The 72,089-nt window shown below is 47.5% G+C and overlaps 1 pseudogene; it reads right to left on the bottom strand.

Annotated features, from left to right (window-relative positions):
* Positions 1-40,801: 40,801 nt before the first annotated feature.
* On the bottom strand, positions 40,802-42,668 carry LOC100660523 (armadillo repeat-containing X-linked protein 1-like; annotated as a pseudogene).
* Positions 42,669-72,089: the final 29,421 nt, after the last annotated feature.

The following is a 72,089-nucleotide window of genomic DNA, read 5'->3' as shown; positions in this document are numbered from 1 at the left end:
AAGTCTTGGAGGTAAGCCACTCCACCTCTCAGAAGTAGGAAGATCCTTAACAGATTGTGACCAAGTTCTTCCTGATCTGTCTCTGTGAAAAGTGTCAAGTGTCCCCAAAAGAATTACCCATGACCCTTCCATGAGGCCAGACCTCCTGCCTGTGAAGGTCTTTCTGAGACCAGGTCTCCATTCCACCCTCTTAGATTGCTCTCTTGGAGGAAAAATAAAAAATTAATGGCACCCTCTTTGGGTGGGATCAAATCATCAGATTAGTTAGTGGAAAGGCTGTATTTCCCACAGGTTGCCTTTCCAATATGACAACTCCTATATGCTCTTCTTACAACTTGACCTTGCCACTTACCCATCAAGACGGGGAGCCTTTTTCCATCTTCCAGTGCCCGCCCCCCGCCTCCCCGCCCGCCAAAAAACCTGGGCAGATGTTTGTGACTACCTCCATCAATAGAGTTGAGCGGACAGTACGTTATATGACTTTCAAAAGCTTTAGCTGGGCTCACTCTTTCTCAACACGCTTGCTCTTGGAGTCTACCTGCTGCGGTGAAGGAAGCCCAGGACACCTGAAAATGCACATATGGAGAGGAATCTTGGGCCTCAAATGGCATGTTGAAAAGCAAAGATGTTACTTTGAGGATGAAGGTCTGCCCAAACCAAGCCATGATATTTTCAGTCCCCTCATATGCATGCAAAAGCTGTACAATGAATAAGGAAGACCAAAACAGAATTGATACATTTGAATTATGGCATTGGCAAACCATGCACTGCCAGAAGAATAAACAAATCTGTTTTGGAAGAAGTACAGCTAGAATACTCATTGGAAGCAAGGATAGTGAGACTTCCTCCCATGTACTTTGGACATGTTATCAGGAGGGATCAGTCCCTGGAGAAGGATGTTATGCTTGGTAAGGCAGAAAGGGTCAGTGAAAAAGAGGAAGACCCTCAATGAAATGGATTGACACGGTGACTGCAACAATGGGCTCAAATATAGCAAGGATTATGAGGATGGCGCAGGACCTGGCAGTGTTTCATTTTGTCATGCGTAGGGTCACTATGAGTCGGAACTGACTAGACAGCACCTAACAACAACAACAAGAGGCAGAAGACTTGTCTCTTTCATTTTTCAAGTCTGCAGGTCAGGAGCTGCTATACTCGAGGAGCTGCACTTAAGCCTCACCCACACCTGGACCTAATTTTGATGACAAGATTCTGGACTTTGAGCTGATGCTGTAATGTGACAAGACTTTCATGGGCCTTGTAGAAGATTAGAGTCACTGGGGACCTGAGGGCAGACTGTGGTAGGCAGCTTCTAGAATGGCTCCCAATGATCCCCGGCTCCTGGTATTCACACGCTTTTATAATCTTCTCCCCACGTTTGGGGGGCTGGACCTGGTGAGTTTCTTCTAACAAACTATATAGCAAAGGTAACAGGATATCACTTCCGTAATTCGGTATAAAAGACTGTGACTTCTATCCTGCTTGACCTCTCTCTTCTTGGCTTGCTCACTTCAGTGAAACATGCTGTAATGTTGGAGAGATCTGCATGGCAAAAAACAAAGGACGATTTCAGGCCAACAGCCAATGAGGGACTGAATCCGGCCTGCTGGGAAACAGATCCTTCCCCTGTCAATCCTTCAAATGAGACTACAGCCTGGGCCAACACTTGTCTGCAGTCTGTTAGAGGCCCTGAAGCAGAGGACTCCATTAAACCATGTCAGATTCCTGACCCACAGAAACTGTGCACAACAATAAACATTGTTTTAAGCCATTAAGTCTGAGGTAAGTAAACAGCAATAGATGACTATGCATTCCCCTCCCCAAGGGGGCAGGAAATCACCTGCGTGTGGGGAAACACAAGCACCAGTGCCAACTATGGCCCTCAGGAATCAGCATCACTGGGAATGCTTGCCCTCATCTGCCTGGAACTAGGGTGAACACCCAGGAGCTGAGCACCGTGTGACTTCTGTTTGCATAGGGGGTAGTTCAGATGGGGGGTGAAGGGTTTTCCAGGGGCTTTACGAAACTGTTGTTTTAACACTGTTAACTTCCTTTAAAGAACAGCACTCCCCACTGTTGTTAGGTGCCATCAAGTCCGTTCTGACTCATAGTGATACTGTGTACAACAGAACGAAACACTGCCTGGTCCTGTGCCGTCCTCGTAACTGTTGTTATGCTTGAGCCACTCTGTCAATCCATCTCACTGACAGTTTTCCTCTTTTTTGCTGACCCTCTACTTTACCAACCATGATGTCCTTCTCCAGGGACTGGTCCCTCCTAAGAACATGTTCAAAGTACTTGAGACAAAATCTCCCCATCCTTACTTCTAAGGAGGATTCTGGCTGTACTTCTTCCAAGACAGATTTCTTTGTTCTTCTGGAAGTCCGTGGTATATTCAGTATCCTTAGTCAACAGAATAATTCAAAGGCATCCATTCTTCTTCAGTCTTCCCTATCCCGCACTGAACAAACAAAAAACCAAACCCTTTGCTGTCAAGTCAGTTCCAACTCATAGCAACCCTGTAGGATAGAGTAGAATTGCCCCATAGGGTTTCCAAGTAGCAGCTGGTGGAATTGAACTGCTGACTTTTTGGTTGACAGCTGAGCTGTTGATCACTGTGCCACCAGGACTCCCCACTAGCCACCACTAATTGAGCCTTTCTATATGCAAGCACCCGTCTACATGGATGGATGGATGGATGGATGGATGGATGGATGGATGGATGGATGGATGGATGGATGGATGGATGGATGGATGGATGGGTGGATGGGTGGATGGGTGGATGGGTGGATGGGTGGATGGGTGGATGGGTGGATGGGTGGTTGGGTGGATGGGTGGATGGGTGGATGGGTGGATGGGTGGATGGGTGGATGGGTGGATGGGTGGATGGGTGGATGGGTGGATGGGTGGGTGGGTGGGTGGATGTATAGACTGATAGATTTCACTTAGTCCTCATCAATATGCTGAGGAATTACTATATGCCAGGTATTCACTGGGCTATGTGCTGTGTGTGTATTTTATAATTCAATATTCACAAATAACACTCCCAATTTACAAATGAGAAATCAAAGGCACAGGGTGCGGGGTGGGGGGGTAAGTTCCTCACTGAAGGCCATGGGAATGAGCAGCTGTGCAGGTTTTGGTCTGAAGTCCCTGGTCTGCCATTGACTGTGTGGCCTTGAAGAGGTCATTTGACCATTGGCCTGCTTCCTCTGCCTGCCTTTGACAAGGTAGGATAGACTGCTTATCTTGCTTGCAGGGCCAGTAAGCTGTCACATGGAAGAACTTGCCTGGGTGCCAGCACATAATGAGTGTACAAGGCAAGGATGACTCTTCCTCCTTGCTCATTCAGCAGGCATTTCATCCATACCTGACCTGTGTCTAGCACTGTGCTAGCATCTTAAGACTGGTTCCAGAAGCAGACTTGAAGTGTGGGTTTATGTGCAGATGATTGATGAAGGACATGCTCCCAGGGATGCAGCAATGGAGTAGGGGGTGCAGGAGAGAGAAGGGGAAAAGGCCAACAAGATACAAATCCAGGCATAGCCACAGCCTCAGCCTGACCCCACAGGAACTCTGGAGCATGAATCATGCCTCAGAGGTTTTCCCCTTTGCAGCAAGGAAGCTGGGCTTTCTTCCTCCTGCTCTAGCCAGTCGTTGGTCACCAGCCACCCTGGGGGAATATAAACCCACAGTTCTTCCTGATCTGTATGGATGCAAGCAAAACTAGCTATAGTGTGCTGAAGGCAGTTCCTGATGGTGGTCATGGGGAGGTGGGAGGACATCTGCTAGCAGCAAAGCCCCAAAGCTGGAGAACTGACATGCAGCTCTGTGAAAAAGGCCCTAGGGTACCAGGGCACAGCCCTGGAAGGGGCCCTTGCTAGGCCCTGAGGTGAGGTGGGGATCAGACAAACAGAACATCACTGTCCTTGCCGAGCTGCATTAGCGCTGTGTCTCGCTCTTTGCTGACATTTACAGCAACAGAAAAAAAAAACAGCTGTGAAGGGCCAGGAAAGAAAGTGCTGGACCACTGTCTCCCAGACGCCCTGTGCATCAGAGTAGAACTGTGCGCCATAGTGTTTTCAGTGGCTGGTTTTTCAGAAGTAGATTGCCAGGCCTTTCTTCCAAGTTGCCTCTGGGTGGACTTGGACCAGTAACTTTTGGTTGACAGCAGAGTGTGTTAATCATTTGGGCCTCCAGGAACTCTAGAACCACAAACTCCAGCTGCCAGCAGAGAGGCATGGATGTGACTGCCTGGTATGAAGCCCTGAGGGTGGGCCCAGAGTTTGAATCAGCCCTCCAGGGGACACTAGTGCAGGCTCCAGTTTGAGAACAAAGTTTTTAGGGGACAACAGATAAACACCAAAGGGATCTGGGCTCCCAGATGACCTCTTGGAACAAACTGCCGTGCTGGACCTGCACTGCTTGCCTCTGCCCTGCTACATGTGAGAGAGATAAGTTCTACCTAATTTAAGCCACTGCTCTTGGGTTCTTTTTGTCTTAACAGCTGAGCCTGTATCCTAACTCATATACGTTCTTTGCTAGCCAGTAGGTGGGCAGACGAGAAGAACCTGGTAGACAGGACCACCTTCCAAACAATTACCAAGTAAAGAATATTTTTCAAGAAGAAGCAACAAAAGCCCTCAGACCTGGGCCCACACCCAAGTCCCCAAGCACAGAGGTAAAGCAGTTGCTTTCCCACCAAAATGCCCTCCATGCCTGCCTGTGACCTCACTCCACAGGAAGTGGTGTGAGGAGGCAGCCCTTTCTACACTGGGCCAAACCACTTCCAAAACGCATCCTGTTTAAATGCTTTGACTCTGGATTTTTAACCCCTGGAGTATCTCACAGGAAATGCAATTCACACGACCATGAGTCACCACGGGGCCTGGGCTCATCAAGATGCTGTTTTATAAGAAGTGTTTCAGGTCCAATGTGGACCTCTTTTCTTAGAAACAGGAAGTCATTTCCAGCCAAGAATAAACAAACTTGGCACCAAGTTAGTTCTTCACACAGATCTCTTGACAGCCTTAGCCGTTTTTTAACTCTTTTCCATTCCTTCTTGCCTGCTGAGAGAAGAAGAGATAGTGGTGTGCCTACCTGAAAGAAGAACCCCACTAGGCTGCCTCTGTGACTCCGCTCATATCTTCCCGCTCACCCTTTATGATTTGCTGGGTGTGACCCTGAGCAGTACCACAGAATGTGTTCTACGTGGAAGTCTCAATAGCACAGACAGCTAATGCTGATTGAGGGATGCTCTGAAGGCGGCATATCGCAATGCAGAGCCCGAACTGTAGAATCATGGACATGTCACTCAACCTCTGTAAACCTCAGAGTCTTCACTTATAAAGTGGGATGCCGTTAACAAACTGATAAGGTTGTAGTGAGAATTAATAAGTCAATGTGTGCCTAGGCCTTGGCACAATGACCTCGTAAAGTTCATGTTCAATAAAACGTAATTAATATCACTATCGGGGGCAGTGGTGGTTCAGTGGTAGAATTCTCACCTTCCAGGCAGGAAACGGGGTTCTATTCCCAGCCAACGCACCTCATGCACAGCCACCACTCACCTAAGTCAGCGTAGGCTTATGCGTTGCTATGACGTTAAACAAGTTCGAGCAGAGCTTCCAAGCTAAGACCAACTATAAAGAAAGCCTGGCCATCTACTTCTAAAATCAGCCAATGAAAACCGTATGGCTCCCAAGGTACGACTGGCCTCTATTCGCCCAAAACAATAGAGGTAGAAGGGGAGTCAGGAATAGGAGGAGGATATGGAATATGTGGTTAATTGTCTCCATGAACAACTACCTCCTTTGCCATGAGACCAGAAGAACTGGATGGTGCCCAGCTACCATTACTGAACTTTTGATTGAAGGTGCTATAGAAGAATCCTGACTGAAAGGGGGAAAATATAGAACGGAATTTCAAATTCTTATGGACTCCAGACTTTCTGGAGCCTAGGGAGCTGGATGAGCCCCTAAAACTGTTGCCCTGAGATAATCTTTAAAACTTAAACCAAAAATAACCCCTGAAGTTTTCTTAAAACCAAACAATAGTCCAGCTTAACTAGTAAAAAGAAAAAAAGTCTGCGTTGAGCATTATGCTCTTTTAAGGGCTATCTACCATATTTTTACACAAAAAATGAGCACCTTCAATGATTGTTTGCCAACTACTCCCACCCCCACAAGATATTTTCATAAGCACACTGCTAATATTTTTATGACAACATGTAAGATAAAAATTGGCATAGTGGAGCTTATGAAAGTATCTCCAAGTGTGAGGGTACAGCTGGCAAACAAATGTAGAAGGTGTTTGTTATTTGTGTGAAAATATGGTATATGGGATAAAAGTGACAACAGCAACTTGAAAGATTAGATAGGAACCTTAAGAAGCAGTGAGTTTATGTTAATGGGGGAGAAACAATTCAGAAAAGGAAGGTGAGAATGTTTGCAGAACTCGAAGAATGTAATCAATGTCACTGAATTGCTCACGTAGAAATGGCTGAATTGGTATATGTTTTGCTGTGTATATTCCCAGCAACAACAAAGTAAAAAAAAAGAAAAAACTCTAAGAATCACAGTTGATCCTCCTGATGGCACAGGACCAGGAGTGTTCCACTTCATTGTGCCTAGGGTCACCCTGAATTGGGGTCTACTGGGCAGCAGCTAACGACAACAGCAACATGTATTATTCCCGTGTGGTCATGTGGAAATTCACCAACTGAGAACACAGGGACGTGCCATTTAACTTTCTTGATCCCTGGAATCTAGTGCTACTTCTGGCACATGATAGGAATATCATTGAATACTTGTTGAGTGGGGAAAGAAATGAATGAATGAACAAATAAATGAAGGACAGTAAAGGAGATGTCTGCTCCTAAATATTGAATAGCAATCCCAAATCATTCCCCTTCACTTCTGCTCACTTCCACTACTAAAGTGTCTTTCCTCTGATGTTAATCGCATGGGGTTGGACTCCCTATCAAAATGCAACAAGGTAATGTTCTCATTTTTCTCACTTTGTGGATGGGGGAGCTTTACTTTTTTTTTTTTTTTTTTAGAGAGAGACAACTAAAGCCCCTGCTCTCATGGATCTTACAATCTAGATATATCCAATATATTCAAGAAAATTATTAAAGTAATAATTTCAGGTGCATTTAAAGTGATATATTGGATATTCCAAAGACAGCCACAGAAATTTGTCCCACTCCATATGCTTACCTGCAGGGTAGCCCTGCCAAGCCCCCATCAAGGAGTCTAATTCCCCTCTTTTGAGTCTGAGCTGGCCTTGGTGGCTTGCTCAATCAATAGAAGTTCTGGTTCTTCCAAGGTCAAGGTCACAAGAGACCTTGCAGATTCTCCTCAAACTCATGAAACACTTTGGATGCTCTTTCTTGGAACCCAGCCAATACGTTGTGAGAAGCCCAGGTCACTGCCAGAGGCCACATATGGGGCATCCCTGTTGAGAGCCCCGACTGAGCTTCCAGGGATAGGCAGTATCTGCTGCAGACACAAAGTGAGCACACCGCCCAGAATATGGAGCTTGGTGGAGTCTTCAGATGATTCCAGACCTGGTCACTGCCTCAGAAACCCCAGGGGAGGACTACTCAGCCAGGTCCAGTCAACCCACAGCACCACGGCAAGGAATAATGAATTGCTGCTGTAAGCCCTGAGCTTTTGGCTGTTCTTTCATGCAGCACTGAACAACCAGGAAAGTTAAAAAGGCATTTAACAGATGATGAAGAGCCGGGGAGCAGGCAGCAGGACTTCAGCTCTGGGGCGAGGAGGGAAGGTTTCTCTAAAACGGTGACATTTGAGCCGAGATGCAGGTGATGAGAAGTCCGCATGCAAAGGTCGGGGAAGAGCGTGGGAATAGTTAGTACAAAGGTGATAAGGTGGAAGAAGCTTGGCATGGCATGGCATGGCATGGGTGGCTGAGGTAGAGAGCGGTGCAGACCAGAAGGGGCCAGAAGGTGCTGAACCTTGCCGGCCAGGGTAAAGAGTGTATGGGGAATTTATTCTCCATGCCATGGTAGCCTTCAGAAGGTTATGGGTAGGGAGTGGCACAGCCTGACTTGCGTGTCCACTCTGGCTGCTGGTGGAGAAAGGATTGGGCATGGCAGGTGGGGGAAGGAAACATGGAAGCAGTGAGGCCACATGGGGTAGACAGCGACAAGTATTCCCAGAACCAGGTGCTGACAAGCTCATCTCTTTTGGGAACAGCATCTGTCCAAGCTGGGGACAGGACCTGCTCTGTCAGTGCCACATGGCTAACTTCATCAGGCCTGTTATGGATTGAATTGTGTCCCCCAAAATAAGTATTGTCATTCTAACCTTTGTATGTATGAATGTGATCCTGTTTGTAAACGGGGTTTTCTTTGCTGTGTTAATGAGGCCATATCAGAGTAGAGTGTGTTCTAAACGTAATCACTTCTGAGTTATAAGGAGCAGTATAGACAAGCAAGCCCATTCAGCAGGAAGACAGACACTATCTGAAGATGATGGAGACAGATGATGAGCCTACAAGCCCAGGAACTCCAAGGATTGCCAGCAACTGGAAGCTGAGCTAGACAAGGAAGGACCTCTCCCTAGAGCCACACACTGGGTTTGGACTTCTGGCCTCCTGAACTGTGAGGAAATGAATTCCTGTTGTTTAAAGCCAAATACTGCAGCACTAGGAGACGAAGACAAATCTGTCTGAGATTCTGAGAACAACATTTCCCCGGGCACACTCCGTGCCCAAAGTAAAGGCGGAACTCGTAGTAAATACCCATGGTCTACTGCTTCCCGCTCGTTTGAAGAGAAATCAGACCTCTCACTGGTGATGCACTTCAATGATGGAAGAAAAAGTACAAACATTTCAGGAGATTGTAGTTTAAATTCTTGGTCCAGACCTGAAAAAACCAAAAGAACATCACAGCACTGCTACTGCTGACTTTAAACACTCAGCAAGGTGAGGAAGGTTCGTTTAAACACTCAGCAAGGTGAGGAAGGTTCGTGCAGGTTCCCCAACGAAGAGCTTATCTATAAGTAAAACGTTCAGGAGGCCTTTCTAGAATAGTGGCTTTCAAACTCCTCAGACCACAACCTTAGAAAGAAAAACAATTTACATGGCAACCCAGCACACACAAACGCGTGTAGACCTACCTCTACCACGTTTCACAAAGTGGACCTTACTAATGGAATGCGCTCGGATAGCCGCTCGGTTCTGTACACTAAATAAGGGTGGGGGGATGCTGGTCATGACCCACTGATGTCTCTCCACCTGAAGTTCAAACACCCCTGCTTTAACCAGCCCAGGTCTTGGCCTCTGTGACAGAGATTGGGAGTTCAGGCCTGCTCATCCCTTTGTGGGCACAAGGATCCATTGGATTTTAGCTGCCGTGGGAAGATGAAGGAGATGGAGCTTTTCTTCCTCTGGTGAACAAGCTAGTGTGGTCAACCCCAAAAAGAAGAAGTATGAGTGAGGGGTTTACTGAGATCGCCTCCATCTCATACTCTTGACTCAGCTTAGAACCTGGGTCAGCTTCATTGCTGAAAATAAGCCACCCTCTCCCAATTCTGCCACTGATGGTTTAATCTATCACTGAGGAATTTTTCAATGTGAACGTGAGCGTTTTACCTAACACATCCGCTTACAAATTGTAAGGGGATGTTAAAGAAAATTTTCCATTTTGGCAATTAGGGCTAAATTTTTCAAGCCATGTCTTCCCACTAAATCTTCCCTAGGAACGATTTGGCAAATGCATGTCAACTGGCTATTTTCTGGATATTCTGTAATATTTAATGTTCTGTAACACCCCAAATATCATTTTTTAAAAACCATCAAAATGCGATGCAAATTCTTGCAACCAGAACACATACAAGAATGATTTTTTAATAAAAAAATATTTTATACCTCTAAAATTTTTGTTTCGTTTTACAAAAGGGGAAATCATTTTAACCATATAACACACATATATACTGAATTCCTCAAATACTTCTTTCTCAATTGTCTTATACATCTCCATTCATAGAACAGGCCCATTTTCACAATTACTGACATGAAAGGGTTTTCAATCCACTAAAGTGTATAGACTTCCATTTCACTCAAATTTACAGAAGACTTGAAAGAAATATGGGCCCAGAGAACTAAGTTTTTTGAGAGTATAGGAAATCTATCAGAAAGCATGTGCGCTGATCCCAGTTGCTCCCCACAGGTAGGGGCAAAATAAAGAACTGTCGAGTGAAGAAGCCATGCTCATAGGGTTTTCGATGGCTGACTTTTTGGAAGTAGATCACCAGGCCTTTCTTCCAAGGCACCTCTGGGTAGATTCAAACTGCCAGCTTTTCAGTTAGCAGTGATGCACTTGACCATTTGCATCACCCAAGGACTCTTTAATCTTAAAAGAGTCCTATTTGTCACTTTTCCTCTTCATGGTTATCACCATTTGCAGTCTTGTTTAAGAAAGCCCTGCCTGCACCAAGGTCATGAAGATGTGTAATGTAGCGTCAGGACTCCTCTGGATTCCTCAGGGATAAGAACCGGATTAGCACAAAGCTGGTTCCTATGACATGGAACCAGCTTTCCAGCTTCTCCACCATTTCTGACACCAGCTGTCCCTCCGTGGCACTCTACTTCTCTGCTGGGTTTGATAAGTCATTGCAATAGCCACATAGAACTCACAGGCCGTACTCACGGTTATGTGGTCAATAAGGGGAGTAACAGGCTACAACTCGGGATCAGGATCAACTTGGAAGTAAGAGGAACAACTCAGGATCAGTGTCAGGAAGCACAGACAGGTAGTTTGGAGCGCATCCCTCCCCACTTCAGTGCAGGACAGCTTCCAACCAGAACAGCTCTCTCAGCTCTTCTCTACCAGGCAAGCAAGCTGGCCCTTCTCAGCAATGCACATCCCCTCAAGACAGGCCTCCTCTTGGCCTGTTCTTGGCCTTCAGGCCTGGCCCCCTCTCGGCCTTAGGGTTACAGGTCTCAGCACAGCCAGGGTATCTGCTGCTGCCAAAGGCAGTTCAGCTCAGACTCCACACTGCCGCTTGCTCTGCTTGGGTGTCTGCCTGCATGAGCCCAGATTGCAGCTGCTTTCCGTTTATGGGGCATCCAGCTCTGTTGATGACTTCCTGCCTGGAGGTGCCCAGCTTGCTCACCCCCATCATCTGCCAGTCTCATAGTTCACATCATGTAAACTGCTGCCTCCATTTCTCTGATGCTCAGCTCTGCTGTGCTTGCCACCATTTCTCCGTCCTGGGCTCCCTTCTGAGCCTCTTGCCATCTTCAGTGTTACAGCTCTTAACCCATATTACAGCTCTTTTAGGAGTTTCCCTCCCCCTCTCTCTTCTCATTTAAAAAACTTCTCTGGGGTTGGCTGCTCATATAAGCAAATTCCTTGCCAATTTCAAGGCATGGCCCTCCCAGCAGGATCACAAGCTTCTCAGTGAACTCCAAGTCACTGAATCCTATTGGGTAGATTTTCAAACCACTATTTGAACAGCAAATAGACCAATTCCTGCAAGATTCACAAACAGACCAATTACAGGGAAGGATGGGGCCCAACCAATCATTTTTGGCAGGATTACAATCCCAAAGCCGAAAAGGCCAAATACAAGAAAAACCCATTGCACTGAAAGATGTTCTCCTATTTTTTTTTAATGCTTTATAATTTTGCCTTTCACATTTAGAACTGCAATTCATTTGCAATTAATTCTTGAATATAAAGTGAGGTGGGATTTCAGATAAATTTTTCCTTACGGATATCCAATTGAGCAAGTATCATTTAATGGAAAAAAAATCTTTCCCCCGTACTGCAGTGTCTCTTTTTTGCGTAGTTCAAGTGACCATACTTATGTGGGTCTATCTTTTTCACTCTCTCACACTGATCTGCCTATCTTTGTGCAAATACCACGCTGTCTTCATCACCATAGTATCGTCATGGTCTATCTGTCTGGTAACATTAAAAAAAAAAAAAAAATTAGTCCCTCAGTTTTACTCTTTTTTTCTCAAGATCACCTTGGCTTTTCTTGGCCTTTTGAATTTCCTAAATTTTAGAATCAGTTGGTCAACTTCTACCAAAAAAAAAAAAAAATTTTTTTTAATTTGGATTATTTCTAATTTGTACATCTTTTATTTTGAGTGAGATAGAGCCTCATTCGTGTGCTTAAAAACTATTTGTATTCTCTTCTCTGAGAACTATTTATTAATACCTTTTCTTCTTTTTCCTTTTGAATTTTTTGTTATTTAATGGGAAAAATCCATTGTAGTACTTTTTTATATATTAGGAAATTAAATCCTTAGTCTACAACAACTGTTGCAATTTTTTTTCCCAGTTTTTCGTTTCTCTTTTGACCTTGCTTATGCTGTGTATTGTCCACGCTATTTTATTTTAGGTGCATCAATCTTATATGAATTCTAGACTTTGTGTCTTCTTAGAAAGGCCTTCCTTATCCCAAGATTATTATTACAACTATTTAAAAACATGAAGTTATACTGACAGGAAGAGAATAGGTGTTATGCTAGACTTGATGCAATTATGTGTGAGTATTTTTTATTATGAGTTTCTTTAGTTCTGACTCAACAGCACTGGGTTTTTTTGGTTTTGGGTTAGTATTGTTACATATCACCACATACTATCACATTTATTTTATAATCAATGTCATGGCCAGAGCATTGTATTAGTGCTTCTGAAATGTTCTAGAACCATGTCACTAGTATCGAAGCAGAGTGCATTTCCCACAGCATAAATGAAGACCAACCCTCAGGACACTCCACCTGCACAGCCCACCTGTGGGTCTGAGACTGGCTCAAGTGAGGGATCCTCATGTTTCTTCCTAAATTTGATAAAGTCGGACATTTTAACTGCAATAGTAAAGACCAAGAGCCTGGTTGGGGGGGCAATGGCTAAGCACTAGGCTGCTAGCTGAAAGGCTGGCGGTTTGAACCCACCAGGCGGCTCCGTGGAATAAAGACAGGGCAATCTGCTCCCATAAAGATTACAGCCAAGAAGGCCCTATGGGACAGCTCTACTCTGTCACATGGGGTCACTATGAGTCAAAATCACCTCAAAGTCATTCAACAACAACAGGTAAAGACTGTCTACGTCTGTCATGGATTGAATTGTGTCCTCCAAATATATGTGTCAATTTGGTTAGGCTGTGATTCCCAGTATTGTGTGTTTGTCTTCCATTTTCTGATTGTTGTCATTTTCCTACATTATAAATCCTAATCTCTGCCCGTGGTTAATGAGGCAAGATTACGTTATGTTAAAGAGCATCAGGGTGGGATGTAACACGTTTACCCTGGTCACATCCCCGATCCAATGTAAAGGAAGTTTTCCTGGGGGTGGCCTGCACCGCCTTTTATCTCTCAAGAGATAAAAGGAAAGGGAAGTGAGCAGAGACATGGGGGGACCTCATACTATCAAGAAAGCGTGCTGGAAGCAGGGGGCATCCTTTGGACCCTGGGTTCCTGCACGGAGAAGCTTTCAGTTCAGGGGAAGATTGATGACAAGGTCCTTCCTCCAGAGCCAACAGAGAAAGGTTTCCCCTGGAGCTGATGCCCTGGATTTGGACTTCTAGCCCACTAGACTGTGAGAAAATAAATATCTCTTTGTTAAAGACATCTACTTGTGGTATTCTGTTATAGCAGCACTAGATAACTAAGGCAACATCCCACCTTCCCCTCACAGCAAGTTCCATATGCAGTTTGTATTATAATTTTTTTTTTTTTTTTTTTTTGGTAGTTGTTGTTGTTAGTTGCCATCAAGTTGGTTCCAACTAATGGTGACCGTATGTATAACAGAACAAAACGTTGCCTGGTCCTGCGCCATCTTCTTCCAGCTCTACATCAGGCAATATCCTGTGGTCCATAGGGTTTTCATTGGCTAATTATCAGAAGTAGATTGTCAGACCTTTCTCCCTAGTCTGTTTTGGTCTGGAAGCTCCAATGAAACCTGGTGACCCTTCTGGTATTTTAAATACTAGTGGAATAGCTTCCAGCATCACAGCAACATGCAAGCCACCATAAAACAACAAACTGACAGATAAGTGGTGATTTTGGTAGTGGGGCCCCAAAATCATAAAAGCTTCCAGCCTGCAAAACCTGGATTTACCCACGTTGTTTATCCCTTTCAAGACCAGTGGGACAAACAGTATCTCACTAATTTGTTATGCCTCTAGGGTTCTTTGGAAAGGGGGTAGCCCTATGCTAATGCATTTAGCCTCAAGGTCAGAGCCTTCTGAAATGTGTGACACTAAAACACTCTGAGTGAGAGCCTCATTTTTGTGTAGACTGAACATTGTCTTAGGTGATGCCTCCCAGATATGTGAAATTTCTTAAACTTTTGACAGGTTTGCCTTTATGTCTGTGAAATAACCCTCCTCGCTATATTTCCCAGTTGCTATGAAACCCTGGTGGCGTAGACCTGACAGCACTGGGTGTCTGTTCTCGTGAGAATGTACTTTTCATGCGAGTAAGCTATTGCCAGTCTTCATTCAGTAGCAGTGGGCATTGTCTCCTGTACACCATTCCTTGTCTCCAGGTGTCACTGGCTCCTTCCTTTTCTAGCTTCTGAACAATAAATAATGCCTTTCCAGTAAGGAATAATGCAGTGGTGCTTTTCAAGAGATTGGAACTCCGATCAGTTTTCTTACCCTACATTTGATCTTAGGGCCCAATCATTGCTTCCACATGTATCAAGTGGAATGCACTGTTGTGAGCAGTTCTTCAGTATTCCAGGGCAACTCTTTCTGCTTCTTAACTGTTAGTGCTGCTTTTATTATAATGAAGAATACATAGTAGTGGTAATTTTCTTGAGATAAAATTCCTTTAATTTTATTTCTTTGGACTGTCGGTTCTACTTTTGCAGTAATGAAACATGCATTGTAGTGGTAATTTTCCTGAGATAAAAGATCCCTTGGCTTTATTTATTTGGGCTGTAAGTTCTGCTTTTGCAGTAAGGAAGAATGCATTGCACCATGTTTTGAAAAGTTTCATGAAAAATAATAAAAAGGCTAAGAAGGAGACTAGAACAGAATGTATGCACAGTCATTGCCAAGTGCCTTCATGTTTTACCTTCAGTTTTGCAATTTTCAAGAAGTAAAATCAAAAAAATTTTAAAAAACCAATTTTACCATTGACTCATATCCACAGGATTTACATAGTTCACAGTCTTCTGGGACATATGTGATCCCAGGTAATGAGTATCAAAATCTATAATTCACAACAAAAATTCTGAATTGGTCCTTTAATCAGCATGCCTTCATTAGTGAAAACACACAGTATCATCAAAAAATTCAAAGGAAATGAAACCAATGTCACAAAACAATATGTGTATTAATTGTTTAATGAGAAACTAATTTGCTCTGCAAACCTTCATCTAAAGTAAAATAAAAAAAAATTAATTCAAAGGAGAACATAACTGGGTCTTGAAAGGGCTTCCCAGGAAGCACCAAGGAGCATCTTGCACTGATACCAGGCTTGAAGAGAGTCCAGATACGTACACATGTGTCACTTTTTGGATATCCACTAGGTCAGGCTAGAACCAAAGTCATTCCAACAGCATGAGACCAAATAAGGAAGTGGAATTTAGCAGGCAAAAGAGGGGGAGAGTTCTAGTTGATATTTAGTCATTCAAGAGGTAGGCCAACAATCTAAATGGCTGTCCTGGGTGTAGGTCGGTGCAATCATCTGGAGCCACACTGGCCTCCGTCCTGTCAGCAGCTTTGAGGGACGAGCTGAGCCTCCGAGCTCTGCTAATCCTCCTGGAAGCCCGTGGTATCCTGTGAGGAAAGTTGGTCTCGGATCCCACAGTAAATCAGCCAGCAGGCCAGGACACCCTTCTGTGGAGTCCGTTAGCACCCACACCACCTCACCTGGCCTGATCATGAAGACAATCTCAGGGTTTTTCCAAGAAAGACTTGAGTCTGCCCACCAGGGGAAATTACAGCACAGTCCCAGGGACAAGGATGACTTCAAACAGCTCGGCACTTTCTGCCCATTATTGTATGTATGCCACACACCGCCGACCACTTCCTGCTCTTCTCCAGCATCACAGAAAGGGGCTCTTCAAAGTCAGCCGTGGCTTTTACAGTAACTCAGAAGGAAAACAAGAAACCGAGTGAGTGGCCCCACAACCGGTCACCCAGAGCAGAGCAGCCGCCAGTCACTTCCTGAAAGTGTGCACTGAACCGTCAAAATTCATGCCTAAAGAGAGTTAGCAAACCAACAGGCTGCGGAAAAGAACAACAATAAGTGTGATAAAGTCTGCCTGCTTCTTTTTTTTGTCCCCTTCACTTGATTATCAATGAAACCTGCTTCGCTGCCAGAATCACGTTTCTGCTTGCTACAGATCTGCCCCTGCACCTTCCCAGTGTTGTGATGTGGAGCGCTGCAAACGGGTGGGAAGTGCATACGGGAGATATCATTCGTACAAGTCAAGAGAATTCAGATTTTTCTGAAAAGTCTGCAATGCTACTGTACCGATGCCATCAAGGTTAATAAATATCTCTTCAACTGCAAAAAAGGGTTAGCAAATCTTTCCTGTGCAGTTCAGAGCATTTAAAAATCAACCATGGAAACATTCAAGGGCCATTGACCCAAAAGCTACTGAGCTGAGAGAAATCTGTTCAGCCTTCCTTTTGGGTTTATCACTGAAACTCCCTACCACCCACCCATGTGTCAGTCTGTCATACCGTGGTGGCTTGCATGTTGCTGTGACACTGGAAGCTATGCACCTACCAGAATTTCAAATGACAGCAGGGTCATCTGTGGTGCACAGGTTTCGGCAGAGTGTCCAGACTAAGATTAGGATGAAAGGCCTGGTGATCTATTTCTGAAAATTAGCCTATGAATCACAACGGAAAATTGTCCGACTCACTTACATTGAACACTTCATCGGGGAGATCAAACTCTGGAAGAGGACATCATATTTGGTGAAGCAGAGGGTCAGCAAGGACGAGGGAGACCCTCAGGGAGATGGGTTTGCACAATAGGCACAACAATGGATTCAAACGTGCCAGCGGTCACGAGGATGGCGAAGAACCAGGCAATGGCCCCTTCTGCTGTGCATAGGATTGCCATGAGTCAGTGCCAACTCAGTGACAGCAATCTATCAATCTATCATCTATCTATATATCTATCATCTATCTAATAAAACTCCAATATTCTAATACTTCCACATTCCCTTGAAAATGACAAAAGAGCCCCCACAGCATTGGAGCGTTCACAACATCAGCAACTGGGGCTGTCGGTGTAAAATTTAAATGCTAAATATTGTAGGGTTAGTTTACCCTGTATTATTTGTAAGACTACTTTCTAAACATCATTTTCTCACAAAGGAAGTGGGTCTCTGTTTTCTAACCAGAGGTATATTTAATAAATTTAAATTAAAAAAAAATTTCTTTGTCCACTTAATGTGTAAATGCTATGGAGTAACAAATTGTGCTCTAGGCACCTGGAACAGGCTTATTTCTAGAACTGAGGTCGTTTGCATCCTCCCTGTAAAGGACGAACAGCCAGGTGGATGCCCAGCTCCTTTTGATCTCTGTACTTTGTTTCTTTATGGGAGATGAAAAAGAGCAAGAGACAGAAGCTGGGAACTTAATATGCAATTCATCCCGGCCCAGGCGCGTGCATCTTGAGCTCTCTGGAGTGTGAAAGGGCTATGAAAGGCTGACCCTCCCCTTCCAGGTGCAGTCCACTAATAAAGAGAGCAGATGAAAAGAAATGCGCAAAAACAAAGGTACGAGAGAACTACTGAAAGCAAAGACACACCCACCTCTGATGAAGAAAGACAGGTTCCAGAGAAAGGAGAGAGCAGAGTGCTGCTTGGAAGGGGCCCCACTTGGAGAGATTTCATGAAGAAGCTGAGCCTTGAATTTGAGGAAGGGGGAGAGAGGGCTTGGAGCAGCACAGTGCTAGATACAATGCAGGTAAGGAGACGACTTGGACTGCCAAACGGGGGGTGTCCTGGGTGGTGCAAATGGTTACTGTGTTCAGCTACTAACCAAAAGGTTTAAGGTTCAAGCCCACCCAAAGGCAGCTCAGAAGAAAGGGCTGGTGATCTGCTTCCCAAAAATCAGCCATTGGAAACCCTGCGGAGCAGTTCTGATCTAACACATAGGGGATCCCCATGAGTCATCTGGCTTTGTGGGCTAGTGGCTGCTCAATGGTGGAATTTTCACCTTCCGTGTGGGAGACCCAGGCTCAATTCCAGGCCAACGCACCTCCAGCACAGCCACCACCCATCTGTCCATGGAGGCTTGCATGTTGGCATGACGCTGAGCAGGTTCCAGAGGCGCTTCCAGACTAAGATAGGCTAGGAAGAAAGACCTGGATATCTACCTTTCAAAAAAATTAGCCAGTGGATACCCTCTGGGTCAAAATTCTGCAATCCCATTTTGCATGGGGTTGCCATGAGTTGGGGGCCAAAACAACAGCAGCTAACAACAGCAACAACAACAACCTCAAAACAGGAGAAGAGGATGTTAAGCACAAGTGAGATAACACATTTACGTGGTTGGATTCAAAGTTGGCCAGAAGATATTAAGCACAAAATGGTAGGTAAGGAGATATTAAAAGTGGTGAAGAAGGTGATTTCTAACATGGCACGAGTCATAGTCCTACTCTGAAGGATTGTCACGAGCAGAGACACACAATGGGAATGGAATAGAAGTGTGGATTTGAGGACTATTACCGCTGACTTTGGGAGTGAGTGCCTGGCGCAAGGGAAACCTTGAAAGAGAGATGACGCTGAGCCTGTTTGTGACATAATAAGCATCAGATGTTTGGAGAACCTGGGAGGACAGACCTAAAAAACGCAGGCTTAGAAGATTTGAGGTTGAAGATACAATTCTAAGAACCACAGCTAGTCACTTCATGGACTCACATGTCTGCATTGCCCTTCTGTTTTAGCAACCTGTAAATCCTACCCGACTGTCACGAATGCTTTCATAGAAGACAACCCTGACCTAACCCACAATTAATTAATGGTACACGGACGTTCTTGCCAAGCACTGCTGAGGCTACACAGAGGTATGGCCTGTAACGTTAAAGGGTCTGCCCTCAGGAAATAAAAATCAGTGCAAATGAAAGTCAGAAAACAACAAAGAACCTTCGCTACTCCAATTTACATCACAGATTCAAATACAGGCTTTCATCTGTATCAACAAGAGTGTTCGTCTGGACTAGGACCTTGCTACTCAAAGTGTGATCTGTAGACCGGCAGTATCACCTGGGAACTTGTTAGGAGTGCAAACCCTCAGGCCAGACCTGAAAGCCATAGCAAGACCTAGGCTAAACCACCCTCTTTTAGTCATGAAGACAATCATCTCCAGGGAGACCCTGGCTTCTCCTGCCCCAGAAGAACCAGGAATCACACACTGGAGTGCTTTGATCCCAAGTCCCCTCCCACTTCCAAGTCCTTGACAGCATGGCTGGTGTCTAAGCTAGTGCCACCATAACAGAAACACCAACAAGTGGGTGGCTTAAAGAACAGAAATGTGTTTTTTCACGGTTCTGGAGGCTAGCAGTCCAAAACAGGGTCTTGGCAATATCAATGCCTTCTGTGGGCCTCTCTCTTAGTTACAGGTATCTTCCAGCAATCCTTGGTATTCCTTGGTGTACCTTGGTGTTGCTTGGTGTTCCTTGGTGTTGCTTGGTGTTCTTTGGTGTTCCTTGGTGTTCTTGGTATCTGTGTCCCGTGGGGTGTGTCTGTGTCCATCCTGCTCTATTTGTAACTCAGAAGTGCTTACCTACCCAGGTAAGTCCCTGGGTGGTGCAAACTGTTAATATGCTCAGCCACTAACCAAAAGATTGGAGGTTCAAGTCCACCCAGAGGTACCTTGGAAGAAAGGCCTGGCAATCTTTCTGAAAGAGTAGCCGTTGAAAACCCTATGGAGCACAATTTTACTCTCACACACATGGGGTTACCATGAGTCGAAGTCAATTTGATGGCAAATGATTCTACTTGGGTGTTATGGATTGAATTGTGTCCCCCAAAAATGTGTGTCACCTTGGCTAGGCCATGATTCCCCGTATTGTGTGAATGTCCATTTTGTCATCTGATGTGATTGTCCTATGTGTTGTAAATCCTGCCACTATAATGTTAATGAGGCAGGACTCAACCTACAAGATTAGGCTGTGTCTTCAGTCAATCTCTTTTAAGATATAAAAGATAGAAGAGAGCAGAGAGATGGGGCGGGGACTTCAACACCACCAAGCAAGAAGAGCCAGGAGTGGAGCATGTCCTTTGGACCTGGGGTCCCTGCACTGGGAAGGTTCTAGACCAGGAGAAGATTGATGACAAGGACCTTCCTCCAGAGCTGACAGAGAGAGAAAGCCTTTCCGTAGAGATGGAGCCCTGAATTCAAACTTCTAGCCTCCTAAACTGTGAGAGAATAATATTCTGTTTGTTAAAGCCATTCACTCATGGTGCTTCTGTTATAGCAGCATAACTGAGACATTGAGTATGACCTAGTTATCGTAACAAAGAATACTTTCTTTCCAAACTGGATCACATTCACAGGTACAACGGCCGGGACTTCAGTACAGATTTCGGGGGACACAATTCAGTCCAGCATGAACAGTGACCTGCTCCCTGATGCTGTCATAAGGAGCCTTCCCACTGAGCTTCCAACTTGGATGGGAGCCATTGCCGGGGGTTGCTGACAGGATCCTCCAGAGGCACTTCTCTATGAGAGAGCACTCGTTTCAGGGTACTGATGTTTTCCCCAACAATGGGTTCAATTAAAAAGTCCTTTAGTCAAAGTAGGTGTCCCTGAGCAGTGGGGTGTCTGCCAGGGTGGCTCTCCACCACTCACCCCTCTCCAAGTAGCCCAACACACAGCATCCTCAGGGTCTGAGTCAGCCAAGAGCCTTCCATGCAACAAGAGAGCACCTTGCTCCAGCCTCACTCCTGGGCGCCCTCTGCATTTCCCTGGGCAGTGTGAGTGGCTCACTGGTGCCAAGTAATGACACATCTCTGTGTGGGTGGGTGTCTGACTGTCACAGCAGGGGGCAGGTTGTCCAGGCCTTTGCTCCGCTGCTGGGTGTGATCTTGGGGATAAGCAGAGACAGGGATCACTAATTCAAATATCAGGATTGCCTGGCTGCGCAGATGTCAATCAGATTCATGCCCATTCTCTTTGAAACGCTGCTGTTAGGATACAGCTCATGACACCCTCTGTTGAACTTGGTGGAGGCATGCCAAATAAACAAAATAAATAAGTAAAGTGAAAGTAAGTACAATAGACATGTAAAACACGCGCAAAATCAAAATGAAATACGAAAAAACATGTAGAAATCAAAATAATTTTCTCCAAATTTGGGAATTTTGACACTCAACCCTCCAAGACTCCAAGGATTCAGGCTAAGACAGAAGATTTCCCTAGCAATTTCTTCAGTAATTCAACCCAGATTTGCAGGATTCCTTAAGTCAGTGGTTTTTAACCAAGGCTTTAAAGAACACCCTACTATCCATTTGGGGACCTTAAGATACCAAACATAAGCCCTTTAAACCTTCAACCTCTAATCAAACTTTATTCACTTTAATTTTGAAAACAGAAGCCATCAGTGTGTGTCCTGAGAGGGACTGTGGTCGTAGTTATTGGTTGCCATGGAGTCGGCTCCAGCTCACAGTGACCCCGTGTACAACAGAATGAAGTGTCGCTCCGCTCTGCACCATCTTCCAGCACTATATTGGACAATTTTCTATTGTGATCCATAACGTTCTCATTGGCCGATTTTCAGAAGTATGTAGATCACCAGGCCTTTCTTCTGTCTTAGTCTGGAGGCTCTCTTTGAGCCTGTCTACCATGGGCTACCATGTTGGTATTTGAAATCACTGTGGCATAGCTTCCAGCATCACAGCAACACACAAGCCACCATGATACGGGAGGGAAGTGACAGCATATTACGTCGGTTGGTGCGCTGCATTCTAAAAAAGCATAATTACACTAAACAAACGCTGCAGGTCAGCACTCTGTCTGGAAGGATTCCACTTTCTCGCGCTGTGGTCCATGTTGAGTCTGAGCCACGTGCGGGCAGAGACTGTAAAAGCCTAACCTGGTGGCGCTGTGGTGACCATGCCCTGCTCTGCAGTCCCTCTCAGTCACCAATCAAGGCGCAATAGATTTAGGGGTTGGCAAGCTGCAGCCTATCCACACTGAATGAGCCCACAACAGAGTTGACCCTAGGTGGAGAAACACCCCCAGGGCACGTGGGTTAATAAACACAGTAGCCACCACTTTTAGAATACTCAGAGCCCGTCAGGCATTGTTCTGGATGGTAGCTTGCATCAGTGGTCCTCAGAGTGGGTTCCCTGGATTAGCAGCATCACCTGGGACCCTGTTAGATGCTCAGGGCTCAGCCCAGACCTAGTTAACCATGCCCTCCTGGGCTGAGGGCCTGACCCCTGAGCCTCAACAAGCCTTTGTCTGGCTGTTGATCTCTGCTAAAGTTTAAGAGCCCCCAGCCCTCATCATCTTATTTCATCCTCATACACTCTGTGACTCAGGTGTCATTTACCCCAGCTGACAGGATATATGGCTTAGTGGTTAAGTGCTACGGCTGCTAACCAAAGGGTCAGCAGTTCAAATCCACCAGGCGTTCCTTGGAAATTCTGTGGGTCAGCTCTACTCTGTCCTATAGGGTTGCTATGAGTTGGAATCAACTCGATGGCACTGGGTTTGATTTGGTTTTGGACAGGATATAAATTGAGATTCAGAGAGGTTTAAAAAAAAAAAAAGCTCTGCCAGGTCCACACTCCTGGCCAGTGGAATTGGGATTTAAACCCCAGCATGGTGGCTGAGCTGCAGCTGCTGATGAGGCATCCAGCGTGCTCCATTAGGCCCCTTTCCTCTACCTTGCTGGTAGTGAGGAGCACAAGGCTTTGTGAAGACAGCCTGCTTTGTGGGCGGGGGAGTCTGGACTCCAGCCCACTCTGCCAGGGGCCACCCGGAGGACCAGCACCCCAGCTCACTCTTGCGATCCTCACCTCAGTCTTCTCGCCCATGAAATGGGCTTTCCTCCACAGCAGTGAGAGGAACATGGAGTGTTTGGCATCTTTGGTCAGAGCCCCAGACCTGGAGGTGAGCTCCTCTTCCTCCCAGATTTCTGCACTGTCCTCTGAGGTCACCAGGGCATCTCAGACAGATTACTCACACCAACCAGCAGTGCAGCTGGAAGAAAGGAGCCCAGTTCCAGGACACGTGAACCGCAGGGACTGTCTCAGGTACTTGGTCACCTAAGTGACAGGCAAATAGTTCTGCTAAGGGCCTAGTGGATAGACTCTGGGGTTTCCGGAATTTGGAATGTAACCCATTTTATTGCCTTCTTTCAATATGACCCAAACCTGAAGCCTCTTGCCTCAGGCTGCGGTAATGTAAGGTTCTAGATGGGCCAGCTGTTTGTAAAAGTGGCTGAGACACATTATTTCCACCCATCACGTGAAGACAGTTGGTGTTTCTTTCTTCCAAGCTGAAAGGACACCATGACATTTCACACAGAACCCTAGTAGGATTCATGGTCCAAATGGACCTAAAAGCTGGGCAATTCTTTTTTTTTTTTAATGCCCTGTTGTGGTTGATTATAAAATCAAATTAGCCTCAGCCAAGCGAAAAGACCCGCCTACAATTTAACAAATAGTGAAGGCTTGAGAAACTATTTACCCTGAGGGGCAAGATATGCCTGTTCTCTTCAGCCCAAGATTTCCTTCCTGAGATGGAATGAGACAATGGCTGCAACAGTGGACTCACAACATGCCAATGTGTGTTCTGCTGTACAAAAGGTCACCATGAGTCACAGCCCTCTTGAGGACAACTAATAACAATAACAAATGCCAGGAACAAAAGGGGTCTTCAAGCAGCTAGCTTAGAGTCACCTCCCCTGGTGTGCATATGCGCCCGTGGTGCCACATGTCTGCAGGCTTTTAGGTTGGTCGAGTTGGTCACATCCGATTTAGAAGACAGACGTGGACACGGAGGGACAAACAACGTCCTCTGATGGATAGCCAGCCCTCGGGGGGGGGGGGGCCCTGTGACAGGAGCAGCTGCAAACCAGAATGGATGCTATGGATTCAACAGTGTCCCTCAAAGTATGTGTGGAAGTCCTATCCCCTGTACCTGTGAATGTGACCGTGTTTGGAAATGGGGGGGTTCTTTTGTTATGCTAGTGAGATCTGATGGACGAGAGAGGGTCCTAAACCTAATCCCTTCTGAGTGATGCCTGAAAAAAGAGCAGAACAGACACACAGATACACAGGGGAAGACAGACACCACATGAGAACCCATCTATACACCAGAGAAGGCCAAGGAGCACCCAGGACTACCAGTAAGAAGAGGCCCCCTTCTAGAGCTAACACCCTAATTTGGACTTTTAGCCTCCAAAAATGTGAGGCAATAAATTCCTGATCTTTAAAGCCACCCACTTGTGGCATTTGTGTTAGGGCAGCTCTCGCATGGAAGGAGAAAATTCTACCACTGAAACACAGTGCTTCATGGGAATTTCCATAAGGATACCTTCATTCAAAACTGCCGTTTTTCATACCCACCTGAGTCTCAACTTCCCAAAGACAGTTTCTAAAAACAAATGCTCCACCCTATATGTTAAGCCCTTATTAAGCCTTTCAACCAGCAAGCCCTTAAATCTTTTCTTTTTACTTTACACATTGTATCTACCCAACTTCTCCTTTACTTTTCAAGCCTGAAATAAAAGGCTTGAGAGCAACTGGTCTTTGTATTCTCCACCTGTGATTCCCATATGCCTTGGTGTCTAAGTGAGATGCACAGGTAGCTCCATAGGGGAAGGAAGAACATAATAGAACTTGTGTTTATATTCATGTTTTATCCTACATAGATGAGACATATAATGGAAAAGTGTTTATTAATGGTGTGTGCAATCCAAACCAATTTGGAGACTGTGGTGGAGTGTGGGACCTCGGTTTCCTCCCCCATCCAGCAGTGCTTCCTTGGAAGTGGTAACTCTGTCCTCTTTACCTCTTTATTGCTTACCTTTTATTCAGGTTTGACGGCACTTTCCTGTGAGACATCAGTGGTTCGGTGGTAGGATTCTCGCCTTCCACCTGGAGACCCAGGCTTGATTCACGGCCGGTGCACCTCGTGTGCAGCCACTAGTCTGTCGGTGGGGGCTTGCGTGTTACTCTGATGCTGAACTAATTTCAGCGGAGCTTCCAGACTAACACCACTAGGAAGAAAGACCTGGAGATCTACTTCTGAAGATCAGCCAACAAAAACCCTGTGGATCACAATGATCTGATCCACAACCGATCGCGGGGGTGGGGCAGAACCGGGCAGCATCTCATTCTGTCGGACATGGAGTCACCACGGATCAGAGGCTGATGTGACAGCAGCTACAACACATCCGCTCAAACTCACTCTCCTTGTTTGCCTGAAGTCTGGGGATGACCGGTCACGTGTGCTCCTCGCAGCTGAACAGAGCCCTGAAGTCTGGGGATGACCGGTCACGTGTGCTCCTCGCAGCTGAACAGAGCCCTGAAGTCTGGGGATGACCGGTCACGTGTGCTCCTCGCAGCTGAACAGAGCCCTGAAGTCTGGGGATGACCGGTCACGTGTGCTCCTCGCAGCTGAACAGAGCCCTGAAGTCTGGGGATGACCGGTCACGTGTGCTCCTCGCAGCTGAACAGAGCCCTGAAGTCTGGGGATGACCGGTCACGTGTGCTCCTCGCAGCTGAACAGAGCCCTGAAGTCTGGGGATGACCGGTCACGTGTGCTCCTCGCAGCTGAACAGAGCCCTGACTTGTTTGCCTGAAGTCTGGGGATGACCGGTCACGTGTGCTCCTCGCAGCTGAACAGAGCCCTGAAGTCTGGGGATGACCGGTCACGTGTGCTCCTCGCAGCTGAACAGAGCCCTGAAGTCTGGGGATGACCGGTCACGTGTGCTCCTCGCAGCTGAACAGAGCCCTGAAGTCTGGGGATGACCGGTCACGTGTGCTCCTCGCAGCTGAACAGAGCCCTGAAGTCTGGGGATGACCGGTCACGTGTGCTCCTCGCAGCTGAACAGAGCCCTGAAGTCTGGGGATGACCGGTCACGTGTGCTCCTCGCAGCTGAACAGAGCCCTGAAGTCTGGGGATGACCGGTCACGTGTGCTCCTCGCAGCTGAACAGAGCCCTGAAGTCTGGGGATGACCGGTCACGTGTGCTCCTCGCAGCTGAACAGAGCCCTGACTCCAGTTACTCAGCATGGGTTTCCAGTCCTGTACTGAGACCCTGGGCTTCCACTCCAAGCAGTTCCTATTTTATAGGGCTATTGCGAGGATGAAGTGTGAAGTGCTCACCATAAGGTTAAATCAGCCCCCCGTGTTGTTATTAATATGATTTTACGGAGGAAATGTGTTTTCAAACGTATGCTGCAGTAAACCCTAGGTAGATGTGTGTGTATTATCTGTTTATCAATCTATGTATCTGCTGGACTATGTATCTGCCTACCTGGATACCCTGCTCACGAGAAAGGCTCTTCTAATCTGCTCCACAGGACATGCCTAGCTATTTCTTGGAAAACAGGTCATAGAATTGACCTCCCTGTATCCCATGAGAATACCATCTGTTGGCAGGTCCTTCACTGCCCCGTAACCCACAAGGAAGAGTCTTCTGAGCCCTTCCTCTCATTCCAGTTTTTACGTTGGTAGGTAGCTTTCCAATCATGTGAGCACACACTCAGGACCCCAACGGAGGGGCTTGCAGCTCTCTAAAAGTTGCCATTTTATAAGGCCCATCATATACGTGGTGCTCCAGTCAGCACTCCTATCCCCTTCTTAGGATGTGCCACCAACTGAGCACACCCCATGGGAGCCTTGTGCACCTCCAGGGCCTGCAGAAAGTCCTGGAGAGGGAGCCTTCCCAAACCAGGCTCTTTCCCTCCTTCCTCTCTCTAAAGATCCCCTTTTCACACGACTTTCCTCCCTAAGAAAACAGCATGTCCCAAGAGCTGTCACAGGAAGGTACGAAAGGCACGGAAGGGGAATTCTCCACTCCTGGTATTTTTAGTAATAGTAATCCTCTGCCTGCGACTGGGCCCCTGCTGGTGAAAAGGTTCAGCATTTGGCTGCTAACCAGAAAGTCAGCAGTTTGAATTCACCGGCTGCTCCTTGGAAACCCAACGGGGCAGTTCTACTCTGTCCTATAGGGTCATTTTGAATTGGAATCAATTCGAGGGCAATGGGTTTGTAATTTTTTAACCCAGAACTACCAGTTACTGTCCAATCAGCTGGACTCATGGTAACCCCAAATGTGTCAGAGTAGAACAGTGCTTCATAGGGTTTTAATGGTTGACTTTTTCAGAAAGCCACCAGGTTTTTCTTTCAAGATGCCTCTGGGTGAACTCAAACCTTTGACCTTTCAGTTAATAGCCAAGCGCCTCCCTTCGGCTACCAAAAAGAAAAAGGAAATAGATACATCTGACCATTACATCTGATGGTTAATTTTCAACCCAAAACTCACACCAAATCTACAACCCAGATATTCATCACCTTCTTGCTAGCATAGCTTTGACCTCCCAGCTCAGGGTTCAGCCTCTAGATCCTTAAGGGCACCATGCCCAGTCACACTTCCTGTGTTGTAGGTTTAGCCCCTGGACACCCGGAACCTGGAGAGAAAACAAGTAAGAAGGTGAGAGCCGAAGCAGGCCAGCCTGCATCACTGTCAGCATTGTGTATATGCCGGCTCCATTCCCTTTGCTTCATTTCCTTTTCTTCCCCCAACTTTCTCTACTCACCTAGAGTCCTCGCTGTTCTAGGTTCCCCATTCATCTCCAAACACAGCTCTTAATCTGTCATTCCTTGTAGTGCTCTGAATCATGAAGAGGTTTTTTCTGCTTAATCTTCCTCTCCCAATTTGTCATCTTTACTACACTCATCCCCACATCTTTTTTTTTTTTTCAGTTCTCTAGTTTTCCTTCCATATTTCTTTGTAACCCAACCACCTTTCTCATTACTTACTCATCTTCATAGCTTTTCAATGTAGCATCTATCTCCACTAACTTTAGGTCACCATCTTGTACTACTATCCATTTTAAACCCCTATTTTTTCTTCCATTTTAGCTACAAATTTTGAACTGACTGTCATGGATTGAATTGTGTCTCCTCAAAACATCTGTCAACTTGGCTAGGTCATGATTCCCAGTATTGTATGATTGTCTACCATTTTGTCATCGGATGTGATTTCTCTATATGTTGTAAATTCTATCACCATGGTGTAATGAGATGGATTAGTGGCAGTTATATTGATGAGATCTACAAGACTAGATAGTGTCTTAAGCCAATCTCTTTGAGATATAAAACAGAAGCAAGCAGAGAGACATGGGGACCTCATACCACCAAGAATGAAGAGCAGGAGCTGCATCCTTTGGACCCAGGTCCCTGTGCTGAAAAGCTCCTTAACCAAGGGAACACTGATGAGAAGGACCTTCCTCCAGAGCCAACATAGAAAGCCTTACCCTGGAGCTGACACCCTGAATTTGGACCCGTAGCTACTAGACTGTGAGATAATAAACTTCTGTTTGTTGAAGCCATCCACTTATGGTATTTCTGTTACAGCGGCACTAGATGACTAAGACACAGACCAAAGAAACACATTCAACTCCATTTGATGATGGCCCAGCATACCTCCTTGACTATTTTTCTACAGTGGTGTTTCATGTACAGAGCAGGCCAGTTAGCTCCCCCAGGCACCAACTATTACATGTCAGCCTTCCACGTGTGAATGATCAATATGGCTGCACTGATAAATACATTTTCAAGAATTAAAATTAATTATTCTTCAGTCAGTTTTTGACCATAGATGTTATATCTTGGTCTTTCCTCTTTGGAATCTAGAAAAGAAATAACTACCAGTCTATTTTTAGACACAAATTACATTTTACTCCTCAAATCAAAAAGCCCTAATGATGTCCATCTGACCTGAGGATAAAGTCCAAACTCCCCGGGCCGTTCAGGTCCTTCATTTAAGTGTGGCCAACTACTCCCCAGTGTGACACATAATGAAGGTTCAATAAGTAACTTCTTTTTTTTAATGTGTGTTTTTATCCAATTCTTTCCTAAGTACATATTGTCACCTCAACCAGTCTAAACAGCCTTGTGCCCAGGGCCATGTCCTACATTTATGGACATTTATGGAGTACCCTGCACAAAGTTAAGCACTCAGTGAAATTTCAGGGTACTGGGTTTATAAATATTTGAAGAGCCTGGTCCGACTTCAGAGGTTGGGCCAAAACAAGTCATGAAACAACAGTAAAGAGCCAGTTCTTGGCAGCTTTCCCCATAATGTTTTATATGATTGACAGAACCACAAGACCGAAGTGACATTCACGACCCCGAAGAACCATCTGAGGTGCAGAAGTGCCTTACCTGGACAGGAAGGAAGCCGCCTCAGTCAAGTTATCCCTGAGGCAAGAGAGGGATCAAAACCGAGAAAAATATGTATAGCAACCACAGTTTAAGATCAAGTCCTCCTCAGTTACTTGTACTTAGTGGAGGGGCAAATTTTGACCTGCAGATTGACAGGAAGCTTCTGCAGGCCTTCGAATTCTTGAGAAAAATCAGAGAGTGGATTTGGTGTACATGGTTCTCTTAAACTCCTGGAATCTCAATTTTATCCTTTCCTCAGTATAGATAAATTACTTTCTGCTTTCCTTAGTATAGACAAAGTATCTCATTTTCTCAGAAGTTTTGGGAGGAGGGGAGCTTCTTAGCCTTCTCACAAAAGTTCCCTCTCTCCAGATTACTTGAGACATATTTTGTGTGGCCTTCAATTACTAAATCTTGTAGAGGCCTTTAGTCCCTTACTATTGTCATGAAAAGTTTCTAACCTTCTGAAGCTCTGAAAGATTTGCTACTGTAGTATTTTGAAGAAGCTTTAAAAAATCATGGTAGGATGAAAGGATAGAAAAGGAAGGAAAGTGGGAGAGAGGAAGGGAGGAGATAGAGAAAGAGAAGGGAGAGGAGAGAAAATCAGATAAGCTGATAAAGTTTAAGGTTGAACTTGATCTTGATTCATCAGCCCATCCTGGCCTTCCTGCAGTCAGCAATATTTCCCTCCTTCAATCAGCACAATAGAGTATCTGCTGCACAAGACTTCTTTAAAGTGTTGAAAAGCAAAGATGTCACTTTAAGGACTAAGTTTTGCCTGACCCAAGCCGTGGAGTTTTCAATCGCCTCACATGCATGCGAAAGCTGGACGATGAATAAGGAAGACGGAAGAAGAACTGATGCCTTTGAATTGTTGTGTTGGTGAAGAATATTGAATGTACCATGGACTGCCAAAAGAATGAACAAATCTGTCTTGGAAGAAGTGCGGCCAGAATGCTCCTTAGAAGCAAGGATGGCAAGACTTCATCTCACATACTTTGGACATGTTGTCAGAAGGGATCAGTCTCTGGAGAAGGACATCATGCTTGGTAAAGTAGAGAGTCAGTGAAAAAGAGGAAGACCTTTCACAGGATGAATTGACACAGTGGCTGCAATGATGGGCTCAAGCATAACAATGATTGTCAGGATGGCGCAGGACAGGGCAATGTTTCGTTCTGTTGTACACAGGGTCTCTGTGGTCGAAACTGAGTTGACGGCACCTAACAACAACGACAACATAAGTTCAAGGAATAAAAACAATGAAACGCGTATTTACTGGTCTCCAAAAGAAAAAAATAATAATAATAAATGGAGCCTTACTTGACAGCAATTTCACATTGTAGAGCTTTAAAAATATTTGTACATGTTAACCCTGTAATTCCCTCCCTAGGAATATATCCTAGGGAAATCACCAGAAGCACAAAGATTCATGTAAACAAACAAACAAAATCTTGCGTTGGTTCAGTGGTAGAAATCTCCCTCTCCTTGGGGGGAGCAATATTTGATTCCCAGCCAGTGCACCTCACCTGCAGCCATCTGTCAGTGGAGGCTTTCGAGTTGTTAGGCTGCTGAGCAAGTTTCAGCGGAGCTTCCAGACTAATATGGACTGGGAGGAAAGGCCTGATCTACTTCTGAAAATCACCCAGTGAAAACCTTACGGGTGAAAACAGTCCAATCCACCACCAATCATGGGAATGGCATGGGACCAGGCAGCATTTTGTTCTATTATACATGAGGTTACCGTGAGTTGGTGGCCGACGAGACAGCAGCTGACAGCAACAACATACCTGTTTGGAAATAGGATTTTTTGTTATGCTAATTAAATCATACCCAGTGGGTTTAAAATCTAATCACTTCAGAGTTATATAAAGCAGAATGGCCACAGACACACACACTCCGGAAGACAGAAGCCATGTGAGAATCATCTGCAAAACCAAAGAACGTTAAGGAACCAAGGAATTCCTGGGGCTACAGACAAGGAAGGAATTGACAAGGCTGACACCCTGATTTGGACTTTTAGCCTCTAGAGCTGTAAGAAAATAAATTCCCGTTCTTTAAAGCCCACCATTTGTGATATCTGGGTTACGGCAGCACTGGGTAACTAAGACATTAGCGTTTACAATTTTTACTTTAGTGAAAAACAAGTTGTTTGTGCTTTGTCCATAAACTATTTCTAACAACTGGAAATAAATAAAGGTCATTTATGCTATTGTATCTATAAAATACTGTTTGATTCAGGTGCCTTGGGATTGGACTTCTTTCTCGATAAAGCAATCACACACACTGCAGACAATTTGGGGGGCAATATCCCTACATTTAGGTCTAATCATTTCTCCTTTCTTACCAGTTCTTTATGGTTAAAAGTCATGTCATTTTCTGTTTCATATTTGCACCACAACTGTCTCGTGGAGCTTATTGTTTAACTTTGTTTTTAGTTATCTTTTTTTTTTTTTTGTCTTATGTCTTCTCATTTGACTATATTCACAAAACTGTTCCAGGCTCTCACTCACAGTTTCTATTTTATTGAGTCCTCTTTTCTCCCTAGACATCTCTTTTCCAGAGGCTTCCTTGAATGAGAAAAAAAAAAAATTTTTTTTTTTTTTTTTCTCATTCAAGGATTCTTTGTAACAGAGTTCACCTGAGTTTTGGTAGAAGACACTGCCTGTAATGAGGGAAAGGCAGCTCCACATAGCGGCAGCACTGGCCAGTGCGGGTTGAATGGACGGCCATCCCCAGTTTAGTTATGAAGGTCCGTGACTCCGGCAGTCCAATGTAGCCAAGATCACACGGCTTTCCCAAAAGCCAGAGCAGAGAGGGGAACCCCAGTCTAGTTCTCAGTGCTATGCTCCTCCCATTACCACATGACCTGCAGCTCAGAACCACCCTTGACAGGTTTAAGGAAAGGGGGAAATCTGGCTGGTTCTGGTTGCTCTACGTATCTGTGTTCAGAACCGTGAGAGAGGAGGCTACCTTGTAACCTAGGAACGAAATCACCAACCCAGAAAAACAGGTTTTCTGTGATCCTCCCAGGGCCATAAGGAAAGGCTTGGTGGGGTCTGATCCCACTCTCCCTACTGCCTCTTGGGGATGCTGAAGCCAAGAAACCGGATGCCCTGAGGAAGGGAAGGGACTTGGGGATCTTTGCACCAGCGGGCTCCTTTTAGAAATGGGCATGCTTGGGGCATCCCTGGGTGACACAAATGGATAAGCGCTCTGCTACTAACCAAAAGCTTAGAAGTTTGAGTCCACTCAAAGGCACCTCAGAAGAAAAGTCTTGTGATCTACTTCCAAAACATCAGCCATTGAAAACCGTATGGAACACAGTTCTACTCTGACATGCATGGGGTCTCCATGAGTCGGAGTCATCTTGGGGAACTAAATGGATCCACATTGCCAAGGCCACTACATGGGCTCCTCTTGGAAACCCCGGCTCTCAGGCCCTCCATGTGTTGCTCAATGCTGTTCTCAGCTAGCCTCATGGGAAGTGTGGCCTCACGGGGTCCTGGATCACTCCTGAGCACCACTCTACCTCTCGGACTAGTCTCTGCTCCCAGTGAAAGAGGGCAGGGAGGTGACTTCTTGGGCTCCCCAGCTCTGACACCCTGTGCTCTGTCCCAGAGGACTCCAGCAGAGTGGTTGGCATGTGGGGTTTTATTAAGGCATGCCTGGATCCACGGCCCTGGAGAAGGGGCAGAACTGGGCAGGGGATTCAGGACCCAAACAGCCTTGGCTGGCACCTCAGGGTGCCTGGGAGCTTCCACGTCCCTGCAGAGTTATCCCCTGTTGGGCCATAGTGACCCATTTTACACCCCTGTCTCTATCATCACCGGATATGGGCCTCCTGCAGCTGAGGCGATCCTGGGGAAGCAGACAGGTAACCCCACTCCCTCTGGCTGGGGCAATGCATCCTTCTAGAAGGGGAATCTGGGGGGAAACTCTGTCCACCACGGCTTCAAGTAATATACAGGTCACCACCATAATTGTCATAGCCATCATTTCTCAAGTAGCTTCTGGGCACGTACAGCTGTTAGCTCATTCACCAACTGAGACACGAAGGTGCAAGGAATTGAGCGATGTGCCATGATGTGAAGACCCAGGGGAGAGGTGTGCCCCAGCAATGTTGTGGACACAACAGAGAAGGAGCTGCCATGACTTCTCTAGAGACGTGTCTGGTAGGTGGATTCAGAAACGCAGTTGAAACATCACTGACTCAAACCCGGACGAACACCAGTCAGAGGGTGTAGACAGCTGCACCCGGAGGTCCCAAATCCAGCCAGGCAGAGCATAGAGCACACGTGGACAGAAAACCCTCTGTACGGAGGCACCTGCATCACCTCAGCATGTGGTCCTCAGAGACGGCACAAATCGGAGTTCCAAACATGAATGACTCAACACAGAGTGCAGGTGAGACCCCAGAAAAGATCCTGTGCCTCCCATACCTCCGATAAACTCCAACTGTTGCTCCATTCCTTTAATGGAAAGAGGTGGGGACGGGGGAGAGAGCTCGCCAGCTCCCTGGGCTGAGAAATAGCAGGAAAGGTCGCAGCTGGGCACAGGCATGACAAGGTAATTCTGAGAAGGCCCATCTGGTGTGTTTCTTTGTCCCATTTTGTAAGAGTCTGCATCTAGTGACCAGCTATGTGTGAATTAATTGAACTTCGTGGAATTAGAAGGTAGGAGGAAGGAGCATTTTTATTGTGGCACAGTGGTTAAGAGCTATGGCTGCGAACCAACAGGTCAGCAGTTCGAATCCACCAGCTGCGCCTTGGAAACCCTATGAGGCAGTTCTACTCTGTCCTATAGGGTCACTAAGAGTCGGAATTGACTCAGTGGCCATGGGTTTGCTTCAGTTTTTGCCAGAAAAAAATAATGTTCTTCTGGCTGGTGTGAATCTCAGGATCACAGGATTTCACACATTCTTTTTTTCTCCACAAGTCCAGAGCTAAAGCTGTCACAGCGCATTGGTGAGAAATTCTACCTTGGTATTCCCTGGGGCTCCCCCACCTGTCCCACTCCCTCCCTGCTCCAGGGTTTCACCAAGTTCCTGGGTTTTGTTCAGGGCCAGACCATCTTCATGGCCCACCTAGAACCCCTGTCCTGGCCTCCTCACCAGGCCCTGAGCTCTGCCCCTATGGGTACCACCCCTTGGAGGTGGCTGGAGGCCCAGGGTGGGGTGTGCAGACACCTATGCCTACCACACCTGTGCACCGCTGAAGAACAGGCACTCAGAGAGCCCACTCAGACAGCCTCCAGGAAAAACCCCATGTCCTGCACCCACTTCATCTCTGCAGACAGAGTGGGAGTGGAGGACGCATGAGAAAGGGAAGGCAGGAGAGAGATGTCCCAACAAAACGTCCCACCTCACTCACAGCAAAGGCAAAGCTGTGTTCCATTCCGTGGTGAACATCCCAGTGAAACGACAAGAGATACCAAGTACTGCAGTGCTCCCGTCCTGGGAAGTCAGGTCAGGTAAAGAAAGATGTACGGTTGGTGCAGGGGAATACAGCCCGAAAACGCTGGCAGTGTCTGTGTGCCCCACTTTGTGAGAACGAATGCAGCATCCCTGTGGTCAATGGGACTGCAAAGCCATTGCTCAGTGGAGGTAACGAGAGGACTGGCCAACCCCTCTGAGAGGATGGTGGTAGGATCATCTCCCGGGGCTGTGAGACAGGAGCCCTCAGAGGAGCCTCAGCCTGGGCTCAGGTCATGACAAAGAATTAATGAAGCCATTCACTCAAAACCATCTCTTGTGCTCCGAGATCCTACAGCTTGTCCAGATAATAAAGCTCAGCCAAGACACCTAAGGGAGAAGCTGGGGCTGACCAGCCCTCAGGTCAAACCCCTGGCTCTGCCTGAACCACCGCTCTGGACTGAACTTTAGGACTGCATGTGAGAGCTCTGCCTGGGCAGGAGGAGTCCCGAGCACGTGGGTCTGGCCTCCATCAACAGCACAGAAGCGCTGCCCTGGCCTGCTCCTGCCAAGGTGAAGTCTATCCTCCAGGTTTCTTGAGCTCCGCCCAGCTTCCAGCAGACATACTGTCACCAGAGGACCAAGCATGAGCCCAAAACCTGTGTTATACAACGACACTAAAAGCGACCTGTGAGACGGATGGTTCTTCTTTAAAAAACAAATACCATTAAGAACATTGTATGCTATCTTTTTCCAAATTTTTTTTTTTTTTTATGTTCAGATGGGGCCGCTATGAGTCGAAAATCGACTTGACATCACATGACAACAACAGCAATGTTCTAATACTTAATTTTCCTGGACGTAAGAGCCAGGGAAATAAGCTGGCTTGCCTGAAGGACTGCTGGTGTTCTTTTTTAAATTAAAAGCTGACATTTTTAATTAAAAAAGAAAAAAAAAAGACCTTAGCTGCAGAAAAATTAGAGTTAAATGTTAACTCAAACGCAGTATCTAGTTTCAGGTTCCTGGCCTATTTATTTCTCTTCCCCACTTTTCTGCAAAAGCTCACCAATGTCTTAGATTTTATTTTACCTTGTTGAGTCACTATTCCAAGGTACTTGGAATTCTTCATGAAGGCAAGGGAGAAATTCTAAGCAAGTAAGCGAAGAGTCACTTGCGAATAAGCAAGCCCAGGGCACGATATTGGTGCCCATCATCTGGAAGAGGCCTTCTGGAAAAGAAGAGCTGGAAGTGACGGGAGAAGAACTAGTAGACCATCTGTCACAAGCACCCGCTGTCTGTCCGGGGAAGCATTTGGTTTCACTGATTCTGAAACACAGAGCTTAAGAGTAAGGAGCACTGGATGTTTCAGTTATCTATGACCGTGTAACCAATCACCCCAAAACTTATTTTATTATCTCTGATGGTTTCAAGGAAATCTCAGCAGGGTGGTTCTGGCTTAGGGTCCTCTGCAGATGTAGTCAGACAGTGGCTAGAGCTGCTGGGCATTGGCCAGGCATCTCTTCATGTAGTCTCAGGCCTCTCTATGTGTCCTCTCTCCAAGGGCTTATTTGTGCTTCTTCACTGTATTCCTCAGGGCTCCAGCAAGAGCATCACAATAAACCAGATGGAAGCTGCATCACGTTTATGACTTACACTCGGGAGAGATGAACCATCACTTCTCTGTACTCTGTTGATTGACCAGCCTAGGTTCGAGTCCCAGCCACTATGCCTCATGCTTTGCCATCAACTGTCTGCCACTGGGAGCTTGTGTGTTGCTATGATACGGAATAGGTTTCAGCAGAGCTTCCAGACTAAGACAGAGTAGGAAGAAAGGACTGGCAATCTACTTCCAAAAAATCAGTCCATGAAAACCCTATGGATCGTGACAATCCAATCCCATTGTTCACAGGGTTTCCATGAGCCGGGTTGACTCAAACACAGTGAACAACAAGGTCAGAGTTAGGAGGAATGTGGGTAGCTTGGACCGTGTAACACAAGGTCACTAGACACGTGTTAGACTGATTTTGTCTCACATTGCCCAGGGAAGTTATGACAAAGAGAGCTGGGCCTTCTGCTTCCAGTGAGAGTAAACCTCTATTGAGAGCTACAGAATGAAAAAAATATTCCACAGCACGAACAATCTCCCACCAATGTGTACACCACACAGACCCTCTCCCAGAACCCCCCAGCGCACAGGCAGCCTGGGTGTGCAGCCAGTCTCATGCCCCCAGGCCAAGCAGTTGCCAGGCTGTTGGCAGGGCCTGGCTCCACAGGGAGAGAAAGGGCTGCCCACGGGCACTTCTGCCCCCCTCCTCTGCCAGCAGCATGTTTAGCTTTTGCCTTCCTGGGAACAATAGGGAAGCCAGAGTGTAATTAGCCTCTCGCTGAGGCCAGGGGTACAGCACAATATGTGCTTGCTTATTTGAAAAGAGAGAGAGAGAGGAAGGAGCCTGGGAGTTACGTTTCTACCCTCAAATCCATCTCTTTTGCTAAATTAGATGGAAACATTACGTTCAGATGCTGCAGCAGTTTTGGAGGCATTTGGAGCCATGTGAAGCCACACAACCATGGAGAAGCCCCCATGAAGTGGAAATGCACACCTCTGCAGCCTGGCTGAGCCAACACCCAGGGCTTTGCTACCCTCCTTGGGGGTGTTCAAGGCCTCTCTCTGACCTCTTTCAGCCTTGGACCGTACTGGGCCTGTCCCTCCGGCTCCCAGGCTGTGCCTTCAGCCAGGCCGATGCTAGGCAGCCCCCCAGGCAGCCCCTTGTACCAGTGGCTCAGGCGGGTGCCCTTCTGTCCACATTGAGGAGAGCCTACCGTCCCACACAGGCAGCATCTGTCACTGCCCAAGCCCTAGCTAGCAATCCATCGCTTCAGCTCAGAACCCAGGCAGAATCAAGAGTCAAACCCCAGGGCCACATTAAAGACAGAGGTGACATTCCACACCCCCCAAGGCATTGCTCTTCCTCAGGACCCCTACTGTAGGACTCTCATGGCATCTCTGTCCCTCAGGACCCCCGCCCTGGGACTCTCATGGTATGGCTGGCCCTCAGGACCCCCGCCCTGGGATTCTCACTCACTGGTGCCTTTGCCAAATCAACACTCAAATACCTCCTGTAAGGTCAGAGCTAGGGGCACGTGGGTGATCTGGGCCCCATAACACAAGCCACAAATGAGTTCGCTGAGCTAGGAGTTTCAGGCATGTGATATAGTGTGCAATACAAAAGCTCTGTTTCTTTAACCTGAGTTTGATTTGTCGTTTTTTTCCCCAATCCTCTGAGCACAGAGTGGTTAGAAGACAAAACAAAGCCCATTGCCGTGGAACCGACTCAGGCTGGTGAAGACCTCATGTGTGTCACAGTAGAACTGTGCTCCGTCACGGTCCAGTGACTGATTTTTCAGGAGTAGATCACCAGGCCTCTCTTGCTAGGCATCTCTGGGTGGGCTCAAACCACCAACCTCTTGGTTAGCAGGCGAGTTTGTAACCGTTTCCACAGCTCCGGGCCCCAGGGTTATTAGGACGCCAAAACTGAGCTTTCGGGTGGCCCACATCCTCGGGGCAGCCAGGTATGGTATGAAACAGGCAGAAGCGCACAGTTGTCTAAGAAAGAACATTTCACCACAAAGAAGCCATCTCTCAGAGAGCCTGGCTCTGTACGCACCCTTCAGGCCACATCCGGGGGGGAAACAGGTGCTCCATCCTGGGCCCCACAGGACGGTGTTCCCTGCAGAGCATTGGGTGGGCAGGCCCTGGGGTCAGCGGGCCTCACCTGCCCCGGGAGGCGCCAGAAGCCAGCCCCTCACGGAGAAGCCCTCCAGGCAGATGTTATTACCAGCAGCTGGGCCTTTGTGCTAGAGGCCCCTGGGGTCCCACAATCTGCAAAAGTTCCTGACACTCGCCCTCCTCCTCCCCTCCGCACATGTGATGGATGCTGGACCGCTGTCGCTGGCTGGCCTGTCAGCTGCCCCTAACCCCACTAATCACTGAATCCAGTCCCCTCTGTGGAGACAGAATAAAGGGCAAGGGCCAAGTGCTTCCTGAGCTTGCCCCTCCCATTCTCAAATTTGCAGTGGACAAACAGCCTCTACCAGCAGTTCAGACAGTGTTTCAGCGAGAAGGGGATTTCAGAGAGGCCAGGAATTACAACTGCCCCTGCAAAAACTCCAGGCAATGTTTCTGTTACATGCAGAGCAAAGTAGTCTCACTCTCTGGCAAAACTGAAAATTACCTTCTCAAAAGAGCAGCCAAATAAACCTTTCCCTTGTTGATAACTTTGCTTAATTTTTTTTTTTTTTCTTTTCAGCTCCTACCAAGGATCACATACAGCTCCAATAACTTTGTCCCGAATTTCCTATCCTTGATACTAAATTCCACTTGCCTCTGGAAGATGCTTCACAAATGTTGCCTGCTGTGGGCTGCCGCCCCTGCCCAGCACTGCCCAGCACCAAAGCCACCCAGCCCTGGAGCCCAGCACTGAGCCGAGCCAGGCTGTGGGACGACTGGCTGCCGTGAAAACATCTCCAAGTCTCTCATTCTCCATCTGCCTCTCGTTACGTGTATGTATGAAATAAAATTGCCTTGCACGAAGGGCATTTGGAAACCTACCCAACAGGCATTGTCATGTGGACCCAACACCAAATAGAGGGAACCAGCAGCTGTTGCAGTCCTTTCAGCAATGCCCTGTCACCTTCCTGCAGGTGGAACACACTCTGAGAGCCAGAGACAGGGTGCAGCTCCCAGGGCAGGTACGAGTCTGTGCAGAAGCCTTCCGAGGCGCTTAGTCCTAAGTGACTGACTCCAAGGCAAACGACCCCTGCAGGTGCCCCTGCGGGTCCCCTCCACGCTCCAAGGAGCCAGGCTCAGGTGCTGCGTGTTGCCATGACATCAGCAGGAGAATTGACAGGCCCACTAAATTCTCTGGAGTTCCATCCTGGGTTTTTGGAAACAATCCTGCTACATCTGACATTATGTAAAAAATACACCCAGCAAATGACGGTTTTTATACAGCCCTACAAATGCTGAGAGGTCGTTGGTGGTTCTGTGGTAGAATTCTCACTCTCCATGCAGGAGACCCAGGTTCAGTCCCCAGCCAGCGCACCTCACGTACTGCCACCACTCGTCTGTCAGTGGAGGCTTGCAAATTGCTGTGCTGCTGACCACGTTTTAGAGGAACTTCCAGACTAAGATGGACTAGGAAAATCAGCCAGTGAAAACCCTGCGGACTACAAATGTCTAATCCACCACCAATCGTGCACATGGTACAGGGCCAGGTAGCATTCTATTATGCATGGGGTCGACAGCATCTAACCACAACAACAAGGTCTAGACGGAAAGCAAAAATGGTGAACTTAGGTCCCAAAAATCCCTAAAGGAAGAGGCAATTAAAAATTGATGACCTAAAATAAATTTAGTCATTTCTTTAAATTGGAAAGAGTACTGTTAAAAATAATCAAAACTCAAAGAAGTTGAAACTGCTTTGACACACAGGGGTAGTCTCCCTAGGGCAGGACAATGGGCTTCCCCAGTTTGGGTGACCTCTTGGTGACGGTGGTCATCAGGATGAGCCTGTCAGAATGTGAAGACGAGGGTCTGAACCATGAGTGGGCACATGGTCCATCCCAGATGTGGGGGCTGGCTGAAAAGGTGTGGTCCACGGGAAACAGAACGAAGGGGAAGAGCCATTGTCTCCACTTCCTAGCGCTGCTGCAACACGAAAGCGGGGGGCTTTGAAGAACAGGAATGAGGCAATGGTGGTTCAGTGGTAGAATTCTTGCCTTCCTTTGGGGTGACCCAGATTCGATTCCCAGACAACGTACCTCATACCCATGCACCACCCGTCTGTCAGTGCAGGCTTGCTTGCTGTTACCATGTTGAACAGGTTTCCATGGAGTTTACAGATTAAGATGAAAGAAAGGCCTGGAGATCTATTTCCAAATATCAGCCAAGGGAAACCCTATGGATCAAAATGTTCTTGTCTTGTTGTGTATGGGGTCACCGTGGGATGGGGGCTGACCAGAACTATCAGAACTATATATTTTATATATATATATATATATATTCAAAGAGAAAAATTAATAAGACATCTTTTTTAATTTTTTTCTTTTTCTGCTTCATTGATAAAACACAAGTCTTAGATTGACAAATATAAACCAGTACAAAAGTGTAGCCTATTCATGATGTGTAATTAGTTCACAGTCCGTTTAAGTGAAGAGTAAAAATATCTCAGTCTACATAGCAATAGCAAATCAATAAAAACTGCCTCTGTACAAGCTTCAACATTCATCTGGCATCTTTCAAGTGATCCGGCGTAAGCCCAGACCTCACAGCCTGCTGGCATCACTGCTGGTGATCTGCGCTGTCTACAATTCCAGTACGGCAGCCGGAAGATCCTCTTGCCTTCTGAGCACAGTCAAAAACAAAGAATTTACAAAATGCCTTGTTCCCAACTGTAAACTAAAAAACCGCCTCACTGCCTTTTGGGACAAATCTCTAATCAGAATTCGATCAATGCTTTTAGGATTTTCAGTTTCACCACCAGCTCACTGTGATTTGCTAATGCTTTGATTTTCCTAACACACACTCCAGATTCTTTGATTTTCTTAACACACACTCCAGATTCTCTGAATAAGAAAAAAAAAAGTGAACTTCTGCTGAATTCTTTCCTAGATGATGCAAACCCTTCATTTTTTATGTTGTCTTTTATAATCTCAAATATGGGAATGATATTAAGAAGAATCTCTCTTACAGTACTTTACTGCCAAGCAGCTCTCTTGCCATGGCTGAATTTTCAGTGAAGTCTATAATTAGTCTCATAATCTGTATCTTGGTGGAATGATTTCCCAGGAAAAACGAAGCCTGGAAAAGAACAGGAAAGCAAATGTTGGTAGTGATTAGTCACCGTCCTGTTGGTTAACAGTCTTAGCCCAGCCATCTGCAGAGCTGAATCCAAAAACACATCTTACTCTTGCCCTGACTTTCAGCAATCACACTCAAGTTACGAAGGCATCGTAAGCCTTTTCCTTGATAATGGGGTCTTCTGTTTTTATCGTTTCTGCAAAAATTGAGACATTACCCAATCACGAATGGCATTTTGGTTAAATGTATCTGCTGCATTGTTACCCAGAGTGACCGAAACTACTTCTTGAATAAAATTATCATTTGATCTCTCCAGGATGTTACGGACCTTTTGAAGGTCTGTAGCACCCAGACTATCATCAATTTTATAGGGAAAGTTGAACTTAACCCTGCCGGCAGGCCACATGGCAGCCAGAGGCCTAGTGCTTCTCACTTTTGGATTTTTCCTCAGGTTTTCCACATGCTCTGCCCCCAGTCCTACCTCTGGTCGGGTGGCAGCCTCCACCCCTGCCTCCCAGGCAGGGTAAAACTCAGTGCAAGTCTCCTGCTCCCAGAGCGGACACCCACCACACCCCCTCTGCCTATCTTTGCACGTGCCTGTTCTTTTATGGTGCTGAAAAGAGCCTTGGCCTTAGCCTCTAGGCCACTCCTACTCTGGGGCCCTGAATGGACCTCTGCCTTTACATCTCGACCACTCTTGGCTCCCAAGCTCTCCTCAGCCTTGGCCACTGAGTCAGCCTCAACTCCAGCTGCAGCCACCACCTCTGGCTTAGCCAGAGTTCTTAGTCTCCACCCCAGGCTCTATCCCATCAGTAGTCTCCTGGTCATGGTCCCAGAGTTTCCCACTCTCATCTCTGCCCCAGGTCAGTCTGTATACACAGTAGCAAGCACCAGCCCCATCATCTCCCAGCAGCCAGGTGGCCCATGTGTGGCCCATGGTACAGCTGGGAAGAACCTCTGAGCCCAGTTAACAGGCAGACTGGGCTTGTCAGCCAGTGGTTGATCAGTAGCCGATGGTTGGTCTTCTGTCCTTCTCCCTCCTCTTCTCTTTATAAGCCTCATTGTGACTAGCCTGCCTTGAGCCATTAAGCTTTTGACTGCTAACGAAAAGGTGGGCAGTTCAAACCCACCAGCCACTACTCGGAAACCCTATGGGGCAGTTCTACTCGCTCCTATAGAGTCATTATGAGTCGGAATTGACTCAATGGCGACAGATCTGTGGGTTTTTTGCAAGCAAAATTATGCCCCTATATGCATATAGAGGAGCAGTGGTTAGGCGCTTGGCTGCTAACAGTAAGGTTGGTGGTTCAGACCCACCAGCCACTCTGCAGTGGCTGTCCGCTTCCGTAAAGCTGACAGCCATGGAAGCCCTAAGGGGCACTTCTACTCTGTCCAATGGGGTTGCTATGAGTTGGAATTGACTGGACAGCAGTGGGTGGGTTTTCTGCGAATACAGCATAACTGCTCGGAACGAACCGTATGCCTGCCTCCTGCTGGCTGCCACCTCGCCACTTCTGTGCTGTGGGGTTTATTTTAGTTTCGTTTGCACCCAGTGGGTACATGAATATCCCCTCAGGCAGCAGCAAAGGCCTTCTGTGGGGCCCTGGCTGGAGCTACACCCTGGAACCCAAGGGCCAGCCAGGGTATCTGTGCGCTGGACTTCTGGGGGCCTGGGATCCCCCCAGGCAGCAGCTCCTGATTGTTATGTAAACAGGCGCTGCCCACGCGCCTGCGGTGGCTGGCCCATCTGTTCAGTGGCGGCACACGTCCTCCAGCCTGCTCTCCTTGTGCTAATCACCCTCCATCCTCTTAGGTGAAAACTTGGAAAATGCGAGGGGCTCTCAATCTCCTTTTCATTTGCAAACGAGCCATTTCAGCTAAGCATGCCCCCTATTCTTCTCCAGGCATTTGTGTTTGTGAAAAGACCCGTCTCAAATTTCTGGAGCAGGAGCAGCTGCTGCAAAGCAGCCTTTCAGGAGCCCAGCTCCCCCAGGCCTCAGCTTCCCTCCCCTCTCCACTATCCTTTTGTCTCTGTCTAAGCAAGCTCCCCCCTTTGACCCCTGGCCAACTCGGAGCCTCAGCCTTTGTCAGCCTCCGCAGACAAGTCTTACCCTAAATCAGGCATTGTTTGGGCTCCCACAACCAGCACGTGCCCACATCCCCTAATCTTTTAATTTCACCCTAGGAAAAAGCAGCTGTTAGTCACACACGCAAGGCACAGCTGTCAACTGGGGCCCTCTGCCTGCTTCCAGAGGACAATTAAAAAGAAAGAAGGGAGGAGGTCACAGGGCTGCAGTCATATGTACATCTCTCTCTCTTTATTCTGACAGCTCTTTTTTTTTTTTTTTTTTTTGCAACAGTTGGCAGCACGTGCTGTGAAATGCTGCCCTGCTGGGGAAGCCACCTCCCAAGGTCGCTCCTGTCTAAACCTGTTCCCTGCCCCACACCCCTCTGGTTTGAACGTGGGCTCTTGTGAGAAGCAGACCTTCAGTTTTGGAGATCCCTGGCGTGTGTCATTATGCTTTCGCTGCAGAAACGATCACCTGATAAATTACAGGGTGAGAGCCAGACGCCCACACCCGACAGCGCCACCACCCACCGAGGGTGGCTGCTTGTTTGCGTTAATGCTTTTCAGGCACTCCAGTTACAATCAGTGTGGTAGGGGGCAGGGCACCCCATCACCCTAGCACTCCAGGGGCTCCTGGAAGGCACTTGGTGATGCCCGTCTTTGCAGGCAATGTGAGCCTGCAGAGAAGTGACAGCTTGGCCTTCCTGAGGCATTTCTCCAGGCACATATGGGCCCCAGCAGCTCAAGGCATTGGGAGCGAGGACTCAGGAGGCCTCCCTAGCCCTGAGCTATCTGTGTGCCCCAAGTGAGTCACATCACCTGCCTGGGCCTCTGCATCCCCGTCTGTGGAAGCAAGAGGGTTAGAAAACCAAAAAAATAAACCTGTTGCCATTGGCTCGATTCCGACTCATAGTGACCCTATAGGACAGAATAGAACTTCCCCATAGGGTTTCCAAGGAGCAGTTCGTGGATTCAAACTGCCAACCTTTTGATTAGTAGCCAAGCTTCTAACCACTGTGCCACCGAGTAACCCTCTAAAGCAGCATGGCCCAATGGAACCTTCTGCTGATGGAGACATTCTACATCTGCTAACTTCAATACAGTTATTGAGCACTTGAAACATAGCCAGTGAAACCAATGAACTAACTTTTTATTTTTCTACTGTTTTTTTTTTTTTAGTTTAAATTTAAGTAGCCACATGTAGCTAGTGGTTGCTGCGTTAGACACCACAGCTCTAAACTATGGGCTCTCAAACTCAGAATCCCAGGAGACGTTTTTACAAGCTACAGGTGCCTGGTTTCCATTCCGTTCCGAGGTTGGTGGTTCAGTGGTAGAACCCTTTCCTTCCGAGGGCGAGACGGGGTTCAATTCCCAGACAGTGCATCTCATGCACGGCCACCACCTATCTGTCAGAGGAGGCGAGAGTGTCGCTACTGTTGCTGGACAGGTTTCAGCAAACCTTCCAGACTCAGGCGGGCGAGGATGGAACAGCAGGGATTTACTTCCAAAAACCAGCCAATGAAAACCCTGTGGATCACAACGGTCCAATCCACAACGTGTCCTTTCCTTGTGCGTGGGGTTGCCATTGGGTGGCAGCTAACGACAACATTGGGTGCATCCTGTGTATTGGGTTTTTTTAAAGCTCCCCAGGTGGTTCTAATGTGCAGCAAACGTCAGGGTCACTACTTTAGACTGTCTCCCCCACCCCGCCCAGGAGTCTGGGCTCTGCCTCCCTCCTCTCATAGAAGAGGAGCCCCCAGCTAGCCCACCTGGACGGGGTGTTCAGGGGGCACATGTCTGCTTTAGCAATAAAGGGTCCCTGTTTCTAAAATGCAGAGGATTATCAAAGCTATTACCCTGCTTTTTGGGTGGTTTATTACCCTGCTTGCTGACTCCCAACACGTGGGCAAAGAGCATGCCCTTCTCTGCCTGTCTGGCTAGGTGGGCATCAGCTCCAGAGTCACTAACAAAACAACTCCCCCTTCCCAGCATACGCATGCCCAGAGGTGACTGCTGCAGCCCCAGGTTGGCATGGGCCCCTTCTACTACTTTGCCTCACCTGGAGGGTAATATAAAGACCCTGGCAGAAACCTGACCTTCACCAGAGCATATGGTAGATTACACACCTGCCCTGCGCCTGGCACCTGCCGAGCTCCCCTTGGAGGGGGGGAGGGGCGCTGGCTCGTGGCTCCAGGCTCCTGGCCCCCCTCCGGCTCATTAGCATGCTGGCCTCCTGCCACGTGCCTGGACTGTGGGCAGACCTGACATGCATGTCATCTCTTTGAAGATTAGCAAGTCTGGAGAAGGCTGCGCATTTAGACAACAAAGCCTCCGGTCGTCATAGACAGCCCTTCTCTGGGAAAAGGCACACACGTGCACACATGGGGACTGCTGCCACAAATGGTACTTTACAAGTTAGGGACTTGGCAGAGAATCGCATGGCTGTGGAGTGGTATGGGCCAGGCCAGGCTGAGTTGTCTCTTCTGAGCTGTCTACAGCAGCCCCCAAAGAGGCTGAGGTGCCCCCAGGGGGAGCTGGGCCCAGCCAACCTTTTTATAAGTCGAACCCCAGTTCCATCTGGTGGTTTCTGGGCATCTACATCTCCTTTTCAGGTCACAAATCACTCTAATTTGGATTTATCTCCAGAGCTAAGCAAAAAGCAAACTGGCAAAGCATTGGTGACTTTCCTATGTAATGTTCCTTCCCAGTGCTGACAATTGCACACTGGTTGGTCTTTGAAACTCCCTAAAAAGGAGTAAATGATCTTTTTGCCAGTGGCAGTACAAAGAACTCCAGCCTTTTGCTCCCCTTTCTTGTCCTTTTGCATTCTGCTTGCTGCGGGAGCCAAGGACAAGTGAACAAGGCTCACTTAACTGGTGTCTTTCCTCGTAGGATCTGATCCTTAGCCCTGGAAAGGGTTAAAAGAGCAGGTAGAGGGTCACTGACACTAAACCCAGCTACTGCCTCCTGCCCCCTCCCTCCTGGTGGGGTAACCAGATACTGGACAGTGGATTGAGCCATCAGCGTGGCCAGGGCCGCAGCCTGCACCCACCACAGGCACTCAGGTCCATCTGTCACAGCACCAGCAGCTCTGCCGCCTGATGAAGGCGGGGCCTGGAAAGAGCAGGAGAAGGCCATGTGGCGACCCAGCCGGTCCACAGAGGGAGGGGGGCCCTGTGAAATATTGTGACGTGACACTCCAGGCCAAGGCTAATCACTGCAGCCCGAGGACAGGAGGGGGGTGATCTCATCCCTGTGCAACAACCAACCCCTCCCCCCAGCATGGCGCGTGGGTCCCTTCAGTTTGGAGCCGCTATTAGGGTTTTTCTCAAGGGCCAGCAGGGCAAGGCAAGGTAACAGGCAGGCACATTTTAAGGCTGTTAGTGAGGAACAATGGGATGCTGAATGGGTGATCCTCGTGAATAGAGTAATGAGGGTGGGTTGTACCAGCGTATGGCAGGCCGGCCATTCTTCCAGACAGCAGATGGAAGGTGGCCGGTTGCCGGGCAGAACTCCATGCCTGCTAGCCAGGCAGAGGAGGCAGAAGCCGGGGCTCAGAGGCCTGCGCTGTGATTGGTAAAGGCCCCTAACTCACAAAGCCTTCCAGAAGGATTGGTGTCACCCTAGGATTAGGACTGAGAGAGAATAATGTTTTCTCAGCATGTTCATTTAAAGGCAAGGCAGTTTCACTCAGGCAGGAGACTTCACTGACAGGGGCATCTTCCCTTGAGAAGACTGGGGCCCTGAGGCCTGTCCAGGGGGACCCCTGCACAGCTCTGAACATGCTGACCACAAGGACAGGAAGATCCCTGACAAGGGGCTCTATACCCCAACCATGCATCTGTTCTTTGCTTTGTTACTGCCTTGGCAGAAGGGGCTCTTGACCCTGTTGGGCCTGTGGAGGCTCCTCTGGACAGGTTGTCTGAGGTGCAGACACACTCCCAGCTTCACTTTCCCTCCCAGGGACCACCCACAGAGTGATGGCCTCAGCACCAGCAGCCCCTGCAAAACACTGCCTCAGAAGGACAGACCTTAACCACGCAGTCGGTGAACCGGTGAAGGAGAGGAGGCTGGATACCCTTGCTTCCTCCACATCAGCCTGCTTGTAAATCACAGCGACACCTTCCCAAACCCCTGCCACATTGTCTCAGTGAGATCTTTTCAGAGTTAGGATTGTTGCATTTGCACGATTGAATTTCCTCTCTGCTATTTGCACAGCCTCGGGTCCTACGTTCCACTAAGTGGCAGTGGCCAAAATCCACATCCTCCACTTGCCACTGAGTCAATTCTGACTCCTGGCAGCCCCCTGGGTGTCAGAGTAGAACTACGCTCCATAGGGTTTCTTCAATGGCTAATCTTTCAGAAGTGGGTCGCCAGGCCATTCTTCCGAAGTGCCTCTGGGTGTACCAGAATCCCCAACCTTTTGCTTAGCAGCCGAGCACAATAAACCATTTGCACCACCCAGAGACACCAAAATCCACATCAGGGGATGTATTTAGCATTTCTGGCCCCTAAGGAGGCAATACACCAGCCTTGACTGCCTGATCAGCCTCCACTGTCTCTGCACTGGAAAAATAATACTTGGAGGAAACATTTCTGTGAGCTTTCCAGATTTAATTATTAACAAATTCTATGCTAAACAAATGGTAAGACCAAATAAACACAAAGTCTGCACCTATGCTGTGTGCTGCCTGAAAGGACGCCCATGGCTTTGACAATTGCTGCTCTGGATTAAGGTTAAAAGACCACAATTTTATCCGGGGGGGCCTTGTAATTCATTCATGCAGGAAGGCTTGCAATGGTATGCACACAGCAACGTGCCCATAAATGTTGAGGGCAGATTGATGACAGAAAGGCAATGCCAGAAACAGTCTGCTTCTGTCCCATCAATGTCTTAATCCCTTCAGCAAAGCAGTGGAAGCCGCGCCCTTCGTGCAGTGACCTGTGTTATGGATTCAAAAGCCCTGTGTACATTAGACAGAACTAGACAGGTCTACACTCATTGGCCATATATTCCATTCTGCCCAAAATGCTTTCTTCTAGAACTCCCATTGTTAACATGGGGTATTAAATTAGTACTAATTCTTTTAAGTAAAATTGAAAAGCACTACCTCAGTCTCCTACAGCTGCCCTAACAAGATACCACAAAGTGGGTATTTTTAAAGAACAAGAATTTATGGCCTTACAGTTCTGGAGAGAGGGAGTCCAAATCAGGGTATCGGCCATGTCGATTTCTTCTGAGGGCATTGTGAGGGGAATTGGGCCATGCCTCTCTCTCGGATTCTGGTGGCTCCTGGAACTCATTGGCAATCCTCTGCTGCTTATAGATGTATCTTCACATGGCATCTATCTTCCCCTGTGTGATGGTCTCCACGTCCCTTTATAAAACACCACTCAGATGGGATTAGGATTAAAACCCACCCTGCTAGGGTAGGACCTCATTAACTGATAACATTTTAAAAAAATTAAAAAGTTTTTTTTTTTTTTTTTAGCAAAGAAAAACTTTATTTTGCCAAACAAGGTCACGTGTACAGATACAGGGCTAGGACTTCAACATGACTTTTAGGGGAATTCATAATAAGCACATAAAAGAATATTTTTTAAAAATCAACCTTTTGAAGATGGTAAAAACTTTCTAACTTGAAAGAATTCTCTCTAAAATTATCCCACAACGTGTTCTTTGGTGGTTGGGCCTAGACATGGGGGTAAGGAACTGAATTCAAATGGGCATATTTCAGGTCACAAAGGCATACCTGCTAGGCCCCAGGTTGAGGAGTCCCAGATGGGTCTGATCTCCAGCTGCAGTTCTATAAGTAGCCTCTCTCCCCAAGGGCATTGGGATGGTGGGCTACACATGGTGTGTTATCATCCTCACCGCTTTCACTGCTGGGAAGAGCAAGCCTCTACCCTTCCAAATTCGGGGAGCCACTGATTACTGATTATTACACAGACCTGGGCCCCTCCCATGCCTGGGACCTCACCCTGCTCGCGGCCCAGTCCCACTGGTGTCTGTGGGTTTCCTGAGCACCCAGCTTTCTCCTGTGAGGGGACAGTGAGTTGCTGTTCCCTGTACCCCCAGCGTTCCTCCCCAGATCCTGCACATTTGGTGCCTCTTGCTATTCCAGAGCCAGCTCACGTCGGCTTCTCAGGCAGCCTTGCTCGTTTCTCAATGACTAGCTCCCCCGGGGGCAGAGAGTGGGGGTGCCTTGTTACCACTTTGTCCCTCGGGTCTAGGACAGGGCCCTACACAAGCTGACAAGCTCTTACTGAGTGGATGGGTACACTGTAGCTGTGCTCCTACCCTGCCCTCTACCCTTCGTTTTCGGTTGGTAAATGCTGTCGGATTGAGACATTTTAGCCATTCTGGCTTTGAATCTGGCTTCTTGTCATGAACTGGCAAAGACCCTAAGCAGTCCTACCAGGGATCTACATTTCCCATCCCACGAACTCCTTTACAATAGGACCCATACTCCTCTCAATGGGAGGTGGGGGTCTCTGTCCCCTCCCCTTGAATGTGGGCAAGATCGTGAGTGGTACAACTGATAGAGTATGGTGGAAAGGATGTGATGTGACTTCTAAGGCTAGGTCATAGATACACAAACAGCTTCTTCCTGGCTGTCTCATGTGTGACATGTGTCTTTGGAGTCTCGAGTCCATGTAAGAAGTTGGCCAACCCCAAAGCTGCCATGTTGGAGAGACCAGGCGCAGAGATTACAGAGAGAGAGAAGCACCTGAGGCCCCCAGTTGTTCCAGCCTCTGCTGGTTGAGCCTTCCCAGCTGAAGCACCAGACATATGAGTGAAGAAGCCTCCAAGGTGATTCCAGCCCAGCCACAAACTGACTATCACTCCATGAGGGGCCTTGAGTTAGAACCACCTGATCAACCCAGTCAACACTCAGAACCACCAAAGATCATAGTAATAAATTTGGTGTTGTTTTATACCAATCAATTTTAGGGTGTCCATTTGCCAGCCAAAGTAACTGGAACCAAATATAGAAATGAACATTTTTTAAAGAGAAAAAGTTAGACAGAAATAATGAGAGAGAAAGTGATCAACTTCCTTCTCAGGGAGAGAAGATCAGTTTGACATCAGGCTTCTTAATAGTGACCCTTCACATCTTAAGATGATGGAGTCATATATTTAAAATAAGCAAGAAAAAAAACGTGAGCCAAATGTTTTACACCCAACCAAACTGACCTCACGTAAGAGCTACAATGAACAGTTACAGACATGCAAGAACTCAAGGCTTATTTTCTACAGAGCTTTCTTGAATAATCTTTCAGACAGCAAGCTTCAGACAACGTAGAAATCATAGAAGAACTTAGTTAGAAATTTGTTGAAAAATATTTAACCATAGAACTACGTCTAAATAATAGGGATAAAGACAACAGCATAATGCATCAAACCAAAAAATCAAACTCATTGCTGTCAAGTCGATTCCGACTCATAGTGACCGTACAGGACAGAGTAGAACTGACTCATAGGGTTTCCAAGGAGTAGCTGGTGGATTCAAACTGCTGACTTTTTGATTAGCAGCCGAGCTTTTAGCCACTGCACCACCAGGGCTCCAGGACTGTGTGTGGATGTGAAATATTCTGACAATATACATTCTAATGCAGCTAATAAAAATGGGAGGAGGAACAAGGAGAGGATGAGACTATAAAAAGTAGAATAAGCTCGGTGATTGCCTCAGGTATAAACTAGGGATCAAGAATAAAACTTTAATTTAGATGCTGGAAAGAGGAAGGAGATGGGAAAGAAGTTTCAACATAAACTATTGCTCAGAGAAGGCAACCGAAAGAGAGTTTCAATAAAAAGGGACCTACAGGTATTAAATGAAGGGATTTATTGTATATGTGCCCAGGGAGTTCTCCTTATCACCATCACCACCATCACCATCATCACCACCACAATCACCATCATCATTTCATCACCATCAATGCCACTACCACCATCACCACCATCATCAGCATCACCACCGCCCCTGTCATCACCATCATTGTCATCACCACCACCATCAACATCATTCTCATCACTGCTACCACCATCGTTACCATCATCACCACCATCATTACCACCAAAATCATCCCTACCACCACCATCATCACCACTGCCACCATGATTACCATCACCACCACCATCATTACCACCAAAATCATCCCTACCACCACCATCATCACCACTGCCACCATGATTACTGTCACCACCACCATCATTACCACCAAAATCATCCCTACCACCACCATCATCACCACTGCCACCATGATTACCATCACCACCACCATCATTACCACCAAAATCATCCCTACCACCACCATCATCACCACTGCCACCATGATTACCGTCACCACCACCATCATTACCACCAAAATCATCCCTACCACCACCATCATCACCACTGCCACCATGATTACCATCACCACCACCATCATTACCACCAAAATCATCCCTGTCACCACCATCATCACCACTGCCACCATGATTACCGTCACCACCACCATCATTACCACCAAAATCATCCCTACCACCACCATCATCACCACTGCCACCATGATTACCGTCACCACCACCATCATTACCACCAAAATCATCCCTATCACCACCATCATCACCACTGCCACCATGATTACCGTCACCACCACCATCATTACCACCAAAATCATCCCTACCACCACCATCATCACCACTGCCACCATGAGTACCATCACCACCACCATCATTACCACCAAAATCATCCCTGTCACCACCATCATCACCACTGCCACCATGATTACCGTCACCACCACCATCATTACCACCAAAATCATCCCTACCACCACCATCATCACCACTGCCACCATGATTACCATCACCACCACCATCATTACCACCAAAATCATCCCTGTCACCACCATCATCACCACTGCCACCATGATTACCGTCACCACCACCATCATTACCACCAAAATCATCCCTACCACCACCATCATCACCACTGCCACCATGATTACCGTCACCACCACCATCATTACCACCAAAATCATCCCTATCACCACCATCATCACCACTGCCACCATGATTACCGTCACCACCACCATCATTACCACCAAAATCATCCCTACCACCACCATCATCACCACTGCCACCATGAGTACCATCACCACCACCATCATTACCACCAAAATCATCCCTACCACCACCATCATCACCACTGCCACCATGATTACCATCACCACCACCATCATTACCACCAAAATCATCCCTATCACCACCATCATCACCACTGCCACCATGATTACCGTCACCACCACCATCATTACCACCAACATCATCCCTACCACCACCATCATCACCACTGCCACCATGATTACCGTCACCACCACCATCATTACCACCAAAATCATCCCTACCACCACCATCATCACCACTGCCACCATGATTACCATCACCACCACCATCATTACCACCAAAATCATCCCTACCACCACCATCATCACCACTGCCACCATGATTACCGTCACCACCACCATCATTACCACCAAAATCATCCCTACCACCACCATCATCACCACTGCCACCATGATTACCGTCACCACCACCATCATTACCACCAAAATCATCCCTACCACCACCATCATCACCACTGCCACCATGATTACCGTCACCACCACCATCATTACCACCAACATCATCCCTACCACCACCATCATCACCACTGCCACCATGATTACCGTCACCACCACCATCATTACCACCAAAATCATCCCTACCACCACCATCATCACCACTGCCACCATGATTACCGTCACCACCACCATCATTACCACCAAAATCATCCCTACCACCACCATCATCACCACTGCCACCATGATTACCGTCACCACCACCATCATTACCACCAAAATCATCCCTACCACCACCATCATCACCACTGCCACCATGATTACCGTCACCACCACCATCATTACCACCAAAATCATCCCTACCACCACCATCATCACCACTGCCACCATGATTACCGTCACCACCACCATCATTACCACCAACATCATCCCTACCACCACCATCATCACCACTGCCACCATGATTACCATCACCACCACCATCATTACCACCAAAATCATCCCTACCACCACCATCATCACCACTGCCACCATGATTACCGTCACTACCACCATCATTACCACCAAAATCATCCCTACCACCACCATCATCACCACTGCCACCATGATTACCGTCACCACCACTGTCATTACCACCACCACCATCACTACCACCACCACCGCACCACTGTCATCATCACCAGCAACCCTAGCACCGCCACCACCACCATTAATATCACCATCAGCAACAGCACTACTTTCATCATCAACATCACCATCATATTTAATGTTTAAACTATGTGCCAGGCACTGTTTTGAGTGCTTTATTTAAATTAGCTCATTTAATTCTCATTTCGACCTTCCAATGCAGGTACTCTTCTTTTTACAGATGAGGAGCCTGAAGCACAGAGAAGTAAATTAACTTATACAAGGACACAAAGGCAAGAGCTGGGGAGCCAGGGTTTGAACCAAAGTTGTCACCCTCTGGACTCTGCCCCCTGCAGCCTTACAAAATGTTCAGATGGGCATGGTTTGCAATATCAAAAACCCAGAAATAATCCAAATCATTCCTAAAATGGAATATTAAGCATCAATGAAAATGGTCAAGTCACAGATACTATGCCTCGAATCTCATGAGCAGAAAAAAGCAAGTCAGAGTTTATACAATACGATTTTGTCTATGAAAGTTCAAAAGTAGGAAAAATTTAGTAATCTTCTGCTCAGTGACATACATATACAGTAAAACTTTAAACAAATCAAGGTAGCAGTTGATGCAGATTCAGGTCAATGGATACTGAAATTGAAGCTAGAGAAGAAGACTAAGACGGAACGGCTCCGAAGGTATGGGTGATGTTCTAAACGTCAGTCCACATGGGAGGGTCCACAGGTATTTATTTATTACTGCTCTTTAAGAGGTGTAAGTTACACAGACTATTTTTTTATGTATAGTGTATTTCAAATTTTTTTTTAAGACCAGGAAAAAAAAAAAAAAAGAATCATAAGGAATGTCTCTAGAGGCTCTGAATCTGGCCAAAGAGTCCTTCCTGCAGCAACCATCCTCAAATTTTCCCCCTTGGGCAGTGGGAGTCAGAACCCCAGAATGTTTCCTCCAACCTCAAGCTACTGAGACAGTTTTCTGAGCCCAGGTGTCTCTGTCTCCTAGTCTTTATTCGTGCAAAAACACCGCATTTCATTATTTTATTTTTTGGCTAACTTAAATCTAACTTTAGGGCCCTGTCTGGATGAATACGTAGGAAATTCACTCTCAGAATTTTGGGAGAGTATGCAAACATCATCAGGCCATGTGCAGCCCCAAGACGCGGGCAGCCCCTCCCAGCCAGGACAATGGGTAGTGGCAGGAACCTCCCAGACGCCCTGCAGCCCACCACACTGAGGACTCGGGATGAGCCGGCTGGGCTGGCACCTGTGTTGGAACCCAGCCTCACCGGGTATGTTATGTAGCCCCCCCTTCTCAAGTCCCCCTGCCCAGCTTCCCGGGCCTTGCCAACCTCTAACCGACGGCCTTCTCTCCCAAATGGCCCTCTTCACTGAGCTTGGCTTTCCCAAGAGAACTGGGGGTTGGCCCAGGCCCCAGAGCTCTGCCGAGACCAGGGAAAACAAGTCTGGGGCCGCAAGGAGCAGAGTCCACCACAGCCTGGTGACCTGGCACCTGCCCTTTTTCACTTACTCCAGACACTGCCAGCTCCTACCCGTCTCCATGCAGGGCCACATCCGTGCATAGGAACTCTAAGGGCACAGTTGTCTGGGTCAATTCTAAAGCAGCCACGTTAAGTGGGCAGAGTTTTGACCAAATGCACTGAGCTCAGGGTCACACCTGACAGAACCCTTTAGCCAGCCTCGAGGGTGCCCCAGATGAGCACCTTGGTAACTCACCTGCCCCTCATGCTGCAGGCTCCTCTCATCCCTGGAAGTAGCTGCAATGCTTTCCCTCAGTTCCCATGGCCTGCCCCAAACCCTTCTCTGGGGCACCTATCTCCTATCTTCCTGTCTTTAGTTACTGACCATTTCAGGCGTTCCTGGGCCAAGGGGAGCTGCAGGAGGAGAGGAGAGGGTGGGCGCCTGAGAGATGAGAGCTCTGTGTAGCAGCCTCCTGGCCCTGGCCCTGGCCTCCTCCTGAGGACAAAAGGGGCCCATCTGCTGCAAGCTGTGGGTGGCAGCTGGGCTCTCTAAACAGGGGCCAAGGAGTGGGCTAATCTAATGATGACTTTTGACCTCTTCACAATCCTAAAGCCAAGAGCACACAAAGACACAACACAAACACAAAGACACACACACACAGACGCATGTGTGCGCACACATACATGCACACACTCGCAAAGCATACACATGCTCTCACTCAAACACGCAGACCATGTGCCTGTAAGCCTGGGTTGACTTTCACGTCTAATTGTATAAACGGGGTTTGTTTATTTTTGCAGGTATGTAATTCCTTACCAGTAATTCAAAACCCCAAAAAGCTCTGAGAATCAAGAGTTGTTTCGTAACTCACTTAGAGGCAAGTTTTGACCAGAATGGTGGTGAGGCTTTATTTATCCCACTTAGTTGCCCTGCAAAATGTTAGCACATTTGCTTATAGGACGGTATCCCATACTTCACTGGGCTGTTTTGTAATAGATGGTATATGCGCAATTTGAAAAATTCTCAGTTCTGGGTCCCATTTGGCCCCAAAGTTCCACATAAGAAACATAGACCTGTGGCCACAGCCCGTATTCCCAAGACAATGAGCACAGCTCCAGGTGGCAGTGACGGTCAAGTCTGTCCGGTTACTGCTATCCTGAAGTGCTTGTCAAGAGAGAGTGCACAGAGCCACCAACCCACAAAAGGCGCCAGGTCCTCAGGAACAAGTCAGTCCTGTTTGTCTTTGAAACGGGAGTGGCAGATGTGTCCACAGGCTTAACAGAAGCCCCTAGAAGACTCAGGGCCAGCCAGGTCTTGTAAGTTCCTCTGAGTCACTGGATGCACAGAGGGCTGCTAAGGTCTGTTCATCCTCGTACTAGCCCCTCTGATGACCCTCCCGACACACGAATGTGTACACACACACACACATTGTCCATGTCAGAGTTGTCCCCAGCACAACTGTCTGCAGGACACCATGGAGATGGCTGGGTGGAGATGCTTCAGAAAAATGCATAATTGAATCTGGAAAAGGGAAAGTTCAAAATTTATCCTTTTTATACTCAAGAAGGTTACAGCTGAAAATGGATACATATTTCAAATGACTTCCAGAATCTTTGGGAGGTGCTATTTTTTACGTTTGTCTGCCACAACATTGAAAGACCCCAAGAATTCAGAACAGCATCCTCCTGAGGATCAACAGGACTGTGGAGCACAGCCAGCCCCCTTTCCATCTCCCCATCTTAGTGCCCTGTGTCAACACGCATTTCCAAACACCCTTGAAAAGTCCAAAAAGCAAATACTTGACCAGGAACTTTACGGACGTGAGCATTTGAGTGAGAGCAAACAAGCACAGCAGCCCTTGAGTGGGTCTGGTCCCCTTGGCACTTAGGTGCCAGCACCAGGCACAGCAAGCAGGAGCCCAGGGGCCTCAGTTGGCTAGCAACACATCCTCCATGCAGACTGCGCAGTGTGAGTCTCAGTGGGAATCAGGGCGAGGCCCCTGCAGGCAGAACAACCAAAGGCAGTGCTGGCCTGACATAGGCACCTTTTCCATCAGGCCCCATGGGCTCCCAGGGATGCATACCAGAGGGAGGTGGGCTGCAGCTCACATGCCCATCAGCAATTTGTAAGGGATTGACAAGGTGTTCTCCTGTGAGTGGTTGCACCAAAGTACGGCCCCTTTTTGTAACAAACACTTTTAAAACTGCCTTTGTTGTTGTTGTTAGGTGCTGTGAGTTGGGACCGACTCGAACCTATGTACAAGAGAGCCAAACACTGTCCAGCAATGCACCATCCTTACAATTGTTGCTCTGTTTGAGACCATTGTTGCAGCCACTGTGTCAATCCATCTTGTTGAGGGTCTTTCTCTTTTTTGCCAACCCTCTACTTTACCAAGCATGATGTTCTTCTCCAGGGGCTGGTCCCTCCTGATAACCTGTTCAAAGTAAATGAGAAAAAGTCTAGGCATCCTTGCTTCTAAAGGAGCATTCTGGCTGTACTTCTTCCAAGACAGAATTGTTTGTTCTTCTGACAATCCACATTATATATTCAATATTCTTCACCAACACCATAACTTAACAGCATCAGTTCTTCTGTGGTCCTCCTTATTCATTGTCCAGCTTTTGCATACATATGAGGCGATTGAAAATATCTTGCCTTGGGTCGGGTTGACCTCAGGCCTCAAAGTGACATCTTTGCTTTTGAACACTTGAAAGGTCAGGTAGACCTTAGTCCTCAAAGTGACATTTTTGCTTTTGCAGCACATTTGCCCAATGCAATGTGTTGTTTGATATCTTGACTGCTGCTTCCATGGGTGTTGATTGTGGATCCAAGTAAAATGAAATCCTTGACAGCTTCAATCTTTTCCCCATTTATCATGATGTTGCTTACTGGTCCAGTTGTGAGGATTTGGGGTTTTTTTTTTATGTTGACGCATAGTTCATGCCGAAGGCCGCGGTCTTTGATCTTCATCACTAAGTGCTTCAAGTCCTCTTCACTTTCAGCAAGCAAGGTTGTGTCATCTGCATATCACAGGCTGTTAGTGAGTCTTCCTCAAACCCTAATGTCATGTTCTTCTTCATAGAGTCCAGGTTCTTGGATTATTTGCTCAGGATACAGATTGAATAAATATGATGAAAGGACACAACCCTGACGCACGCGCTTCCCAAACCACACAGTGTTCTCTTGTTCTGTCACTTTGTTTTACTGTGGTGGCTTGAGTGTTGCTGGATGCTGAAAGCTACGCCACCAGTATTTCAAATATCAGCAGAGTCACTCATAGTGGACAGGTTTCACCAGAACTTCCAGACTGAGATAGACTAGGAAGAAGGACCTGGTGATCTATTTCTGAAAATTGGCCAGTGAAAACCTTATGAATAACAGCGGAACATTGACTTTACTATCTTTAAATTAAATTTTTGGATAAATAGATAGATAGATAGTGTCTTAGTCATCTAGTGCTGCTACAACAGAAATACAAGCAGATGGCTTTAACAAAGAGAAATTTATTTTCTCACAGTCTAGTAGGCTACAAGTCCAAACTCAGGGCATCAGCTCTAGGGGAAAGCCCTCTCTCTCTATTGTCTCTGGAGGAAGGTCCTTGTCATCAGTCTTCCCCTGCAATAGATTCGCAGGTGCAGGGATCCCGGGTCCAAAGGACACACTCGGCTCCTGGTGCTGCTTTCTTGGTGGTATGAGGTCCCCCTATATCTCTGTTCGCATCTCTCTTTTATATCTCCAAAGAAATTGGCTTAAGACACTATCTATTCTTGTAGCTCTCATCAATATAACTGCCACTAATCCATCTCATTAACATCATAGTGATAGGATTTACAGCACACAGGGAAATTACATGAGATGGCAAAATGGTAGACAATCTTACAATACTGAGAACCATGTCTTAGCCAAATTGATACACATATTTTTGGGGGACACAATTCAATCCATAACAGATATAGATGGATAGACAGACAGACAGACAGATAGATAGACAGAGAGGCAGGTAGGCAGGCAGGCAGGCAGATAGAAACATAGAGAGATACATAGATACAGCCCCTTAGGCCTCAGTGGTAATGTAACAGAAAACTCAGAGAGAAGTAATCCGTGGTTATACCTCAATGTGTGCGTGCTTAGACACACCTGCACCAAAGGCCTCAGTCAGAACCTCAGATGTTGGCGTCTAATGTGAGCTTTCTAAGCACAGCAGTGTGCATGCAGGCCCATAGTGGGTGCTGATCTGGTGATTCACTGCCAGCAGCACTGTGATTTTTTGGAATTATAAACAAACCTTGACAAAGCTCTAAGCAAAACAAAGTCTAGACCTTCTCTTCACGTACATAGTAGCTGCACTGCCAAAAACTTTAGTGTCGATGACAATCATGCAATAATGTATTGGGTTTTACCGAATGCAGTGATGTGTACAAGACCCAGCTAATTAAAAACAGAGTTTTCACCCAAAGGAGAATCTGATAGGACAATTTTATCCACACTGCTGTTCTGTTGGTGTGGGACTGCCCCCACACTGTAGACCACCAAGCATACCGGGCCCCACAAATGCCAATAGTCCCCACAACCACTGTTTCAACTAAAAACTGCCCCACAAATTCCTGGCAGGCCCCTTTGAAATCCTGCAGATCTTTTACCCCTGTGAGTGCTATACCAGCAGCAGAAACCATTCCCATGGGAACTCAGGGATCCTTCCCTTTTCCACTATCAACACCCCGTCATGATTCCCCAGGATCCCATGGAGTTCTGTCCTATCAGACATCAAAACCTGAGTTTTTGCAACAGGGCTTTCCATGGAAACTGAGCCCCCTTGTCAACCACGAGACAGATGTGACAGGAAACCAAGCCCAGGCCATGCACAAAAGAAGGTCAGCCCACCTCCAGGCAGCCGCTAGTCTCTGCCTCTAATATGCTGACCCTCCCTCTGTACCCCAGCTCCCTCCCGGGGCCCCAGTTCAGCCCAAATGCATTGATGGTCCCTCATACATTGGCAAAGAAGAGAAGTCCACAGAATTTGTAAATTGTCCACCAATCATACATCCATGTCTGTTAATTCTAAGGGTTTATACATGATGACCACCACCCATCTGTCAGTTTGTCATACCGTGGTGACTTGCATGTTGCTATGATGCTGGAAGCTATGCCACAAGTATTTCAAATACCAGCACCCACGGTGCACAGGTATCAGCAGAGCTTCCAGACTAAGACAGACTAGGAATCTACTTCTGAAAATTAGCCTAGGAAAACCTGCATGGATTACAACAGAACACTGAGTCCCTTGCTTTGGATATGTCACCAGGAGAGATCAATCGCTGGAGGACATCATGTTTGGTGAAGTACAGGACCAGTGAGGGAGATCCTCAGTGAAATGGAGTGGCATAGTAGCCTCAACGATGGATTTGAACATGCTGATGATGCCGAGGAAGACACACGATCAGGCAATGTTTCATTCTATTCTGCATAAGGCTGCCATGAGTCTGAATTAATTCAATGATAGCTATCTAACATCTCTCTATGTATCTATCTACCTATCCATCCATCCATCATCCATCCGTCTACCTATCTATCATCTATGTATTGATCAATCTTCCTATCTACTGATCTAGCCATGTATCGATCACCTATCAATCACTTATCTATCCACCTATCCATTCATCCATCATCTTTTTATCTATCCATCCTTCTGTCCATCCACCCCTCCATCCTTCCATCCCTCCACCCACCCACCCACCCATCCATCCATCCATCCATCCATCCATCCACGATGAAGTTGACATTAATGACAGGGTTTGGAACCAGGAAGACTTCTCCTTCCTCTAACACCCCCAAACCCTGCTCTCTGAATCTTGCATCATTCATTTGTTATTTCTCTGAGCCTTACAACAGTGTCAGGTGCCAGGCGGAGGAGAATAGAGTAGCAGCTACGAGCCACACCTGCAGCTAAGACAGGTCTATTTAGGCACCCCACTTACGCCACTGACTGATCATGGGATTGATTGATCACGGGACTTGGATGATTTTCCTTACCTCTTGAAGGCACACCTTCCCCACATGAGAAACAGAGAAATGACAATACAGAGCTCACGGGACCTCCTCGAGGCCGGAGATAAGCTGGCATAGATAGCACATGGTGGGCTTTGAACAAATGGGCGCTCATACCACCTGTCCCCTCAGAGATCACAGACTAAGCACAGTCCCACAAGCTGCAGTGAATCAAGTCAGGACTCAGCCTGAAGACTAACTGTCCCCAAGCTTCCTGCTCTTCTTGCCCTGCTGTGATCCTTGCTTTCGGCTATGACTGCCAAGTCTACCTGTGTCCCGCAGCCTGCGCTTGAACTTCAACGTGAGCAAAGGCTGACCAGATGACCAGACCCTGTCTCATTCTTCCCAGACCTTCCCCCGTTGCCTTCCTTGGGATAGAGAAAAGAGAAGCAGCTTTCTGATGTATCCTGCGGCAAAAGGCCCAAGCCTCCTCCCTTCCAGAAACCCTCCACCTGTAAGCTTCCTGACCTTCGCTTGCTGTGGTGCATGGACCTCACCGATTCTTATCTCCATGCTGAGGCACAGACCCCGAAGACACTGGACCGCTTTCCCTGGAGAATGGCTAACCAAAGCCGTCTGATCTTTCTTCTCATTGCCCTGCCCAAGTAGCACAGTCATAGTCATTTTGGAGCATCTTCCTTTTAGAGTCGCCCTCTAAAAATACCAAGCTTGCTGACTGTAGACTGCAGGAAACAAGCCACCAGCACTTGCCTGGCCTCTGTGACCTGGCATACCCACGCACTGAGAAACAAGAGCCCCCCTCTCACTATGCAAGTCCAGCGAAGGAAGATAACATGCTTTTAAGAAATGTAAGGCAAAGCCGTAAGCAAAGCCAATATCCTCGGGGCTGGGAACAGATAGTGCTTCCCAAAGTTGGGATATGCCTGCACAGAGGATCAAACTTCTTTGAGTCAAAAAGTCATTATCTTTTGGAACCAGGAATCATAAGCTGTGTTTGCTGGTATTTCTAACCTTACAAAACAAATTTCTAACCTTAGTCAAATAAATTCCCTACCAAGCTCAGTGTGAACAGAAACATCATACTCTGGGGGATAAACATAGGGTACATACCAAACATAAAATAAACTGCTGAACCAGAAATAGCACCAACCTTTGACCTGCCCGTAAACTTAATGTTTCCAACAGAAATATTAGGCTTTACTGCAGACTACTCTTGCTGTTGTTAGCTGCTGTTGAGACAGGCCCTGACTCCTGGTGACACCATGCACGGCAGAATGAAACACTGCCTGGTCCTGGGCCATCCCCATGATTGGTCTGGGATTAGACCATTGTGATCCATAAGGTTTTCACTGGCTGATTTCCAGAAGTAGATTGCCAGGCCTTTCTTGCTAGTCCATCTTATTCTGGAAGCTCTGCTGAAACCTGTTCAGGAGCATGACAACGTGTAAGCCTTCACTGACAGACAGATGGGTGGTGGCTGCACATGAGGTGCTCACACATGGACGGTGAGAATTCTACCACCGAACCACCACTGCCCACACTCGAGGTGCACATCTAAATCAAAACAAGGGCAAATAAGAACCACTTCTAGAAATTCCTCTGGGAACGTTTTCTGGTCAGGTGGCTAAAGCACTGGGCCAGGGCTTGCTAGCTCCTATGCCTGAATTCAATTTCTGCTGACAGCAGAGCCGAGCTTGGGCAGGTAATGAATCTCCTTGTGCCTCTCTGGGATCTACTTTCCTCAGACTTTCAATGAGACTAAGAGCAGCACACCTACACACCCACCCCATGAGAGGGAAGGGGGCAAAGGCCAGGGTAGGTGCCAAATTGCCTTGGCTGGGAGGAGGCTCAGGGGTCCTGTGAGCCATCTCAGCTGGAAGTCACGCATGGGACCACAGCACAGAGACGGCTGCAGATGGGCCTCTGGGCTCACCTGTGGGGGGCTTCCCCTGGGCTCAGGGTCACCCACATACAGAGATGTATGCAAGCAGGGAGGCCACGTGCACACACAGCAAGGGATGCCCAGGGCCAGCTCTTCCTGGGGAGCCTGGCTCCCTCTGTACTCTGGGCCAAGAGTGGCCAAACAGGTTCTCCAGGTGGTGGCTGAGCAGGTGCAGGGGACAAGAACGCCTTGTTCCAAGCAGGATCCTGCAGGGCTGCACTCACGGCCCAGGCTCACTGTGTGATCAGAGGCTGACACAGGCACCTGTGGGTATTGTACAGTCGTGTCACAAAGTGCAGCCTGGAGTATGCTCGGGGAGGGAGAAAGTGCCTCTTCATCTAGGTTAAACATGGTTAGGTTTTCATAGCAGGAGAAGCAGAAGCTCAGAGGAAGAAAGAGACTTTTTCCTTTATATGGCTTCTCAGGAGGGGTTTGGAGCGGATGGCACTGGGCACCAGGGCCCCACCCTAAGGAGGGGTCCAAACAGATTAGACATGGATCCCCCAGCAAGGCCTTCAGTAATGAGTGTTTGAAGAGAAGACAGCCTTGTTTCCTATAGTTGTCTGCATCTATGGTTCCAATTCTGGGAAAACCAAAAAACCAAACCCACTGCTGTCAAGTTGATTCTGACCCATAGCACCCTTATAGGACAGAGTAGAACTGCTCCTAGATTTTCCAAGGAGCACCTGGTGGATTCAAACTGTTGACCTTTTGGTTAGCAGCCGTAGCTCCTAACCACTACACCACCAGGGTTTAAAACTTGGAAAGGGGGGTTAAAAAGAAGATTCCCAGGCCCCCGCCCAACCAAAATCTCTGGGTGGGGGGGTCCCAGGAATCTGTGTTTGTCAAAGTTCCCCAGGTGATTCTGATGCAACAGGTCCATGGACAAACATCTAGGAGCTATAAGCACATCCCCAGGAGTCCTGTTCACCCACAGAGCTGAGATTACAAAGCCTGAGGATTCCAAAGCTACAATCGTTGCTGGGAAACTTGGACCCATTTTCTCAGTTCACTTGTTGGAGGGGCACTGTCAATTCCTGGATCCCCTGTCCTGACATCCCAGTTCATCTTAGACCCACTAGAAAGTCTCTCTTTATTCAAGAATCCCATCTGTGTCCTCCCACCCACCGTACCCCGTGCACTTGGGTAAAACACCTGACACAGCTTCATGGTGACACCTCAGAGGGGGACACTTGTGTGAACAGATGGAGAGCCACAAGACGGAGAATGGTCTCCACCGAACGTACCAACCCTGCAAGCAAAGGTGTGCTTTGTGATTTCTCAGGAACGTGTGCCCAGCACGCCAAAGCCAGCGCCTTGGGCGGCTTCTGACCAGGGCCGGAAGAAGGAAAGAACTGAGCAGCAGCAAGAAGCAGAAGCCCCTGCTTCTGGCTGCTCCCCTTTGACCAGCTGTGTAGGCAGCTTGCTCACGCAGGAGATGGCAAAGGAGAGCAGACCAGTCCCTCCATCTTGCCCCACACAGCACAAGCTCTGACCCAGTCATCACAGCCCCTCATGTCATGCCCCAAGAAGCCTATATGATCCACTTCCCAACTGACCTCAAAGCAGCAGACACACTGCTGTCATACCTGAACGGCCTCGTCTCCTCTCCCTGTGCCATCTCTGGCTCTGTGGGTCTCAAGCCTGGCTCCACCAACAGGTTTCCAGAGAACCCCACTCTACCAGGAAGCCTCCTGACCGGAGGCACTCAACTCTCTCGCTCCATAGACTGGCTTCCACGCCATCTCGTTCTGGTCTCCTGGTTCTGCTGCTGCCGTTTCTCTGCTGCTGCTTCTCCCCACCTGCACTGTCTCTGACGTTACAGCTCTCCTCACTTCCTTCTGAGCCCTCACCAAAATTGCCCTTGACATCCATAATCCCACCAACAGTCTCTTCAAAGGCAATCTAGGCTTTTACTATTAGGCACTTTAAAACTCTTCCGCCTTCTATCCATTACTCAACTCCAAAACCACTTCCACATTGTAGGTATCTGTTAGAGCAGCACTCCATTCCTAGTTCCAAATTCTGTTTCAGTTATCTAGTGCTACTATAACAGAAATACCACAAGTGGATAGCTTCAACAGAAATTTACTCTTTCACAGTTTAGGAGGCTAGAAGTCCAAATTCAGGATGCCAGCTCTAGGGGAAGGTATTCGTTTTCTGCCGGTTTTATGGGAAGGTCCTTGTCTTTGAACATGTGTGGGCCCAGCGTTCCTTGGAGATCTCCATGTGTCTTAGCATCAATATTTCCCTGGGTCTAGAAGGTTCTAAGCTCAGAGACCCTGGGTCCAAAGGACGTGCTCTGCTCGCAGCTCTTCTTTCTTGATGATTATGAGGTCCCTCTCCTCTCTGATCACTTCTTTCTTTCATATCTCAGGAGAGATTGACTCAAGATACAACCAAATCTTGTAGATTGTGACCTGCCTCATTCACATAAATGCCTGTAATCCTGCCTTATTAACATCATAGAAGTTAGGATTTACAACACATAGGATAATCATATTAGATCACAAAATGGAGAACAATCACACAATACTAGGAATCATGGCCTAGACAAGTCGACACACGTTTTTTTTTGGGGGGGGGGCACAATTCAATCCATAGCAGGGCAGGTCAGAGTGAGCCACACACAGAGAGGCCTTGAGTCAGGCAGTTGTCCAGCTGTTTCCTCATCTGTAAAATGGGTTCATACCCCACATCCCTGGGAATTGTGGCTAAAGCAACATGAGATGGCACATACACCCTGCCCAGCAGCATGCCTCTAGGTGGCAGCTGATTTCTGCAGGCTAATGTCCTCTCTGTGTGTCCTGGCAGAGGGCAAAACTGAGGCCACGGCAGTGCCAACACAACATCTCTTCGCTTGTACTGCTAAGCGAAAGGAGTCAGTCTGAAAAGGCTAAGAACTGTACTATTCCAATTATATGACATACTAAAAAAGGCAAACCTATGGAGACAATTCAAAGATCAGTGGTTGCCAGGAGTTCAGATAAGGGCATGGGATGAGTAGGTGGAGCCAGGGCATTTTCAGGGAGTAGAATTATCCGTATGACATACAATGGTGGACACAAGACATTATGCCTTTATCAAAACCCATACCCGTTGCCATCAAGTTGATTCCGACACATACCAACCATATAGAAAACTATGCAACACAAAGGGCCAGCCCTAATTGAACTATGGACTTCAGTGAATAATAATTTATCAATATTGGCTCATCAGTTGCAACAAACATGCCACAGGGCTGTAAGATGTTAATAATAGGAGAGACAGGGTGCTGGTGGAGCATATGAGAACTCTCTGTACTTTCTGCTCAGTTTTCCTGTAAACCTAACACTGCTCTATTTTAAAAAAAAGAAAAGGCTAAGACCTCCAAAACTGGCTTCCATGCAAGGGAACGCTCAGCCCCTGAGGGGCATCTCCAATTGCCTTCCAGCCCAGCAGTCAGCAGACTGTTTTCTTTGGGACTTTCAACCAAGGGGGCAAATGACTGAACTGCGTTGTGCAATTTACAGAGTGCGCCTGTCCTCCCTCTCGGGGTGGCTCTCTGCTGTCCAGGACCCTTCTGTCAGAAAACAACATGTGATAACGTGTCCATAAACCCAGTGAGGAGCCCACAGGAAGGAGGCACTGATCCTGGAGCTGAGTTTCACAACTCTGTTGTTGGCCTCTGTTTTCAATTAGCTGAGGAGGTGGCAGCCTACAAGAGGTGGGAGGAGGTGAGGCTGTGCTGCCTCTGGCCTGACGCTGTTTTCCTCTGGGCTGTTTGTGAGCACTCTGTCCTGGGAGAAGTTGCCCTGCTGCACAAGCAGGGCTGGCACCACCGTCTCTTTCCTCCTCAGTTGCTGGCCCCACCCTGTACTTGGCAGGAGCCCCAAACTCTGTCAAGGGCTATCCTCTCCCCAAGGAGGATGTGTGCCTCACTGAATGCTGGCAGTTCTGTGCAGCTCCAAGTTCTTTCCAAATGAGCAGGCTTTGCAGATGTGCAAATATGATTTTGAGAGCCCTTTATTGGAAGACATCGGGTTTTGGTTTTATTGGAAGACAAGCCTCAGGGCTCACACAATTGGGTGATAAATAGTGATGGTGACAAGGGAAGAGGCCCCTGGGTCTGCTGTGGTTGTTGCATGCAGTCTGCCAGCAAGAGCAGGAGCAGGAAGGGAGAGCAGCAGAGAGGCAGGGGGTGCAGCCAGGTCTTCGTTTTGCCTGGTGCATTTGTAGAAGGAAGAAGGAAACCACCAGAAAAAAAAAGACAGCACAGCGGCTCCCAGATTTGCAGCAGCTGTCTTTGCAGCTCCATACACTCCAGCGAGCTGCAAGACTCTTCATCCCTCCTCTGCCCAGCCTTGGGCACTCCTAACCCCCTGCTCTGTCTTGTACCTGTGCCATGTCATGCGAAAAGCTCCCCAGGCACCAGGGGGAAAGAGCATTTGTTGGCTGCTCTGCAGGGGCAGTTGGCTACAGAGGACAACTGGCCACACAGGATCTTAACCTACAATCTTGAAGCCTGGGACTAAGTCCCCCTGAGTTAGGGCTTGGCTCCCTGAGAAACCAGGCTTCTCCTCAGAGACTCCCTCTGCCTTCCTTCACTCTGCCCTGTCCATGGGCATGATGTGGCAGGACTGTTATGAAAAATACACACATCGAGAAGTTCCTCTTAGCAAAAATTCAGATTATTTACATTCTTGGAACCCAAATATCATCTCTCAATGCTACAGAAAGCTTAAAAATAATAATAATAATACCAACAGAGGATATTTCCTGTTTTGCAAAATTCCTCCTGGGATGAGTGTCTGAAAGGTAGACTTGCTTGTCTGAAGAAGGTACTGCTTTGCAGAGACACAATGTACTTCACTGAGGATTATACTGTTAAACAATAACCAATAGAACTTTCCTCAAGTTCATCAGATATATAAAAGTGCAAAGGTCGTTCACACGACTTTGAAAAGTTTGAATAAAAATGTATTAAATTCTATTAGTGTCACCTTCGGGTTCTCCACCTTGAGATTTTTGTCCTTAACCTCCCCACACCTGTGCTTACTGACTTGACTCTCTGGAGGTCGCCCAGCTTGGACACCACCCAGCACGGAATATGCCTAAGGTTTCATCCATATCTGACTTAGATGATCCGGGAGATGAAATCTGGGACTTGAAGTTAATTAAAGACTTTTGGATGATACGATAGGGTGAATGTGTTTTGCATATGGGAGGACATGAATTTTGAGGGGCCAAAGAGTGAAATGATGTGAAGTGAATTGCGTCCCCCCCAAAATATGTGTTGTAAATCCTGAGCCCTATACTTGTGTTAGACTCCCATGTGGGAATGGGTCTTCTTTGTTATGTTAATGAGGCCGTATTAGTGTAGGGTATGTTTTAAACCAATCTCCTCTGGGATATGAAAAAGCAGATTAAACAAACAGCAAGGAAGCAGAAATGAGGAAGATAAATGCCAAGCCCCCTGATCGTCAAGGAATAGAAGCTGAAAAGAGACAAGGATCTGCCCCCAGAGCCAACAGAGAGAAAGCCTTCCCCTAGAGCCAGCACACTGCATTGGGACTCGTAGCCTCCTAAACTGGGAGAAAATAAATTCCTGTTTGGTAAAGCCATCCACTTGTATTTCTGTTATAGTAAGTAGCATTAGATAATTAAGACAATATGGACCTACTTTTTCTCACATCCCTACACCCCACCTGTTCAAAGCATGGAGGGTCAGGGTGAGACCCCTCCTGCTGAAGAGCCCGGAGGGTGTGGATGAGCAAACAGTGCAGGGTGAGGGTGCAGCTGCCAGGTGGCCTCAGAAATCAGGGGGTGGGGTTTGCTGGGGACCTCTGTCCTTTAGTGCGAGCAGAGAATGACAGCTCCTGAGCAGCGGCCATTGAGGGGCCCCTGTCCTCTGCAAGGGGCCTCTGCCAGCAGGTCCGAGTTGGGGACAACTCATGTAGGCAAACCACTGCCACCAGCCTGTTGGAAGCACTCACACACATCCAGACCAACCATATATTTTCTCTGATGTCTTTGCCAAAGTTAAATCAAACCAGTTGCCGTCATGTTGACTCCAACTCTTGACGACGCCGAGTGGGTCAGAGTAGAACTGTTCTCCATAAGGTTTTCAATGCTCATTTTTTGGAAGCAGATCACCAGACCTTGCTTCTCAGGCACATGTGGTAGACTCAAACGTCCAACATTTCACTTAGCAGTCGAGCGCCTTAGCCACTTACGCCACCCAGGGACTCCCTTGCCAGTGTTGGGGTAACCATATAACATGAGTCTCCAATCTCCTCTGCCGCGTTTTCACCGTGAGGGCGGTACATGGGACAGCTGTTTAGGGGTGTAGCGTCAGCGGCAGAGTGAGACTTCAGAGGTGCACAATGGGCTTTGTCTGTGTGAGGTCTTTGGAGAAAAAAGAGAAGTGCTCGAATATGGAGTAAAAGACTTCCAAACTCTGTAGCCTCAAGGGAGAAGATAGGATGCTGAAACAAAAGAGCAACCAGCACCCACCCTGGCTTCCTAGTCACCTGCCTCCGTGGAGAACAACCGTGGGCGACATTGACCCTCCTCACAGCACAATGCCCCTCAGCACAAGGCTTTTCTCTGCTGTGGGAAGACTCTGGGGATGAAGCATCTGTTTCTTCTGGAAGGAAGTGGTTCTACATTTGCTTTCACTGCTGAGAAGTGTTTCCGGCTCTTCAGTGTCCCCTCCTTAAACATGACGCTTTCCTTAACAAGGCCCACTGGTCCCATTGTTCGCCTCCCTCCCTGGTTTCCAGAGATCATGTAGATTATACTACCCAGATGTCAACATAAAGTTGTTCTAGAAGAGACTTGGGCCAGACTCTCACGAAGTTGAATTCGATGGTTCATCATGGGTGGCCTGGCTGCCGGGTGGGGCGGGAAAGGGATTCTGGAATGTGTGAGAGCGTCTGAGCTTTAACAGCCCAAGTGTAAACTTGGGGGTTCATCTGCAGATGAGGGCCACCTGGGAACACAGCCAGACAAGCAACACTAAGGGAGAAGTGCACATGCCTGAGTCTCATTCCTGCTTTCTTCAGGATGGCCTTTGGCAAATGTTCAATCTTGAGTTTCCCTCCATTTCCAGGAGACCCCACACTGCCTCCACCAGCAATCTGTGAGTTCAGAATGGCAGGGGAGGAGAAGCTGACTTCCCTCCCTGGGGATGCCTCTTCAGCGTGGAGGGCAATGAACAAGGTCCTGACAGAAATGTTACTAGCCCTCCAGGCCAATTAGGTGGTTTGGGGCAAGACACTTAACCTCTTGCTTCTCCACTTCCTCAACTGTAAACCACAGATAATAGCATCCGTACATCCCTGCTCCCAAGGCCACTGTGAGGAGCAACTGAAAAATATCAGTGCAGCCCTTGGGAAATGAGCCACGGCATCAGAGGGCTGAACTTCACAACTTGCTTGATGGATAGCATGCAGAGGAATCTGAGGCCAGATTCTAAGGAGCCTTGCAGGCTCTGCCTTCTCTCTGGGAATGCTCCCTCAGAGAGAGGCCAGCACCACGGGGAAGTCTCAGGGCCCTGAGGTGGTGGCTTGACTGGAGGGACCTTGGGTGGGGACTGGCCGAGACTCCCGGGTGTGTGCCGCCTCCCCGCCATTTCTGCCAACACCACTGAGTGACCTAAACGAGGAGCAGAAGGATCACTAAGCCGCATGCCCTGCCCACACTCCTGACTCACAGTGTCAGGAGATGCAGCACAATGATCACTGTTTCAAACTGCCAAATTTGGGGGTAGCGTGTAAGCACCAGCAGTCTCCAGGACATGTGCCTGTTTCTCTCTCAATCACCTTTATGATTTATTCCGTGTCTGCCAATGGCACCAAGCAAGATCAAAGAGGCAAGAGAACACTGCATATGCGTGTGCTCGGTGCGTTTACAGAGACCGCCTCGTGGTGCTGTGTTCAGGGACGTGCAGTCTTGGCAAAGGGAGGCTGCCTGACGGTGTTAGCATCTCTGGTATGCACCCGTATGCTGTCACGTGCCCTCATACACACAGGATCCCACCTGAGGCAGGTTTGCTGGAGCAAAGAGGGGTCATTAGCAAAGACACGAATTTAGCTAAGTTTACTCATATTAAGGCTTGGTAGGTTCTGAGTCCCTTCCCGGCTTGCCTGTGATGGAGAGTGTTTTCACATCGGGGAGATGCTCTGTCTCCAACATACGTACCCTCCGCGAGTGGCTGAAGATGCTGCCTGAACTCAGCTTTGGTTTCAAGACTGTGAAATTCTAACAAGTGCAAAGGAATTAACCAACCCTGAGGAGGATAAAGCAGATTCAAAGTAGCCCAGTGGCTGAGATGAATCTCCCTTGAAGGCATTCTAATAAAAAGAAAGTGAAGCTCTGCCTCACTGGAAGCCTGAACAAGACCTCTCAGCCTCAGTGTTCTCATCTGTAAAATGGGCATGATATGACCAGCATGGCCTGCCCCTCAAGCTGGCCCAAGGCCCACTGCAGAGATGTGTATTCTCACAGGTGCAGATGATCAGGTGTGCCGCAGGCACGCGCCCTGTTTTCCGGCCAAGGATGCTGGGCTAGGCCGATTTAAACAGGCTTCCTACAGCAGCACTCACCAGAGCTTCGAATGTAATCTCTAGGGCATTAACATGTAATCTCCAAGAGGGTAAGAGAAGCACTGCTTCCAAACAGGGACATGTGCACCCACACAACCCCGCAGGACCCAGGGACCTGCATGGGACA

The sequence above is a fragment of the Loxodonta africana genome, chromosome 9 (genome assembly GCF_030014295.1).
Source record: "Loxodonta africana isolate mLoxAfr1 chromosome 9, mLoxAfr1.hap2, whole genome shotgun sequence".
In the NCBI taxonomy this organism is placed as follows: Eukaryota; Metazoa; Chordata; class Mammalia; order Proboscidea; family Elephantidae; genus Loxodonta; species Loxodonta africana.
The sequence above is the reverse complement of the archived record's forward strand: the minus strand, read 5'-3'. Positions and strand labels throughout refer to the sequence as shown.